At 35.8% G+C, this 69,065-nt stretch overlaps 3 protein-coding genes across 8 annotated transcripts; 2 read left to right on the top strand and 1 right to left on the bottom strand.

The window, feature by feature from the left end:
* Window positions 1-12,479: 12,479 nt before the first annotated feature.
* LOC128235874 (clumping factor A-like) lies at window positions 12,480-14,659 on the top strand. The gene is made up of 2 exons (XM_052950661.1): window positions 12,480-12,499; window positions 12,595-14,659. The coding sequence occupies exons 1-2, from the start codon at window positions 12,480-12,482 to the stop codon at window positions 14,657-14,659; spliced, it is 2,085 nt and encodes a 694-aa protein (XP_052806621.1).
* Window positions 14,660-22,622: 7,963 nt separating this feature from the next.
* Window positions 22,623-33,417, bottom strand: LOC128235186 (uncharacterized). Its single transcript, XM_052949935.1, has 4 exons — window positions 33,093-33,417; window positions 29,925-30,295; window positions 29,314-29,494; window positions 22,623-22,789 (listed from the first exon to the last, which is right to left on the bottom strand). Exons 1-4 carry the CDS (start codon window positions 33,118-33,120, stop codon window positions 22,752-22,754), a joined length of 618 nt encoding a protein of 205 aa, XP_052805895.1. The 5' UTR covers window positions 33,121-33,417; the 3' UTR covers window positions 22,623-22,751.
* Window positions 33,418-37,862: 4,445 nt separating this feature from the next.
* LOC128233882 (LIM and SH3 domain protein 1-like) lies at window positions 37,863-60,877 on the top strand. 6 transcript variants are annotated; one of them, XM_052947749.1, is made up of 10 exons: window positions 37,863-38,045; window positions 39,601-39,695; window positions 41,249-41,333; window positions 41,896-42,070; window positions 43,192-43,221; window positions 46,749-46,877; window positions 49,223-49,255; window positions 53,909-54,001; window positions 55,703-55,857; window positions 56,828-60,877. In XM_052947749.1, exons 1-10 carry the CDS (start codon window positions 37,974-37,976, stop codon window positions 57,002-57,004), a joined length of 1,044 nt encoding a protein of 347 aa, XP_052803709.1. In that variant the 5' UTR covers window positions 37,863-37,973; the 3' UTR covers window positions 57,005-60,877. The 6 variants fall into 6 exon arrangements, with proteins under 6 accessions (XP_052803709.1, XP_052803710.1, XP_052803711.1 ...); XM_052947750.1 differs by lacking the exon at window positions 43,192-43,221; XM_052947751.1 differs by lacking the exon at window positions 49,223-49,255.
* The last annotated feature ends 8,188 nt before the right edge of the window (window positions 60,878-69,065 follow it).

Below are 69,065 nucleotides of genomic sequence, written 5' to 3'. Positions count from 1 at the left end.
TAACGATGCAATCCTTGACCAAAATTTCAGTGTTGCTTCGTTCTACAAAATTCCTTAAAGTTGAAATTTTTTGAAGGATTGCATAATTAAAATACAGGTTCACGAAACATTCGAAAACCTCCTGTAAGACCATGTACAAACTAACACTTAGTTCCTTATACAATCACCAGTTTTGCTCCGCAGGTCGTTTAAACATTTCAAAATGATGAACATTGGAAACCAATTATCCGTCGTGAAATGTCTTCCATAATCAATTATATAAAGCTTATTAGTAATAAACTGTTTATAAACCCGTGTTTTCTCTCATTTGACAGTCGTTTCAGACGGAGCAAAATGTTATTCGCAAGTAGTGCAATCCAAGGTACGAAAGCGACAAGGTTTCAAAATATAGCAAACCTGTTTTTCTACGTCTCCTTCGTAAGCCGCGGCCAAAACCGGATCAGCAGGCGGGGGAGGTTGGACGGCCAATGCCATATTACTACCAACAAGAGTTTCTGATGAACAGATAAGAAGGATTGTCACTATTAAATACTGTCTATAACGATAAGCCGCGACCAGCACTGCGGTCAACAGGCCGGGATGTCCCTACCCTATCCATCATACCATATAACCGGCTACCAGGCTATGTTTTAGAACAACACCGAGAAGGTTAAGTTGAACGTGTACCGTGTTTGAGGGCGTTCCCTAAGCTGAACGTGTATTTGTACCGTGTTTGAGGGCGTTCCCTAAGCTGAACGCGTATGTGTACCGTGTTTCAGGGCGTTCCCTAAGCTGAACGTGTATGTGTACGGTGTTTGAGGGCGTTCCCTAAGCTGAACGCGTATGTGTACCGTGTTTGAGGGCGTTCCCTAAGCTGAACGCGTATGTGTACCGTGTTTGAGGGCGTTCCCTTAGGTGAACGTGTATGTGTACCGTGTTTGAGGGCGTTCCCTAAGCTGAACGTGTATGTGTACCGTGTTTGAGGGCGTTCTCTAAGCTGAACGTGTATGTGTACCGTGTTTGAGGGCGTTCCCTAAGCTGAACGTGTATGTGTACCGTGTTTGAGGGCGTTGTTTGAGGGCGTTACCTAAGCTGAACGTGTATGTGTACCGTGTTTGAGGGCGTTCTCTAAGCTGAACGTGTATGTGTACCGTGTTTGAGGGCGTTCTCTTAGCTTGCACCATGTTTTAGGGCGTTCTCTAAGCTGAACGTGTATGTGTACCGTGTTTGAGGGCGTTCTCTAAGCTGAACGTGTATGTGTACCGTGTTTGAGGGCGTTCCCTAAGCTGAACGTGTATGTGTACCGTGTTTGAGGGCGTTCTCTTAGCTTGCACCATGTTTTAGGGCGTTCTCTTAGCTGAACGTGTATATGCTCCATGTACCATGTTTTAGGGCGTTCTCTAAGCTGGACGTGTATTTGTACCATGTTTTAGGGGTGTATTTGTACCATGTTTGAGGATGATTTTTTCGGTTTCGTCCACACATTCACCCCCACAAGAATAATTGGCGTAACCGTTCTATACCAACCATCCGGATAAATTACAACGCTTTTCACTTATATCGCACGCTATTTGCTGATCCAACATTTTATCAAACTTCCATTAAATAACGTGGTTTTCGAAGAATAATTTATTCTTTTGAATAACGTCACGTGATTGTGTTCATCACCACATGACATGCGTGGTTGCAGTGATTAATGTAAGGCGACGGGAATTGGACTCTGTGTGGATTTTGTCACTTGCTACAACTACCTCTCTAGTACATGTAAAAAGATATATCAGGCACCTTTTGCTAAAAAAACCCCACTGCAAACGTGGACGATAGGAAATATCAAGCAAGTGTCCGCAAGAGACCGTATAATGATACCATTAAATTATCGGGGGGATACCGTTGTTAAACGAACCAGGGCTAAGGTAATACTACACTTTTATATTATTTTACGTTAATCGAAGTTCCTCGGCTATTTCCCTTCGAAACGACCTCGGATGAATATGGACGCTTTACATTGTCAGAATTCTTTACATTTAACTACGCTTCAAGTAGATCGCGCAGTTATTTCAGTCTATCAGTTTAGACTAGGGACTTTTCTCTAATATATTGTAACGATTTATGCTGTATAACACTTCACTGTTAATCGATATAAACTTAGTAATAGACATTTTCGTTAAAACACAATGTGTCAGTATTCGATATGTTTACATGTATTAATACTTTTATGAACTACTTCTACTGGTGTCCGAAATGTATTATACGTGTGTCATCAAAACATTACTCATGCTATTGTTCAAACTTAAGATTGCATTAACCGATCTTTAACAGTCCTGAATGAATTCCCAAACAAACAAAAAGAAATATCCTCACGTTGTTCTGAGCAGTCTGGTGGCGGATGACTCCAACCATCTTCTAAACACGTGACCAGGTTTTGGCCACTTAAAATGAAGCCGTTGTCACAGAAGTATTCCGCGACACAACCCTCGTATGTGCACGTGTAATCTACATATCCGTCACCAGGGTCGGCCAATGCTTTGCAATCTACGGAAAATGTATAATGTCAGTATTTGTCTGCGAATATTTTTTTTGGTTTTTATTTGACCAAAACAACTAAGACTGCTGTTTGTGTCAACGGAAATAGTAAAAAAAAACTAAACGCCGAAAAAACATCATGCATTAGTATAAATCTGAGCTCCGACGACGAAAAATAATGGTTTACCTATACGTATGTGCACGCGAAGTCGAACTAAGATAGTAAATTATAAATGTAATTTTCTAAGTTTGAAAGCAATGAATTAGTAGAAAATTGATTTCCTTTGTATCGATGAATATCTCCGTCAGAGGCGTCTCGCAAGTTAAATAGCTGCACAAGGTTTTCGTGCAAATCTCAGTTTAGGCTCATTTAGCTTTGGGCAGCCGATGAACACGAACGTAAATTTTAAGATTTTGTTGTTGCATTTTGAAATGGTTGAACATGATAAAACGAAGGTATAGAAAGTAAATGATATGTGTTTTCATGTTAAGGTATTATAAAATACATGCAGTGTTAATAAGAAATATATATGATAAATATTTTTGTTACATGCACATGTATCAGTCGGTTGCCCGAGTGCAATATACGTACAAATTACAAATTAGTAATTGAATTTGGTTGTTTGTCATTATTTCGGAGATAGTAAATGGAAAGGGAATATATAGTATCATTGTAATATTTAATTGATGTCTTCTTCTTACCGTTTAAGCATTCCGGAACTGAAGTCCACGTGCCATCTACTTGACACGTGGCTGTGTCGGGTCCCACGAGTAACAGCTTACCCTTACATTTGATGTTTATCGTGTTACCATACGTGAATGTATTTGGCACGGGGTAGATAGCATCCGGAATACCCGGGTCTCCACAATCTGTAAAAGTGGATGAACCGAGAAATTTAAAGCAGCACTCTCACAGATTGAACTTTTTGTCAAATTTGTTTATTTTTGTGTCTTAAAAAGAGACATTTTTTTGCGAAAATGCATCATGAAAACAAGTACTAAAATAATATAAGACTGCTTACAAAAATCAGATCACAAGTATTCATATTTATGTTTAAAAAATTATGTTTTTATGCATTTTTCTTGAAGCGTTAATAAAACTTATAGCCATAAAACATTAATTTTCGAAGGGAAATATGAAATACTGCGATCTGATCTCTTGTCAGCAGTCATATATTACTGATTTTCAGATATTTTCGGGAAACTTGGCTAATTCAAAGACAAAAAATAAAAAAAAGTTGTTGAAACTGTTTATCTGTGAGAGTGTAGCTTTAAAGGGCAGTGTAAAGAGTTTTCGTTCTTCGTTAGACTAATGAATCTAATTACAGTCGAACCTCGCTTTGTAGAACTCTGCTATCTCGAAGTTCTGTTTATGTCGAGCTTGGTTCCGAATGGGTTGGGTTTAGTGATTACTGTATTTGTATTTCGGTTATACCGAATGCTCGTTATCTCGAAGTATTTCCCTTGGCCCAATGACTTCGACATAGCGAGTATCGAGTGTATTATTATTGATATATAAACAGTCCTATGCACAATGATCAGACCGTTTAAACAGTGGGCCGATTGTTAAGAAGTTTGTTAAAGTTAACGTCATCGTTGTTTACGTTCAAGTATTCTTAAAATTGGATTTTCACGGATACACGTCTGTTCTACAGTGTCCCTGATACGGAGGATTTAAGACCAAGCTGTAAATGTTTTTTTCAGATCATAGAATATTTCACCTGTAAAACGATCTCGTAAATCACATTGTTAGCTTAAACAAAGTTCCGAGAAATCGGGTCATTGTCTGCCTTCTTACCGACTGGGTCACACACTGGTACAGGGTCACTCCATCCGGTATCAAGACACGTCAACACCGCCTCCCCGACCAGGTTATGACCAACGTCACAAGTAAACGACGCCACGCAGTCTTCATATGAACACGGTAGATTTGTGACACCATTGCTGATATTGCCTATGTTTCCACACTCTAGAGTATAAAATCAAATTCATGTTTATGGATTTGAAATACAGTCGAACCCCGTTGGTCCGAACTCGCTAGGCTCGAATTCCTCATTGGCTTGAACTTGGTGTAAAGAGCCGAGTTCTTTATACTGAGTATAAGAATTTCTGCTTGGCTCGAATTGTCCGAGGCTCGAAGTATTTTCGCCGGTCCCTAGGAGTGTGAGCCAAAGGGGTTCGAATAAACAGCAAACTAAATTGCGTTTGAAAAATATAAACAAACTTGGTAATATTTCAGAATTTCATTTGGAATTAACAGGTAAATTAAATTGCAAACTAGTACGAGGGACAATAAAATGTGTACATGAAACATTTAATATTGGCTGGGAAGGGTTCATTCCTAAGAGACTTATGATATAGATACTATTAAGTTTGAATATCACTTGTTAAGTTGGTATGCTATGTATTTAAAATGAGTGTGTATGCAAGCATGTTGAAACTGCATACATCATAACATATTCACAACATAACATATTACTTTACAATATATTGACTACACAATATGTCGCAACAAAGAAAGAATACCTCGCACACCGACATGTAAGTCACAATCCAGTGAAAAGACAACATGCTTTTAGCAATATATTGACTATATAATATCATTCACTTCACAATAAGATAGAATACCTCGCACACAGACAGGTAAAGCTGACCATAACCCAGTGTCCAGACAAGTGGCTGTTTGAGGCCCGGACAATGTGTAGTTTGTATCACAATATATAATCGCTACGCTTCCTTCGTATGTTGTCCCCGTGTAACCACCGCTATCAATGGTAAACGTGCCACAATCTGCAAAAATACAACCATAAATGAAATAAGTTAGATGATTGTTTTGGTGCCAAAGATAATTATGTGATTTGGATCACAACTGTGTCCGTCCCCCTTACTTATTTTGAATACTGATAAACATTGTATGTATTAGTTATCTTCTATGGACAATTGGCCAATTTGTAGGCGAGGGAACACTGTGCTTCATAACCCCCGACACCAAATATGCGGAGTTAGTTCCACATTTGTACTTACCATTAAATCAAAGTTACGTTTCTTATCAGAAAAAAACGAAGTTGGAAGAACATAACCACTGTGTGTGCAATAAAGTGACCAAAATCCGGTGTAGAAGTACATATAATGCAGTGTGAAAATGAAAACGAAAAAGTAGATCAAGTAGATCCAGCTTTTTATGCCTGTTTTTTTTTTAAACCACGAACCATTCTACTTCAAAACCCATAACTATGGAAAGAAGCCACTATGGTCTGAGATGCTAAAACCATGCATTGATTTACTGCTATGTGTCAATTAATAGCAATAAGTCATGCAACAATGAGAAGGCACTTCCGAATGGCTGTAATTTGCCCTTAATATACTAGTATAATTTGTTAATGCCCTTATATATGCTTATGTAAAACGTTCATAAGAATGTTTACGTATTTTTTACGTATGCCTGCATGGTACAAGGGCATATTACACATCTAAAAATATGACAACATGGCAGACAGCGACGTCCACTGATTCCTAGATAGGCCAGTCTGAATAGTTTTTTCTTCTAAATTTTGTCTCTCCTTCCTATCTTGATACTTTTGCACAGTAGTAGGGCTCTCAGTCCTTTGATTATTGTTTGTAGATCATTATTGTATTATTTCACATTTTTTAATAGTTTTTGTTAGGAATTTCGTGACGAATGATATTTTTTTTCAGACAGGACTTTTAAGCCCTAAACAATGTTTACTTTCCTACTTTGATTCTAGAAAAGTGAAACTAGTTAAGAGGCTACCGTGCACTATGCCGCATGCGGATAAGTTAAGGATTTCCATATAAAGCATGCTACTGATTGCAAGCTCAGCTTGTATTAAGCTCCGCCTACTCGACTGGTATTCACTACTGGTCGTAATTTGATCTTAGAACGATGTAGCTAATCAGATTATTTGTTATTAGTAACAGACAAATAGAGTAAATGAAGTCAATGATGGTGCATATTGAGTACCACCAACTGTTTTGATATGAGAATAACTGGTAAAATGACACAACTACCCAATTCTGTGTCTCCGCATTCCCTACAACTATTGCACCGTGTTCCAAACAGAAAAATTGCAACATTGCACTGTGATGAATGTTGAAACCAAAAATGGATATATGTAGAGCTATGATATAAAAATGAGATGACACTTTTCTGATATGTTCTAAAATATCTTACCCAATTCGCACGTGGGGAGAGTTGACCAGAGGAGGGTTGGGCGACATGTTGCGGTGGATGGGCCGACGAGGAGATACCCGGGGTCACAGGTGAAGGTCACCACGTCATTGACCTCTGTCTGGCCCACATACACGCCATTGGTGATTGTAGGGGCGCCACAGTCTGGAACTGGGAACGAAAAACATTCATGATATTATTAAACTCGGAAAACACTGCATGTCTACGAAAACTAGCTTTTTACTGCAAACATGCTTTTAAGCTACGATATAATGCTTTGAATAATATATTTTGCTTAACTTTATTGCTTTTAAAAAGTTGAAATCATTGATAATTTATATACATGTATGTATGTATTTATATGCACTCTCGCATTTACCAACTATTGCCATGCCATGTGTTATGTTATTGTAAAAACGATGAACTGTTTATGTTCAAGTTAACAATAAATGTTCTGTTCTATTCTGTTTTGATATTCACCGCTACACCGTCGCTGTTAAATAAGCATGTGCTTGCCAAATGGGTATGTTCCAAAAACGAGGGTAAATACGTGCAACACCCAACCCCGTACAATGAACGTTGAATTATATTAATTTGGGATGGCAGACTTGATATTCGAGTATTTGGTAATTCTTTCGATCGAATATTCGGATATTCGATTACCGAAATACATATTTTAGAAAATGTAGTAAACTACTTTTATTATTCGCTAAAGTAATAGCCGGGGTATTTTTATCCCGTAATTTGTTGTAGCCAGAACGCGCGACGGACCCTGATTTTCCCTAAATGAGTTTTTGAAATTCTCCATTTTCGGGAAGAAATAAGCAAAACATCATAAACAAACAAACAACAATATCGAATAATTTCAATTCCGCTGCCTTGTAGCATTGTTACAGTGCTAATACCACAGGTTCCTTATTAATATTACGTGGTATTAGCACTGTTACATTTCTACAGTTGTCTTTTACTAAACAAAGAAGTTATTTCAGTGAGAGGTTCCTTGATAGGAGCTTGTTTTATAAACAAAGCTATTAATTTAATTTGTGCCTTTTGTCAAGCAATGATAACACATGTACAGTCGAACCCCGTTAGCTCGAACTCGCTTTGCTCGAATTCCTCGTTGGCTCGAAATACATGTTAGATACCGATTTCGTTATACTAAATGTAAGCATTCCCACTTGGGTCGATTTTTCCGAGGCTCGAGGTATTTTCGCCCGTCCCTAGGAGTTCGAGCCAACGGGGTTCGACTGTAGTACAAATACGTATAAACTAAGTGCTTACTAGGTTCACATGTTGGCAAAGCTGCCCAAGAACCAGTAGCAAGACATATGGCGTTGGGTGGACCTGTAAGCTGGAACCCAGCATCGCAGGTAAAGCTGGCCTGGCTCCCTTCGTAGATGTTGCCAACAAAGTCGCCGTTAGCGATGACGGGGTCGCCACACGCTGCGGGCAAAAATGAAACAAACATTAACACACACCATTGATTTAATTGTTGAATATCTGGATTGGGTTTGGACATTCAACTATCTTTTAAATGAATTCGAGTAGAAAACTTACGTTCCGTTCAAATTTCTTGTTATCTTTTTCTTTTCGCGATGAATTATCACCGAACGCACTATAAAAATGTCAAATATAAAACGTTGGGGTAGGGGATTTCGCGGAGTGGCGGGCAAGGAATTCATTTATGCATAAGACTTTCACTTATTAGATTTAACATGAATAACATGAACAATATTTAGCCAATGTTGTATTTGTATTCACATACAAGTATCTCATTACTGCACATATTTGCCTTATAATAAATAAATAAATAAAAAAAAAACATTTACAAAGTCAATAACACTTTTAAGATTCGCTCTGCACATGCTTTATTATCATTCTGTTACTACTATGCACGTCACTAGAATATGTTTAAATTATATTTTATATATTTTATATTTATAGTTTTTCTAGAATATGTAGCTGTGTGAAGTTAGCTAAACATACGACATTAGACATTGGACATTCAAAATCGAATGTTGTGATGGCACGACACTGGACATTGGAAATTCAAAATCGAATGTTGTGCTGGCACGACATTGGACATTCAAATTCGAATGTTGTGCTGGCACGACATTGGACATTCAAAAATGATTGTCGTGCCAGCACGACATTGGACATTGGATATTGGATATTGGGATTTCAAAAATGAATGTCGTGCTAGCACGACATTGGACATTCAAAATCGAATGTTGTGCTGACACGACATTGGACATTGGACATTCAAAATCGAATGTTGTGCTGGCACGACATTGGACATTAGACATTCAAAATCGAATGTTGTGCTGGCACGACTTTGGACATTGGACATTCAAAATTGAAAGTCGTGTTGGCACGACATTGGACATTGGACATTCAAAATCGAATGTTGTGCTGGCACGACATTGGACATTGGACATTCAAAATCGAATGTTGTGCTGGCACGACATTGGACATTCACATTCGAATGTTGTGCTGGCACGACATTGGACATTCAAAAAACGAATGTCGTGCCAGCACGACATTTGACATTGAACATTGGGATTTCAAAAATGAATGTCGTGCCAGTACGACATTGGACATTCAAAATGGAATGTTGTGCTGTCACGACATTGGACATTGGACATTCAAAATTGAAAGTCGTGCTCGCACGAAATTGGACATTGGACATTTAAAAATGAAAGCCGTGCTAGCACGACATTGGACAGTGGACATTCAAAATCGAATGTTGTGCTGGCAGGACATTGGACATGATGATTATGAAAGTAATACTAGTAAAATGTGAAATGAAAGAGCTAGATAAAGCGTTATTGTCTTTGCGTATTATATTGAACAATAAAAATATAACACCTTTACTGAACATATTCCGGCTCTCAACAGGGTATCCACCTTTGATGGATTAAAACTATCCAAATTGAAATAAGACGTATGCTGTATATCAACAATAAATGCAATCAACACAATTCATGAGTAAAAGAAAAAAAAACACAATCGATTGCAAAATTGCGTCCCACCAAACAATAATTCATATTGAGGTTATACAATAACAATTGTAAAGGATCATTATGTAGTGATATATCTACTGCCTTTATGTATACAATGACTATAATTATGTACAATTTGGATTTCAATTTATTGGTGCTAACTTCTGCAACATTTCATAAAAATCGCGCTCAATAATTGTTCAAATATAAAACTAACAGTTAAATTCGCCAACAGTACTGGTCCCGTATTTTTCAGCTCATGGACGCGTGAACTGCTAAAATCTATCTTAAGGGATTATACGAAGTCTCTGTCTGACATGGGTCCAAAATTGATATATTTATTAACTAGACAACTAACCAGCACGACATATTTTGAATGCCCAATGTCGTGCCCTTTCGGTTTTGAATGTCCACTGTCGTGCCAACACGACTTTCGTTTTCGAATGTCCAATGTCGTGCCAGCACGACATTCATTTTTGAAATCCCAATGTCCAATATCAAATGTCCAATGTCGTGCTAGCACGACATTCATTTTTGATTGTCCAATGTTCAATGTCGCGCCAACACGACTTTCACTTTTGAATGTCCAATGTCGTGCCAGCACGACTCTCACGTTTGAATGTCCAATGCCGTGCCAGCACGACTCTCAAGTTTGAATGTCCAATGTCCAATGTCGTACCAGCACAACATTCGATTTTGAATGTCCATTGTCCAATGTCGTTTGTTTAGCTAACTGCACACAGCTAGAATATGTTGCATTTCACCCTCTTACCGTATTTAAGTGTATTTGAACGTTACTATAGAATCATGGGTCTTAGAAACAATCACTTAACCACTCACTCGCTCGCTCATTCGCTTACCCGCGATCAATCAATCAATCAATCAATCAATCAATCAATCAATCAATCAATCAATCAATCAATCAATCAATCAATCAATCAATCAATCAATCAATCAATCAATCAATCAATCAATCAATCAATCAAACAAACAATTAATCAATCAATTAATCAATCAATTAATCAATCAATCAATTAATCAATCAATCAATCAACTAATCAGTCAATAAATCTATCAACCAACCAACCAATCAATCAATCAATTAATCAATCAATCAATTAATCGATCGATCGATGAATCAATCAATTAATCAATCCATCAATTAATCGATCAATCAATCCATCAATCAATCAAATAATCGAGTGATGAATCAATCAATTAATCAATCGATCAATTAATCGATCAATCAATCAATAAATCTATCGATTAAAATATTTTTCTACATGAATTTAGTTCTTTATATACTAACTAAGCGTCTCTTCTTCAAGCTAGCTTGCCTGTTGTCAAAACAGAGATACATGTAGTTGAATTCCTTACAATTCAAGGGGCCATTCGAACAACGATACACATTGAAGAAGGATCTTACATCTATAGCATTGAGGCAGTTCCGACCAGTTGAATACTGGGAGGCAAATTGCGATGCCAGGGCCAACAAGAATGTAACCAGCGTCACAAAAGAACTGTGCCGAACTGCCGCTAGATGTCTGGCCGTTGAACCCGCCGTTCGTAATAACTGGAGGCCCACAGTCAATTACTGGAATAGCAATGGAATCAATAAATTTGTGATAAAACTCATGATTTTGTTGAGAAAGATTAGCATATTTGAAACAAACAGAGCTTCAATTGACTCAAACTAACATATATTTACATTGATATGACATTAGTCTAAAAAAAATCATAAAGAACAAATATAAATTTACCTGCACTTGACGATGACACAGTAACCGATTCCGACGGCGACACTGAGAGACTTTCAGTTGAAAGAGAAACAGAAAGAGAGGGAGACGAAGTAATCGTTGTACTAAATGATGTAAACGGAGTGCTTATGGATGTAGATGTTGATACAGAAAGAGAAACAGTTGTAGATAGGGAAATAGATGTTGAAAATGATGGACTTGAAGATACAGATATTGATTGTGAAAGTGATGCACTTGAAGACAGAGATAAAGATGATGAAAGCGATACGCTTGGAGACGGGGAAACAGATGGTGTGAGCGATGCACTTGGAGACAGGGAAACAGATGATGTATGCGATGCACTTGGAGACAGGGAAATAGATGATGTGAACGATTCACTTGAATACAGAGATAAAGATGATGTAAGCGATGCACTTGGAGACAGGGAAACAGATGATGTAAGCGATGCACTTGGAGATAGGGAAACAGATGATGAAAGTGATACACTTGAAGACAGGGAAACAGATGATGTAAGCGATTCACTTGGAGACAGGGAAACAGATGATGTGAGCGATGCACTTGATGACAGAGATAAAGATGATGAAAGCGATACACTTGGAGACAGGGGAACAGATGATGAAAGCGATACACTTGAAGACAGAGATATAGATGATGAAAGCGATACACTTGGAGACAGGGAAACAGATGATGTAAGCGATGCACTTGGAGACAGGGAAACAGATGATGCGAATGATTCACTTGAAGACAGAGATATAGATGATGAAAGCGATACACTTGGAGACAGGGAAACAGATGATGTAAGCGATGCACTTGGAGACAGGGAAACAGATGATGAAAACGATACACTTGGAGACAGGGAAACAGATGATGTGAGCGATGTACTTGATGACAGAGATATAGATGATGAAAGCGATACACTTGGAGACAGAGAAACAGATGATTTGAGCGATACACTTGAAGACAGAGATATAGATGATGAAAGCGATACACTTGGAGACAGGGAACCAGATGTTGTGAGCGGCACACTTGATGACAGAGATAGAGATGATGTAAGCGATAAACTTGGAGACAGGGAAACAGATGATGTTAGCGATGCACTTGGAGACAGGGAGACAGATGATGAAAGCGACACACTTGGAAACAGAGAAACAGATGATGTAAGCGATGCACTTGGAGACAGGGAAACAGATGATGTGAGCGATGCACTTGAAAACAGAGATATAGATGATGAAAGCGATAAACTTGGAGACAGGGAAACAGATGATGTGAGCGGCACACTTGGAGACAGAGATAGAGATGATGTAAGCGATACACTTGGAGACAGGGAAACAGATGATGTAAGCGATGCACTTGGAGACAAGGAAACATATGATGTGAACGATTCACTTGAAGACAGAGATATAGATGATGTAAGCGATACACTTGGAGACAGGCCTACAGATGATGAAAGCGATACACTTGGCGACAGGGAACCAGATGATGTGAGCGATACACTTGAAGACAGAGATATAGATGATGAAAGCGTTACACTTGGAGACAGGGAAACAGATGATGTAAGCGATACACTTGGAGACAGGGAACCAGATGAAAACGATACACTTGGAGACAGGGAAATAGATGATGAAAACGATACACTTGGAGACAGGGAAATAGATGATGAAAGCGATTCACTAGGAGACAGGGAAACAGATGATGTGAGCGATGCACTTGAATACAGAGATATAGATGATGAAAGCGATACACTTGGAGACAGAGAAACAGATGATTTGAGCGATACACTTGAAGACAGAGATATAGATGATGAAAGCGATACACTTGGAGACAGGGAAACAGATGGTGTGAGCGGCACACTTGATGACAGAGATAAAGATGATGTAAGCGATACACTTGGAGACAGGAAAACAGATGATGAAAGCGACACACTTGAAGACAGAAATATAGACGATGAAAGCGATACACTTGGAGACAGGGAAACAGATGGTGTGAGTGTCACACTTGATGACATAGAAAGAGATGATGTAAGCGATACACTTGGAGACAGGGAAACAGATGATGTTAGCGATGCACTTGGAGACAGGGAGACAGATGATGAAAGCGACACACTTGGAGACAGGGAAACGGATGATGTAAGCGATGCACTTGGAGACAGGGAAACAGATGATGTGAGCGATGCACTTGAAGACAGAGATATAGATGATGAAAGCGATAAACTTGGAGACAGGGAAACAGATGATGTGAGCGATACACTTGAAGACAGAGATATAGATGATGAAAGCGATACACTTGGAGGCAGGGAAATAGATGATGTTAGCGATGCACTTGGAGACAGAGAAACAAAAGCTGTAAGTGATGAACGAGTAGATAGGGAAATTGATGGCGAAATAAATGCACTTGACGATAGAGAAATAGATGATGTTAGCGATACACTTGGAGACAGGGAAACAGATGATGTGACCGATGCACTCGGAGACAGTGAAACAGATGATGTAAGCGATACACTTGGAGACTGGAAAACAGAAGCTGTAAGTGATGAACGAGTAGATAGGGAAAATGATGGCGAAATAGATACACTTGACGATAGAGAAATAGATGATGCAAGCGGTACACTTGGAGACAGGGAAACAGATGATGTAAGCGATGCACTTGTAGACTGGAAAACAGACGCTGTAAGTGATGAACGCGTAGATAGGGAAATTGATGGCGAAAAAGATGTACTTGACGATAGAGAAATAGATGATGATGGAACTGATACACTTGAGGAAAGGGAAACAGATGATGAAAGCGATAAACGTGTAGATAGAGAAATTGATGATGAAAGTGATGCACTTGGAGACAAGAAAACAGAAGCTGTAAGTGATGAACTTGTCGATAGAGAAATAGATGGTGAAAGTGGTGCACTTGAAAATAGGGAAACAGATGATGATGAAACTGATACGCTTGGTGAAATGGAAACAGATGATGTGAGCGATGAACGTGTAGATTGGAAATATGATGGAGACAGTGATGCACTTGAAGAAAGTGGAAGAGACGATGTAAACGATACACTTGGAGTCAGGGAAATAGATGATGTAAGCGATACACTTGGAGAAAGGAAAACAGATGATGTGAGAGATGAACGTGTAGATAGAGAAATAGATGATGAAAGCGATACACTTGGAGACAGTGAAACAGATAATATAAGCGATGAAATTGGAGACAGGAAATCATAAGCTGTAAGTGAAGAACGTGAAGATAGGGAAGTAGATGGTGAAAGTGATGCACTTGAAAATTGGAAAATTGATGATGATGGAACTGATACAATTGAGGACAGGGAAACAGAGGATGAAAATGATGAAATTCTGGGAACACTGCTTTGTGATGCACTAAACGATACGCTAGAACTCGAAATGGAAGACTGTGAAATGGAGAAACTAAAAGAACTACTGATTGATGAGACACTGCTAAGTGTATCGCGAGGAATTGATATTGAAGACGGAAATGTAGAGGTACGTAATAAACTACTTATTGATGGTATCGAAGAGACGCTAGGTACCGGCATTGAACTCATTAAAGACGGGGATATGGAGGAACTAAAAGAACTACTGATTGATGGTTCGGATGAGACACAAGATACCGATTTCAACAGTGTAACTGATGTCAGACTTGATATACTGTTTTGTGATGCGGAAGAGGATATGCTAGGAGCTGAAATTGAAGACAAGGGTGTCGTACGACTCACAGAGTCACTTACTGATGGTACAGATGTCAAGCTAGATACCGGAACAATAGGTGCTATTGATGGTTCGCTTGCACTGCTTTGTGATACACTAAGGGTCATGCTAAAAGTCGAACTTAATGGCGGATATAATGCAATTGAAGAATATGAGGTTAAGGACAAAGAGACAAGAGGTTCTGATTGAGATGGAGTAAGTAAAGAACAGTTAGAGACCCGAATCACATCTGAAAAATACACACAATTATTTATTTTTTAAAAATCGTATAATCAATGCCTTGGTTCAAGTCATAAAATGTGAAATCTAATAATAATAATTACTTATCATTTATTGTTAACGTTTTACACAATAAAAAACATGTTTTGCTTGTATGATTCCGTTCTATACCACAAAGGCGCAAATTAAACATATGATGCCATTTCTATTAACGTCCTGTAAGTAAAATACGTACCTTTGCTTAAAAGCACGAAACTTATACACAACAACAACTTCAGACCCATTTTGACAGCCTTTCAGAGAATAAATTCTAAAAACGAAAAAAAACACTTATATATGTGACAATGACAAAAGTTTAAGCATGTTATCATACGAGCAGTGTTTCATATACAATACTACACTCTGGTATTGAATTTCTCGTTAGGAATATCATCTGTTTAATAACGATCAATTACTTTTACATTTTAAATTATCATTGATATGTGAACGATGTTATCAAAAATACCTAGTAATTGATAGTAATGCAAAACTAGTTGAACGTGGAAAGTAGTGTATTTTTTAACTTTGGGCATTCTAAGACATATTGACAACCTTAGTGCTTCAAAGATGAAAAAGGAAATTGTTTAATTTATAAAGCTTAACTGAAAAAAAAAGATTCTCATAGTTATCTTATTGTGGAATACACCGCCAATGAAACGCTTAGGCCAGGGAGCGTATTCAGTGCAATAGCAGACAGTATCGACGTAACTGTTGACGTTTATGCGCAATCCACTGCATGGCTAGGCCAGGGAGCGTATTCAGTGCAATAGCAGACAGTATCGACGTAACTGTTGACGTTTATGCGCAATCCACTGCATGGCTAGGCCAGGGAGCGTATTCAGTGCAATAGCAGACAGTATCGACGTAACTGTTGACGTTTATGCGCAATCCACTGCATGGCTAGTGGCTTTATCACTAGCAGAGATGTGTGTTAGCTTATTTATACTCGCACTCGGGCCTTGCCCATTTGGCGAGTGCTCCGATAAGACTGTTAGTCATTTTAGGTTTTTGGAGCAGAGTGGACAGACAGAATGTTACCCTGGCTAGAGCAACCCTCGTTCTTTAACGTGTACCAGTGTATAGCAATATCGCACATACGGGATCCCCATTTAACGTCCCTCCCGGAAGGCGATTAGTACGTTTAGTGTTGCGGTGGGGAATCGAACATATGATCCCTAGATTGACAGTCAAGTGTGTTACCACTAGACCATGGATCTGTCACATTAGCAGAAAACATTAGCAAACAGTTTTGTTTCCAATGTTTGGTTGCTAGACAACCTACGTTAGCCAGTAGCGAGGCTTGCAGAATTAACGGCCTCGATGTGCGCATAAAGGTCGGATTTTCTTTTCAAATTTATTCAAAAAGCAAAATCAGTCGTAAAATATGAAATTGAATAAATCTACAAGAGTAAGAAGGTTTTTCTTATCTTTAATATTTTAGCAAAAGTCCAGCAATGAGGGGATGCAAGCATACGCCTGTTGTTTAGGGAACGCCAAGGCCAAATTCCTCAATCAATTTTAAGACCCTTATACGGGAATAAGCTTAACGCATTACTTTAGTTTTCGTTTATATATTCTGATTTCGGAAAAGTCTGAGAAATTTCAGGGAATTAATCTTTATGATATTCACGCTTTTACGCAGGTAAAATGACTCAAGGAAACAAGATACTTACAAAATAGTGTTACCGGAAAATGAGTGATTCTGAAGATTTTGCGAGTTCCACATAGCAGTTAAATTTTGTGATTGCATTAATAAATAAATTATTAAATAAATGGTGCTAAATCAAATCGGTGATTGTTTAGTAGTTGAATTGCTTTAATTTTGTTTTATTTTATGAACATGGTGTTTTAATTGGAGAGTTAGTTGCTGTGTACGGTTATAGAATTACCTTATAGCCAAAACAGTTAGTCCATAATAACATTCACAATTATCGAATTCCTGGCGACGGAAATTCTTGGGAATGGAACAGTTATACACTTCAGAACGTTTTTTTTTCAAAACGGTATCAAATCACAAACGTTTATTCCAGATAAACTGAATCCATCAATGGCCTGAAAATAGAATCATTTTGAAATACCGAAATTATTCTCTTTTACACAAATAAGACAAAGTTTTTAATTAACCAATTAGAAATTGTTTCTAAATTTCATATTCACTATATATTTTTAAATTGCGGACTAAAATTAAAAAAACCACACGCACACAAACTTTTGCCTTCTACAGGAATTCAAAATTAAAATTAAAACGTCATTTCTACATATGAATTCAAGACGAAACGCAGCTGTTAAGTCAATTATAAATCCAACACAAGTTGATGGCATGTGAAACAGATTCTTTTAAAGTAAAAACTAGTTGTTTTCTAGCTTACACTTCTTTTGCTCAAGATAATTGTAAAACAGCATAAAACTCATCACAGCTTGATGTACAAGTTCGAAAAACGGGGCCTCAATGCAAAACTGAACCACCGTTTAAAACATTTTCGTGGTGACTTGAACACTATTGCACCCCTTTCAGAAAAACACCAGTGTCATGTCCTACGTACATCAGTAAAGCCTTTGCTTTAAAAATGCGATAGCAATCTTTCTGGTGAAAAATTATTCAAAAATGCGTATTCAAATTATTACCTTGTTTGAAACTCTATGTAGCCCCACCCGTATAGATACACGACGGAAATTGGTTATGCAAATAAGATGGGATTGGCTGATTGAAATAACTTATCACATGCTTGATATTTATTAAGATCAACGCCTATGTCACTAATGTGTTTTATTTTTACTGTTTTCAATATATCGCCTAGCAGGCGTCGGAGGCTTATTAAACTTTGGTCCTCGAACCTTAAATTCATGCGTTTCGCTAACTGGTTCGCATTGTGGATAGGAGATTCATGTGGGAAACGTATTGTACCAATACATAATCCGAGTGTCTGTACAACCATATGTATATATACATACAGTTTTAAGCCCATTAGAAGGCATTTCGTTGGATGGGGATAGGGTGGAGACTACAAAGAAGATAAAACAAGAAACGTACCAACAAACTTTTAATAAAGAGATGTGATGATATTGTAGCACTGAAATTCTCATAGAAAACCAACTGAAATATTTACTCATTTTCCATGTGTTATTGTAAAGATGATAGCTTCGTTGCCATTTCCGATGACCCCGTATTATGTCCGATTTTCTATACGATGTTTTTAACATGTTACCGTTCTGATATCTGCCACGCTTTTTTTTATCGTTTGTTCTGTTTTTAGTCGTTCTTTTCCAACCGTTTGTTCTGTTTTGTGCCGTTCTTTTCTAACCGTTTGTTTTGTTTTTTACCGTTCTGTTCTATGCCGTTTGATCTGTTTTGTGCCGTTCTTTTCTCATTTTTTGTTCTGTTTTGTGCCGTTCTTTTCTAGCCGTTTGTTTTGTTTTTTACCGTTCTGTTCTATGTCGTTTGTTCTGTGCTGTGTCGTTCTTTTCTAACCGTTTGTTCTGTTTTGTGCCGTTCTTTTCTAACCGTTTGTTTTGTTTTGTACCGTTCTGTTCTATGCCGTTTGATCTGTTTGTGCCGTTCTTTTCTCATTTTTTGTTCTGTTTTGTGCCGTTTTTTTCTAACCGTTTGTTTTGTTTTTTACCGTTCTGTTCTATGTCGTTTGTTCTGTGCTTTGTCGTTCTTTTCTAACCGTTTGTTCTGTTTTGTGCCGCTCTTTTCTAATCGTCTGTTCTGTTCTGTGTCGTTCTTTTCTAGTCGTTCTTTTCTAACCGTGTGTTCTGTTTTGTGCCGTTCTTTTCTAACCGTGTGTTCTGTTTTGTGCCGTTCTTTATAACCGTTTGTTCTGTTTTGTGTCGTTCTGTTCTATGCCGCTTGTTCTGTACTGTTCGCTCTGTATTGAGCCATTCTGCTCTGTGCGATGATGTAATTGATATTACACTGTATGATGCCATCGGCGCCAACCACCGTTCTTTACCCGTTACAATTCGAAGCACAGCGCAGAAGAGTATCTAGGGTATTCGACGATGTAGGATGGTAGCATAAACATGTTACTCGTACACAGAGTAGTAAGCAAAGTCCACACCCCGGTATCACAAACATACTCGGTATTTCTTAATCTCAAGCTCAACTGATTTTATTACAAACATGTAGATGTAAAAATGATAAGTTTGAAGTTTTCTTTCATCGATTATGTATTGATAACATTCGCTGGTGAATATTATTTTTAAAAGAAAAGTAATTTCAGACCAACATGTTTTAGAGTAAAATATTGCTAAAAATAATGAGTTTTACTCAAAGCTTTTATGTTTATCAATTACCTCATTAAATGATATCATATGAAAACTTTTGAAATAAAAAATATGGATAAATGAAAATCAAATAAAACTTTGAAACGTTAAAACTGCACTCTCACAGATTGAACCTTTTGAAAACTTTTATTTATTTTTTGTAAAAGTTTTCAAAAGGTTCAAATTTATGCGAAAATTCATGGAAACCAGTGATATAAGACTGCTGACAAAAATCAGCTCGCAGATTTTCATATATAAGTTCAAAAATAGATGCTTTATGCATTTTTCTTAAACCGTTAGTAACGCTTTTAGCCATAAAACATTAAATTTCGAACGGAAATATAAAAAATCTGCGACCTGATCATTGTCATCAGTCTTATTTCACCGGTGTGCAGATATTTACGCAAAAATTGTCTCATTTCAAGACAATTTTTTTTTTAAAAGTTGTCAAAACGGTAAATCTGCGAGAGTGCAGCTTTAATAATGTATTTATTTTCTCATTACATCCAACATAATACGTTCAACATGGTAATCAGTTGAGTCAAGACTTACATAATTGTTTATGATATTGTGACACGGAAAAACAAAGTTAAAAATGATTCACATTAGCTTTAATAAAATAAATTGTACCATTGTTTCGCTTCAATTAAAAATATCCCAACAGCAGGTGCCAGAAGACAAATCGTGCTCAAGTTGATTGATAAGTTGGTTCTTGCTGTTCCATTCTGCATAAGCAGAAAAGATGCAAATCAATCCTTGTATTTACAATTTGCCATGTCTGTTTCAATATGCTAAAAGGGTTTTAGATGGCAAAGTTAATTTAAGGAATGAATTGCGGGGTTGGTGTCATTATCGGGGTATGAACGCAATTGGGCTGGTCAAAATACGCGTGGGGTCCTTCGGAGTTGAGGTGTAAATATACGGGGGTGGGATGAATTTCACAACTTTAACGTCTGCCGTTATTGCAATGGTCAAATGACGTCGAGCTTGTCCTGTCAAAGTGTTAAAATGGCATTAACAACAAATATTTACACCTCCACTTCCAACTGCCTTTCGGCAATTGCGTTTATCAATCGATGGACGCAACATCTTCGGATATGTTCGGATCGCAATTCATCGCGAAACAATATACGTGTAAACTATTGATCTTGTTATTGTTTGTTTTGTCTCAGAAGGTCCCGTAAATTATAATTCAACATTTTAGAAAGTGTAATTTTATTATATTGTAAATGTGTTGTTGCCATAAGTGTTCCAATTTCACTTTTAAAAGTGATTTCAAGTGGTTGATCTTTTCCCGCGTTATTGTGACGTCATTTGAAAAAAAATGTTTCCGGTTACAGTCGGGTCGTTCTATTTAAAGAATGGGTAAGGAAGGCAAGGAAGGTCCTTCGGACTCCACACACTTTGGTCAGCCCAATTGCGTTCATACCCCGATAATGACATCAACCCCGTAATTCATTCCTTAATTGGCCGATTGTTCTGAACGTCGTTTAAGTTGACACCGTTGTTAACGCTCTCATTGTTAACTTTGAAATCGTTACTGCTCTCGAAGTTAAATTGATACCCCTGTAATCTGAGGTATTTAACAAGATTTGAGGTAACTGTTTCAATTGTACTTTTTTCTATCTTAATATGTGTGCACATCATGAACTATTCCATGTTTAAAATTTAACAACGATGTCGTTAATCAAGTTGTTAGGTTTTAAAAAAATTCTTAACAATCGGCGCAATGGTTCTAGTATGTTATATTGTTGATATAAGTGTAGAATTGTACTGATAGTTTCAACAAGGATTGGACGTTAATTAAGTCTTGATTTCGTTCATTATTCAATTGTTACGATCCATATGCTCGAAAACTTGTGTAATCCGCATACACTTCTTCGTTAGGATTCATAGGTAGTGCCTCATTACCAATAGGAAATTTATTAAGTTCCCTGTTTGTGTTTGATATATGCATAATTAACAATATCATTGGATGTTGCATTTGATGTGGCATTACAAGCACAAAAGGAGGATGCAGTAATTTTTTAATTCCAATCAAAAAGCGAAGGAAAGAGCGGCTGTGTATCATACATTACATAGAAAGGAAATTAAGCGAAGTCATATTAAATATTCAAGTCATTTATTTGTGGTTAAAAATCTGTTTAACGTATTTGATCTTTACAAAGACCGACTGTTATCGCAACTTGAACATCAGTTGATACAAATTAGATGAAGCATACACCGTTCTACTTTTTAACGTTTGACCATTGATTTTCAGCAGCAAAATCCCCATCATTCATAAACACGAATTTAAAATTTATTCTATGTTTAAAATGATATATACGATTGGATAAATATTACTCCCCAAACATCTGTTCAACAAACATTCGGGTTTAATGAATTAATTGTTTAAATTTTGTTCTAGAGAATTGTAAATCACATTTTTTTATATATAAGCATCCTAGATTTACCTTTAATTGCAAAATATTTCACTACCACTATTCATCTTGTGTTCACATTTTATTATTATGTTTTTCGCTATTCTTTATCTGTTTGTATGCCATATATATAATTGCCCAACTGCATTAAAAGCTGTTGTTGTTGGTGGTGGTGGTGGCGGTGGTGGTGGCGGTGGTGGTGGTATTGTTTGTGTCGTTGTTGTTGTTTCTGTTGTATATATCATGTAAAATATCATCATTAAAGTCAACCATTAATTCTAAACTGATTTAACTAAATAAATGAATGAAATCATTTTGTAGTTCATCAGTAGCCAATTGTAGAAAACTCGTAAATTCTTCTTTTTGTGCAAGTTAGCCAACATGTTTATCGAATGGTTAGAACTTATAAAAAAACATCATATCATTTAAGTTAGCAAACAAGCCTAAAGATAACATGTTTTATGCAATAAGCTGCCGGATATCAATAAATCGAACACAATCATAAAACAACACTCATGTATACTATATGTTTATTGGTAATAAATAACAAAAAAAATACCATGCCACTAAAAATAATATAAAAAATGAAAACATGAAAGCAGTATGTCCTGAATAATTTAAATGCTATCACAAATGAGTATGTCCAGTCATCTTTTCTTCCGCAATGGCCCCTGAACCTCCTTCCCTGGAATGTCAACAAAATTATACATGTATAATTATGGTTATAAAAGGGATTAATCCCTTACTACAATAACTGATTTTATATAATCTCTGTAGTTTAACTACATTAATGTTAGTTATTTTAAGTTGGGTATCATGGTCGAAGTCTTTGGGACCTAGGGAAAATCTTTGAGATAACGAACATTCGATGTAACCAAAAAAACAACCGAAAGTACATTATTAAACCGGAAAAAAAAAACAATTGAAAATGTTCGACATAAGCAGAACATCGAGATAAGAGCGAATTTCGGTTGTATTTGCAAAGACTGTTAACTGGTGACTGCCCTGTGTTCAGTAACAGTCGCTCATGATGTAACAGTGTGTGTATACCACGTGATAAATTGCGTATGGTCGGCGAATGATGCTGGATATATCAGGAATCTCAGGTGATACAGGCGATAACACTGAGAATGTCGAACAGAAAATTATCAACCATGCTCAAAAGTTGAAATTAGACATCAGCCCATCGGACATAGACAAAGCGCATAGACGTGGCAAGTTTCCCGCAGGATCTACGAAATGTAGAAGAGTGATAATTAAATTTACCAACTCAAAGGCCCGTGACCGTGTCTTTAATGCAAGAAAGTCCTTTGGTGCTGGAATATTCATCCAGGAATCACTTACAAAACTCCGCGAGCATCTATCATACGAGGCCCGCAAACTTAAACGGGAGAATAAACTCATTAACACTTGGGTTATTGGTGGTAAAGTTTGGGGTCACATGTCCATCCGCAACGACCAGCTTAAAGTACATATTCGTGACATGGAGGCAATCCAGTCCGTGAGAGACGGAAAAGTCCCTTCAAACTAATCCCAACATCATGATCAAAATAACTGTCTGATGTTTATATAACTGTCTGATGTTTATATTTATTGCATTATTTTTTGCAACTATAAGTTTGGACTCACATTTTCTCGTTAACCTAATATAAAGCGTTCAATTAAGTTAAACTCTTACCTGAACATGAGATAATCCAGAGCCTATGTGCAATTTTATTAACCTTGCGGTATATAATCCGATCTAAATATCATTTGAATTTCTAAATGGATATGCAGATCTAAATAACTCACATCACTTTGTTCACACTCGTTTTAGTTTGTTTATTTACAAAATGAAATAAATAACATTTTTTCTGTCACAAAGTAATTCCTTTTAATATCCTCTGCAATATATCCAACTTCTTTAACAGTTAAACAGTTTTGTGCTTTTTAATACATGTTTTTTTCTGAAATGTGTGTATACCTTATAATCGAATCTGTCAAATTATTTTTAACTTTCACGCAAAGCTCGTGAGTCATATTATCTAGCTACAATACTGTCGGGGTGCGATTACAATAGGGATAAACGGGCACTGTTTTGCCAACGTTCTTATGTCGATATTTTTAAATTACTGAATTTGAGTTATTCTGGGCGTCACACGCTTTACTTTGTAGTGATTTGGTTTGATGCCTTTACATGCAAATACATTAGTAGAAAACAATTATTGTTAATCATAAATCTAACCGATATGTTAAGCCTCAACTCTACCCCGACAGTATTTTTCACTCGGCATACAGCACGCACGTTTTTGCCATAAGATCTCATTTCTCTGTCGTAAAACCAAATTTCTATAATATGTTGAAACATAACACTTTTTCATATTTGTTTATGCCACTGAATAATTGTATAACACAGTTTGAACCCACAACCTTTTATCTGTTTATCGGGTTTATCATGTTATTTCTTGCTTTGTGTTTCATTGTTGTGTTTTTGCTATTCTTGATAGCTCTTGTTGAAGTGTACAATTTATGTTTACACTCTTTTTTCATTGTCATATTTTTCTTCGTTCTCTCTATGTTTTTAATCTGTTTGTCGCTTGGTCCACTTTGCATTTATACCCCATTACCGTTCGTCACACTTTTGTTGATTATTGTGTTGCCTAATAGGTAATGAGCTAATGGCGTGGCGGGCAGCAGTGGGGTTATATAATAGCTGTAGGCAGCAAAAGTCTTTCAAATCTACTATTTCATTTAATCCAATTCGACAATTCATTGACCTTGCATTTTCTATGATACTGTTACTTAAAATGTCCTTACACTACATAGTCAAGTACGAATTGGCCCACGGAAGAAATGAACTTTTGAAACTCGCAACAATACTGATCATTGATCAGTATCACAGTTCATTGAATTCACACCCTCATAATAGATCAGTATTACTAACGGATTTATTCACGCCTCTCGATCTGATGTATTTATTAACGAGTCGTATATTACTTATTCGTTCGGGTGATATTGAAACTAATCCTGGTCCACAAAAAGATAAAGATGGGTGTCTTTCCATTTTTCACCAAAATATTAGAGGCATTAGAAATAAATTAGAATATATTAAGGACAATTTCTTAGATCACGATATTTTATGCTTTACAGAGACAAAGTTAGATAATAATATCACAGACGATTTTTTAAAAATAGAAGGTTATACCTATATGTTAAGAAAAGACTTTACCAACCATTCTAGTGGCTTCCTAGCTTATGTTGCACCGCACTTGCGCCCTAAGAGAGTACTTGATTTAGAGAGATTATTACCGGAATCTCTATGGATTGAGATTAATGACCTGAACACTTGCTACTTACTTTGCACTATTTATAGACCACCTCATTATGCAATAGATTTCTGGGACAAACTCAATGTCTGTTTAGAAAAGGCATTAGAATATAAAGATAAAATGATCATAGTTGGAGACATTAACGAAGATCAATTAAACATAAATAATCACAAATTTCGAGATGTTTTATCGTTAAATAACATGACAAACTGCATTTACGAACCGACCAGAGTCAACGAACGTACTCAAACATTAATCGATCCAATCGGCATTACAAACAATATATCAGTTCTTCATTCAGGCGTCTTTAAAACAAATCCAGACGTAAGTGACCATTATGGCACTTACATATTTAGTAAAATCACAGTTCCAAACTCATTGCCTTACAAGCGGAAAATATGGAGGTATAATAGAGCGGATTTCGATCAATTGAATGAATTAATCAGAACAACGGATTGGTCATTTATTAACAACGAGAATATTGACAACTCGTGTTTAATATTTTCACATAAACTTATTGAACTTTGTACAAAATGTATACCATTCGAATTTGTAACTATACGACCAAAAGATAAACCATGGTACAACACAGATATTCGACGTACAAGTCGCCAACGTGATAGACATAAACAAAAGGCAATACATTCGGGTAAACAATCTGATTGGCTAACGTATAAGCACTTTAGGAACAAAGTTAATAATATGAAAAAATATGCTAAACAAACGTTTTACTGTAGCCTTGAAACATCTTTAAATGACTTAAGCACAATAGATCCTAAGAAGTATTGGAAAACTGTAAAACTTTTAGTTAAAAATAACTCGCAACAAACTGATGTCATTCCTCCTTTGAAAACAGCGAATGGTAATGTTGCTACTACTGACGAGGAAAAGGCAAATTCGCTTAATGATTTCTTCGTGTCAATATCTAAAGTCGACGACTCAAATGTAACTCTCCCCTTGTTTACTTATAAATCACACTCGCGATTATCTAGCTTCGTAATCACAGAACGGGATGTAACTGATGTTTTAGAAAACCTTAATGTTAACAAAGCTATAGGCCCAGACGGAATAAGTCCCAAAATTATGAAAGCTACATCAAAAACGCTATGCCTTCCCTTGTGTTTATTATTTAACAAGTCTTTGGTAGAAAGAAAATATCCCGAGTATTGGAAAACTGCTAATGTAATGCCTCTTTTTAAAAAGGGTGCACCGGACGAACCTTCTAACTATAGACCGATCTCCTTAATAAGCTGTGTTGGTAAAGTCATGGAAAGAATTATGTTTAGAAATATTTATAACCATCTTAATGGTAATGACTTAATATTTAAAAAGCAATCTGGCTTTTTACCAGGTCATTCGACTCAATATCAGCTAGTTGACATTTATAACCAAATTTGTAAAGCGTTTGACGACAAAGAATCCACTTGTATTGTATTTTGTGACATATCTAAGGCCTTTGACAGAGTGTGGCACACAGGTCTCATTTTCAAACTAAAGCAATACGGTATAAATGGAAATTTATTGGATTGGCTAACTGATTACTTAAAAGAACGAAACCAAAAGGTCTTCGTAAAATCATCCTTTTCAGAATCAAGAGTATTAGGAGGTGGTGTCCCCCAAGGATCCGTGTTAGGGCCTCTACTTTTTCTTATCTATGTAAATGACATAGCAGATTCTCTACTAAGCATAACTCGTCTTTTCGCAGACGACAGTTCTTTAGCTGTTTCCTCCCGTGACGTAAATATGATAGAAGACACAATAAACCACGATCTAAATTCAATCTTAGCATGGTCTAAACAATGGTTGGTTAACTTTAATCCCGCTAAAACAGAAGCTATGTTTCTGACATACTGTCAAAGAAATAGTCCAAAACTTCTTTTCGATAACACCGTTGTTCAGTTTGTTGATCACCACAAGCATCTCGGCTTAACACTCAGTAACGATGGGTCTTGGCACCAACATATCACTAATATCATCGCAACAGCATCAAAAATTCTTGGAACAATGAAAATGATGAAATTCAAACTACACAGAAAAACACTTAACCACATATACCTATCATATCTCCGTCCGCATCTAGAATACGGATCACTTCTATGGGATAATTGTGCCCAATTCGAAAAAGATACACTAGACAAAATTCAATATGACGCTGCTCGCGTAGTTACCGGTCTTACACGATCCGTATCAATAATCAATCTACTAAAAGAAATTGGCTGGGCGTCCCTTACGGATAGAAGAACAATTCAAAAGCTGACATTAGTATATAAATACAAACACAACATGTTACCACCATATCTCGAACAATTATTTCCTCCAAGTGTGCAAGCTTTTAGTAACAACACGTACTATTTACGAAACTCTGATAACTTTCAAACATTACCTAGAAGAACTCAAATTTATGCACAGTCTATACTTCCATCCGCATTGAGGATGTGGAACGATCTTGACAACTCAATTAAAAATGCAGTATCTTTGCCCGCGTTTAAAGGTAAAATGAAATCTATGTATACTGTTCCCAAAGTCCCTACATTTTATATCGAAGGCGAAAGATCCGCTTCAGTCCATCATGCTCGAATGCGTAACAATTGCAGCAACTTAAATTCTGATCTTTACAATAATCATATCGCAACGTCTCCTAACTGTGTTTGTGGTACTGAAATCGAAGATGCTGAACACTTTCTTTTCAAATGTAGTCGTTTTACTACACAAAGGCGTCAGTTATTCCTTCAGACTAGGCAATATCACCCACTGAGTGCCTATAAATTACTACACGGCTACAGTAATTTAAGTGACGAACAGAATTCATATATTTTTCAAAGAGTGCATACATATATTGTTGCATCTAAAAGATTTAAGACAACTGAAGTTCAATAGGATGCCTGTCTACTAAACACTTGTAGGTTTAGCCAAAGTGGACTTGGCGACAACGGATTCGTTTCAGATACCATTTCTCTTCCTATCTTTCTCCCTCTTCCTCTCTCTCTCTCTCTCTCTCTCTTTTCCGCTTACCTATTTCTTAAACCAATCTCGTACTTATTCGAACTTTAAATATAGAACCATTATAAGTTACTTATGTATTCACATGCATATAGACATTGTCATAACTTTTCAATTCTAACAATAGTCTGACACATTTCGGGGAGGGCCAATTTCTAATGTTGTCATAACTTGTGGCCCAACCCAATTGTACAATAATATTGTTTGTCGAATATATGTATACCACGTGTGTTTATTATTTACAATAAAATACGATTAAACTATAAATTGCGTCATAAATGCTACGTCGGAAGGCAATATTTTGATTTGAAAAAAAGACTTTAAACAAAGATAACTTCACTATTTCTTCACCATTTTAAATGAAACATAGCGCAGTCTACGCTGCATACGGAGCCCCACCTTCGGTCTTTCACCAAAATTTGATTGAGAGTTTAGTTTCTTAAAACACTTCGACAAACCTTTTCACAATACGGCCGTCTGACGGAGCACTGTCGAAACATTATTTTGGAAACAGGTCTGTCGAAGTGTATGATGAATCTAATTACCTCATCAAATTTTGGTAATAAAACAAATGCGGGGCTCTTTCAGCGGCATATACTGTCCTTTGTTTCGTTTAAAATGGTGTTGTAAAAGAAAAGTTATCTTTGATTTAAGTCTTCAAACTAAACGATTTTTTTGCCTTCCGACGTAGCATATATGACGTAATTTATCACGTTGTTTACACACACTGTGTAAGCTAACGTTAGAAAAGTGCTGTGTTTCATATCCCTGTTGTATCGTAACAAATACCCCCCCCCCCACTCCTTCAGACCACAGGACTGATTTCATATAGATGAACGGCAAAGACGTGTACTTGTCAATATGAATTCCAACTGTTTTGGTCAATGAATGAAATAAAGACCTTCTCCTCGGTACACTATTCCAATAACTGCCCCGGTAACGCAGGCGGTTGCCATTGGAAACAATTGTCCATCCGTTACAGTGACGTTCTGAAAGGCTGTTCCATAGAAGGCAGAGTCCGAACCAAACTGTATAACTCCTTCGTCGAGATCCACGTACATAAAGAACCAGTCTGGTAATGGCTGCAATAGTTTAATATAACATGTAAAGTTGTAAATATAGTGTACATGCTTTACTTTCCATAGAATAATAATGAATACTAGCATCTCATGAAATGCGTTTAAAGAAAAAGTACTAGTAAAACGCTGTAATGTTATTTTTTGCTGACCTATCATCAATATGCTTATACAGTCGAACCCTGTTGGCTCGAACTTGCTTGGCTCGATTACCTCGTTTACCCGAACTAGATATAAAAGAAAGATTACTTTCTACTGAATGTAAGAAATCCCGCTTGGCTCTATTTTCCCGAGGTTCGATGTATTTAAGCTGGTCCCTGGGAGTTCGAGCCAACGGGAATCGACTGTATTTATCGCGTACGACGGGATGAATATCTGGATAATGATTAGAAATTGAAAGTGAAAGTGGTGTTTAAAACACAAAGTGTCCTTCTACCTTTATGCCTGGCAGTTTACTGACTGCTCGGTTGTTGTGGTATGCCTTGTTGGATACCAAATCAATTGCAAACGATCCCTGTCCACCAATCACATCCTTCGTTTTACCTCCAAGACTCGTCTCGCGCGTGCCAAGACCAACACGCGACCAGCGCGTGCGCACGTGCACGGGGTATATGAACTCAATCACATGTCTCCCCGTCGTGAACCCTCTGCTCCATCGGATCCCTTCAATGTTGTTTTTGGTGCAAGCTTTTAGTTCAACCGTGTTGTTGTTTATTTGTCGAAATCCATCTGTGGTCTCAAGTATTTTGTCTTTGTAGAATTTGTTGCGGAATTGAACAACGTAGATCCATTTTGGCTTCTCGGGAACTGAAAATATAAAGTATGTCAGAGTTACCTAACCTCATCGTCGGCAACCACGGTACTTTCTTCCGTTACACTTCATACATACCGTGGGACAATTGACTGACAAAATTTCGTTTTGATGAATATGCATGAGGCAGGAGAGACAACTCCTTTTCTAATGAATTCGCATGTTACACTCAAATATTGTTCAATAACTTTACAGCGTTAGTTGCCTCCGTGGCCTTGTGGTCTTGCCTACTGTCAAATGTTATTGTACTGAGAAGGTTCATGTCCAGCAATCGTTAGATTATTTTTCAACCGTAAAGCATCTGGTACTTTACGGAACCAATGAAACTGCCTCATTAATTATTCATGATTTCGAGATTTTTGTAGCCATATTGCCCACGGTACACAACGAAGCATAGCGTAGAATGTATCGGCGGTATCCGACGATGCCTCGCCTGAGTTGCGCGGATGTTAACAGTTATCGCTGCTTTGTTTTGTGGGTAAAGATGGCGGACGAGACGCTGTGAATAATTTGCAGCTTTCTCATTGGTCAATAATGATATGTTTGATTGACAGGTCAGATCGATGTATCACTTAAAGTGTTTTATTTTCTAGGCATTTTTTTTTCGATAAGGGTCATGTGAATGCATGTGCCATTTTGTATTCTAATTTTATATCTGTTCTGTTTACTAATTTCTATTGGCTTATCGCTTAACAGTTATAACATAAGAAACAATGAAATATATTTTCTGGGTATTTGTTTTTCAATAAAAGTCACTTGTTATTTCGTCATAAATGTTGTTGTTTTTTTCATTCCTATTAGTTTAATAAACTTTATAATGAGATAAGAAACTATTTACAGCGGTGAAAAACAAAGTGTGTACTAAATCTGTATTAAATGGCGTGAAACCTTTCGCTGATAACATTCTGTTTACCTATAAATGATTTGACACATCTATTAAACTGTGACAGCGGGGGTCTTACTCAAAACATGTGTCAATTTTCAGGATTAAGGCGGGTTAAGAACCTGCTATTCCTCGGTTTATTTAAGAACTTGTTTATTTGCGCATGCACAGTTTTTGTATTCCGCTAGTATATAAACTTTGATTATAAGCTGTAGCGTAGTGTGTTTCAAGTATTTTTTGTTATGTTTATTATAAAAGTTATTATCAAATAAGAAAAGTTATAACGAATGTTCTTCGTACGATAATATTTTCCCTTAAAGTTCGAGGACGTGAGCATATTCAGTCAACCAATTATTACTGTATACAAGATGATATAATAAAATTGAGATGAAGGTTGGTAGTAATTAAAAAAAAGATTGGAAGCTATTCCTTGTTCATTTTATGTCAAGGACACATAATTGCATGTATAGCATTTTCGCTCCGGCATGTTATCGTCGTGATTTAAAACTGTCAGCACTATGATTTGCATCGTATGTGCAATTAGTTTTAACGTCTGATATCTCTAAAACTATCTACGATTTTAACCGTCAATTTCCTTTACTTTTAAGAGTCTCTGTAAATACAAGAATGCACTTAAATTACGGATCATTTCAACTATAAAGTAGTACAAAATACAAGAATGCACTTTTATTACCAATCATTTCAACTATAAAGTAGTACAAAATACAAGAATGCACTTTTATCACGGATCATTTCAACAATAAAGTAGTACAAAATACAAGAATGCACTTTTATCACGGATCATTTCAACTATAAAGTAGTACAAAATACAAGAATGTACTTTTATCACGGATCATTTCAACTAAAAAGTAGTACAAAATACAAGAATGCACTTTTATTACGGATCATTTCAACTATAAACTAGTACAAAATACAAGAATGCACTTTTATCACGGATCATTTCAACTATAAACTAGTACAAAATACAAGAATGCACTTTTATCACGGATCATTTCAACTATAAAGTAGTACAAAATACAAGAATGCACTTTTATTACCGTTTATTTCAACTATAAACTAGTACATTAAACTAGAATGCACTTTTAGTAGCGTTGATTTCAACTTCAATTGTATAAACTAGTACATTAGACTAGAATGCACTTTTAGTAGCGGTGATTTCAACTATAAATTAGTATATTAAACTAGAATGTACTTCTAGTACCGATGATTTCAACGATAAACTTGTACAACATACAAGAATGTACTTTAATTATCGATGATTTCAACGATAAACTAGTACAAGAGAGTTCGGGCAGGCTTCATATAACTTAGATTGATTATATTCATATCTATCCAGCAGTTTATTATAAATGCATGAGTTACACCCTTCGGTCATTCACTATAACGACAGTAATACATAATTCATTCATATGTTAAATTAATATCACTAGCTTGGGTGGTTTCTTTGAATGAGTTTATAAATAATGCGATCAAACTGCGATTTTCTAAATATGTAAGTATCTATATTGGATGATCATGCTTGATGAATCAAATACATTTTCCACATGAATAAAACATAGTACATTGACCAGGGCGTTGACAGTTTCAAATAGAATAACAAACTTAAAGATGCACCCTTATTTCCAAATAAGATTTACCACAAATAATAATATTGTTTTAATATTCCAAAAAGGCTGAATAAATGTCGAAAACAATGGTTCTTATGAATAAGAAAGAGCATGAACACATATTCAACGGTGAAACAGTCATCTAAGAAAAATAACAATTAAAAAGCAAAATGTTACACCTTGCCCCCATTTAAAAAGAATTTCAAACTTTAAAAGCACATGCTTTTTAAGCATTATTGCGAGAGTATCTAAATAAAGCGATAAAAACTAAAAGTAACGTACCTGCAATTACTGATGCACAAGAACCCATAAATAACCATCACATAGTTAATTCGATTTTAGAGCGCATGCCACCTTTTCTGCTCAATTTATGTCCAAAATGTTTGACTTAAAGCTAAAAGATTGAAACACTTTTCACCTCCAGTTACTAAATTGTAAACATTTGAAAAAGTCAAATGAATTCTATTGTGTAATTTTCCTCTTATAATTACAAATAATGAGAAAATATCGCTTTCAAAGATTTTCAATATTGAAAATTTCTGTAATAGATCAAAAATGATATTTGACAAAATATAACAATGGTGTAATTCAATGTCGGTTTTCGTGTTTAAAGCAAATTATAGATTTCTGATAGCTTTGATAGTGGGGCGCTTAAGTAGGCCTATCGCAGTTCGATCTGACAATTCTTTACGAATGTTTATCATGGAAGTATTGACTATTTACCTAGCTTAGTATAGCTGAACACAGTTCAAATACCATACATCAACATTTCGAGTCGATACATTAGATGGAACATATTTGCATTAAATCAGCGGCGTAGCAGTCTTCAAAGTATAGGAGAGATAATTTTAACATTTTAACTTTATTATTTGGCTGGGAGTGGTTTGTTATTGGTCTAAGTGCCCGACCCGGTTAAACGACAAATGTTAATCAAAGTTTGAGAACCTTTTTCCGTCGAGAAGACTAAAATATTGCATCAAACATTTACAGAAGAAAACGAACTGTCAGTCCCGATCCCGGAAGTAGCCCACATTTTTACAAATCGCAGCACAAGGTTTGCAATTGTAACCAAATTTGGGGCTCCCGGTGCCGCCCAAACCCGTTTGACCTGAAACAAAAATGTGGTTCTCATGCCAGACGGCCACTTATGTCAACATAACCAGTAGCGGATCCCGGGGTGGGGGCACACCCGGCGCCCCCCCCCCCCAAAAAAAAATCATCTGTTTTTCCAATATAAATGAAAGAAGTAAAAACACGCCAAATGCATCGTTTCGGACTAGAAAATGTTGTCACTTTCTTGGGGAAGTCCCCTCCCCAAGCAACACATTGTACCAAATACATTTCGCACCGGGGGGAGGGCGCAAGTCAAGCCGGTCCCGGCTCCCGGAAGAAGCCCGTAGTTTTACAAATCGCAGCACGAGGATTGCCATTGCTACCACATTGGAGGAGTTGGGGCTCCGGTGCCACCCTAAACCGTTTAGGAAAGGCCGTTTGACCTGAAAGTGTGCTTCCCTAGACGGACGGCCACTAAAGTCAACGGACTCCTTCCCGGCTCCCGAGGGTAGCCCGCATTTTTACAAAGGGGTGATAACGGTCTTGAAGACATTGCTATTACGTATGCAGCCCTATCATTGTTATTATGGAAGGGCAAAATGGTCAATATTACAATCCGCGTATTGATTAGTAGTTTAGTTTAAACATTTATTTTACAACGATTGTGAAACAAGTTATTACAACATTATATTAATCACTCTCGTTGGCCCGATTTTATGCGAGAGTGTGGTCTTGTGTTGTGGGGGGAACCGGAGAACCCGGAGAAAACCCACTTGTCTGGCTTGGTGACCACCAACCAAACTCACATGCGTCCGAGCCGAGAATCGAACCCGGGTCGCCTAGGTGAGAAGCGAGTGCGCTAACCACTGCGCTAACCGGACAACCAAATTGATTAGTTGAATACTGTAGTTGTGCGAAAACTGTCTTTTCATTTTCTATTTATCAGAAAACCGCGCCTTCATGTTAACTCCATTTTCTGCTTTAGGAAACTTTATTTAATCTTCCTGTTAATTCTGTTTTCTAAAATAAATACGTTGCTGTTTTAATTGATATGAGTGAAATGCATTTGATAGTCAAAGTTACAAGTGCGATACAGTTCTTTACGGAGGGCCATCGCCTATGAATGTGTTGATCTGAAACGCGAAATCACGAAACTACGATGATGAAAACGCGACAGCACGATAACGAAAACGCGAAAATACGACAGTACGATGATGATAATGCGATAAACTATCGTGTTTTCACCATCGCACTTTCGCGTTTTCACCATCGTTATATCGTGATTTCGCGTTTTCATAATCGTTCTATCGTACTGTCGCGTTTTCATCATCGTACTGTCGTACTGTCGCGTTTTCATCATCGTACTAACGCGTTTTAATCATCGTACTGTCGTGTTTTCATCATCGTACTATCGCGTTTTCACCATCGTACTATCGCGTTTTCATCATCGTACTTTCGTGTTTTCACCATCGTACTATCGCGTTTTCATCATCGTACTGTCGTGTTTTCATCATCGTACTATCGCGTTTTCATCATCGTACTGTCGTGTTTTCATCATCGTACTATCGCGTTTTCATCATCGTACTATCGCGTTTTCATTATCGTTTATGGACATTATCAACACCACCATCTGACATATTAATGGACATTATCAACACCACCATCTGACATATTAATGGACATTATCAACACCACCATATGACATATTATCTAACAATCTCAGCACCACCACACGACATATTAATTAATATTATCAACACCACCACAAGAAATATTGATTATGATAAGCAACACCACCAAAAGAAATATTAATTAATATTAGCAACACCACTAACCGACATATTAATAGCTATCATCAACACCACCACCTGACATATTAATAAATATTAGCATCACCACCACCAGAAATATAAATAAGTATTCTTAACACCACCACCAGATGACAACACCAGAAATATTGATATACATTGGCAACACCAGCACCAGAAATTCAAATCACCATTAACAAAATGAGTGTAGATACATATAGCGACGCTATTTTTAAACTTAATGGAATTAACGTGGTAGACCACCCAAGTTAATTTCGAATTGGAAAAATGCGCAAGAACAGCGAAAAATGCATGAGTCGTAAGCGATGTGATACATCAGTAAGTAAGAATCATTGTGTTGTACACAACGATTTTATGTAAGCTTTTGACAATTTCCATTTTTTCTTGCCATTTTAGCATCTGATGTCTTGTCCCTTTAAATATGCTGACTGACGCAAGCTCATGAATGCATAACAATATTAATATTTTCCTGAAATATGATAACTTACACATTTTATAAAGAACTATTATTTCAGTACATGTACAAACACTTGATGATAAGGTATTATAATATTATCTTTCCTGTCATTTCATATATTTATGCAATTTATCAATTCAACAGGAAGTGATCTAGGCTTATGTCATTCCATCCCAGCTTTTATCCCAGAAGCAATATCCCAGGGTTTCACATCTTTGGCGAATGTGTGCGGGAACTGGCGCTGCTGGTGTTCGAGTCCGGGTCTGAGAGCCACCTCTCGTGCTCGTGCACGTTACGAGATTTATTTATTATTTCACCTTTCCCCTGGTTCTCAGAGCAACCGTTGCACATGCGTATGTGGTCGCGCATGATCGGAGAACTGTCCAGTCGGCTTCTTTCCCTTCATTGCGAATCTCTCTCCTCTCTCTCTCTCTCTCTCTCTCTCTCTCTCTCTCTCTCTCTCTCTCTCTCTCTCTCTCCACACCTCCCTCTTTTCTCTTTTATCACTCATCCCTTAACTTAAATCCTTATTCATCTTCCACTTCACCATTCTTCTCTTATTCCCCCACCCCCTTTTACTCGTCCATCTAGCCATTACTATCTATTTCCCCTCCATCTCTTTTCCTTTATCCATTGTTCGACCTCACTGACCTTGCTCCCTTTCCCATCCCATCTCTCACTCTCCCCACTCTTACGTTTCGGCCTATATATAGGTCTATCAGCATGACATAACCAATAATCCAAACAGTTACACACTGATATTTAAAAATATAACGTAGAAAAGTGGCAAACAAGTAATATAAATATTTACCAAATGATGCGGGCTTGAGTAACTAAACATTATTTTTATTTTGGCTTATATATGAAATATTTTGTTTCGGCCTTTATTGTTTTTTTATCTAACACTGATCAACAAAAGTGTTATTGTTTACAAACATAAGAATGAAATGACACACTCAAGGCCAACTTAAGGGAAGTAAATCAACATATTATTTTACTTCCTACATAATTGTAACGAAAGTTCTTGCTCTTTTTATAAAATAATGATTTTGCTGTGATTCTTTAAAGGCGCACAATATAGGTCGATGTTTTTTCATGTTTAACTCATTTGACTTTAAAGATAAAAATGATAAGATAACAAAAAATCATAAACTGTGTGTACAGATAAAAATATTAGCTTATTTAAAATTTAAAAAATTGTCCTTCAAATGAAGCGTTACATAAAAATAATAGTCAAGTAGAAAATGAAGGACTTTTCATGTTGAGGTTGTCACCAAAACACCCTGTAAAACATTAGTCAATTGTGGTTTTTGTTGCATTCTTTTATTATTTTTTCACAATATGGGGAGCTTGTTTTCTTAGATGCCTTTTTGCATGAAGGTAGCTACGCGCTTGGAAGAATCAGAAATAGAAACTCATGCACGTTGTAGCGCATGGCGATATGTATATTAAGAACTGTGAATACAACTCGATCCTGAAAAAAGTGTGCGTGTTTTTAATAACGTATACACCGTACTATCTTCATTATCTGCTTATTCCTTATATCATCATACTGTTTAGTTATCATACGGTTCAATCTTAACACACAACATGTCAGTTAGGGGAGTGGTAAGCTCTTGAGCAGGCATCCGTGAGTCAGCTCGCCGCTAGTCACGAGCACAAGTAATAGTGGTGTGTAGCCGATGAAAAGGAATTTTTCGATGCGCGCGCGTAAACACCTGCGCATATTTGAATATCCGGTCGATTGACCTAGTTTCAAAGAAGGTGTGTGTTAAAAACGAAAACATTGTAATTTCTTCCTCTTTTACGACACGCTCATTCAAAATGCCTCCTAAACAGTGCGGAAGGTGCAGTAAAACTGTGTATCCAACGGAAGAGCTCAAGTGTTTGGACAAGGTCTGTAAAATTTGGGAAAACGATGCTGAAATTCAAAACGTGTGATATCCGAAATTCATTACAGTTTCGAAAAAAGTCTGATTTCCTTATATGGATTTTTCGCATTTTATGCACAAGACGAACATTGTTTCAATGAATTGTGTTTTATACTTTAAAAGCTCAAATTTTGTAGACATCATTCACACATTTATGAAAAAATATCGCAGATCAAATATCGGGTGTATGCAAATGGGCGGGGCGTTTTGGTAGATGTTTACAAAAGATGAGGACCTTTTTAATGGGAATCAAACACTTTCAAAGTAAAACATTTTATTTAGATTCCTATGTATAAAGCTAAGTCTTTAAATAGTCTATTTATAATTTATCAACATAACTTCTTATATCATTTCTCTGTTTGGACCAAAAGCCTTGGTTTCAATATTGCTTTTGCTTTGAAAACAGTTTCTTATACCAAGCAGTCACCATTAAGCCTATCCAGCAGGATGTATTTAGGGTACTCTTGTTGTCTCCCATTACAATAATCTTACTGATGGTTAAAGCTAACACTGTGCCAAAATGGTTACCACTTACTTTAGTATATATTGTCACATCAGCACACATTGTCAGATGATTGTACAAAAAATATCACTTAAAACATAACTTGATATTAACTGGTGTGTTTAATATAAGTATTGTATGTTTTTGTTGAAATATTAGATCATTTTGCAAGGTATTGAACATAATCATCATATGGAAGACATAAGTGGTGCTTATCATACCATTTTTTGAAAAAGGTTGAAGTATTTTGTTATTTTTGTCTATGCCAACTCTAGGAAACTAGTATAAAATCATTAGTGTCTACATCAGCCTCATTGAAAAAACTGTAACCTCAGTCCTTACCCATTCAAGATCGCACTCAAATGAAGCTTAGTACTTAATGTTTACATTGAAAATATGGACAATACTTTTGACAAAATTGTGGATCTGTAAGGCTTGTGGACACTGTTTTTATGTTGTTTCTTTTGGTTTATTTAACTACCTGTAAGAGTGTTTTCACAAGTTAAAAAATACAAAATCCCCATACCCATATGCATCGTATTTGCAAAACACATATGACAGACTTGATTTCAATTAAATAACGTATACTGTCTGAAAAGTAAACATGCTGTAGACTGTATATTTTGTGCATCATTTTAAAGTTTGAGAAATAAATATTCATGTAAATTTTACTAATGTTTTAAATAATCTTTGTTTTTCTGAATTGCCAAACTTAGCATATTTTCCCCCATCATTTTAAAAATGTCCTTTAAACAAGTTATACCCATATCGTCTAACCATTAAACTTTGGTGTAATGTCATGCGCTATCCTTAATAACGTAAATATTTAACAATATCAAGTCACAACTGTGATACTTGAACAGAACTGGAATATGTAATATTAAATGAAAACAAAAGTTGCATACATACAGTATTTTTTTAATACTTAATCAGTATCCTTTGAAAACAGTACATGTTATGGTCAGCATGGATATAAGATTGGTGTTTTTCTTGGTCTCATTCTCATTCTGTCTTCCAGGTATGGCACAAAGGCTGCTTCAAATGTCAAGTCTGCAATATGACCCTGAACATGAAAAACTACAAAGGCTATGACAAACTGCCATACTGCAATGCGTAAGTTTACTTTGATAAATTGCCATATTGCATTGCATCAGTTTACTTTGTTAATTTGCGATACTGCAAAATTTACAATGACAAACTGCCATACTGCAATGCGTAAGTTTACTTTGATAAATTGCCATATTGCATTGCATCATTTTACTTTGATAATTTGCAATACTGCAAAATTTACTATGACAAATTGCCATACTGCAGTGCATGAGTTTCATATGATGTAATGCCATGCTGCTAGTGGTTAGACTTTAACAAATTATCATACTGTAAAGTTTACTATGACAAATTGTCATATTGCATTGCGGAAGTTTACTATAAAAAAAACTGCCATACTACGTAGCGTAAGTTTGCTATTAATAATTGCAGTGCATAAATTTATTATTACAAAATGCCATGCTTCAATGGGTAATTTTACTGTAACAAATTACCAAATATACATGTAGCAATGTGTTAGTTTTCTTTGACAATACAACGACCAAATGCCATACTGCAATGCGATAGTTTACTGTGACAAAATGCCGTTCTGCAATGTGTACGTTTGATAAAAGAAATGACAAATTGCTATACTGCAGTGCAATAGCTTAACAATAATTTAAGAAACATCCATAATATGTTATTACAGTTACACATTTTATGAAGAGTGCACGATATGAGAAAACATAGTAACTCATAACCCTGTCTCAATTTCATTGTTTTAGAAATAGTACATGTATGAAATTATACATACTTCAATGATATAGATACTGAATCAGTGTTTGTCCATTGAGTAACTCATACATGTACGTAAAAAGTTAAAACATTAGGTTTGATGTTTCATCCTAACTTGTAATTCATGTCAAGTTTGGTATATGGTTTGATCTATGTACATGTCCAATAAATACATGCATCTTGTCAAACCATCTTGATATATGGTCTATGATACCATACTCCAGTAAGTGGCTTATATGGTCTGATAAGACATTTGAATTTGTGTTATCAGGTAAGAAATAAACATCCTATTTCCCTATGTATAACTCCTCATCAAGGCTGATAAAGAAAGTAACTAGGATAGAAGTTTGGAGATTATATCTAGATTGTTGCAAAACTATGCATGTTATTTTTTATTCTTGTTTATAATATTATTATAATGCTTGTTGGATTAACCATAAAGATATTAAATAATATCAATATATATATAAATATATGTATAAAAAGAGCAATTATTTGTTCACTACTGAGTTTAAATTTATTTGAATTTTTACCATTTCCATTAGTAGGAAAAATAATACTTACCCCTTTTACTGAGAACATATACACTTACCTGTGAAACTTTTAATATTGTAAGCAATGACCACTTCTTAAGGTGAAGTAAAATCGAACATTGTAATTCTAAGTAAGTAAATACTTGTTGTTTTATTGAGTGTTTCTAATATATTAATATATATTAATCTAATATATTCATTATTAAGAATTTTGATAACTCAATGACTTTAATTGATTGTCAATCTCCATGACAATTGTAATTGTTAACTCAAATGGAAATTATTGACTAACATGTATTTTTGATGTTTCAGACATTACCCACAGTTAGGCCACACAGCGGTTGCTGATACCCCAGAATCTAGAAGAATTGCACAGAACACCAAAATACAGAGTAATGTAAGTGCATGCTTACACTTGACAGCTTAGGCCAAAATAAAAATGTGTTTCCGGTAACCCAACCAATCCAATTTCTTCCTTGCCGACCCTAATCTTTTTTAGGCAATAAAGTTAAGAATTCAAAATTTAGAAACATTGCCGTAATTTTCGTTGTTTAGGTATCTCTCGCCCTGGGTCCTTTGCGACCCGTAGAATAAACACTCATTCCTGATCTGTATTACTGAGAGGCTTTGTCAACAGGAAGAACAAAATGGTGGCGCCTATACTGTCAGTGGACATCAGAAAATGTCCGCATTTAGTGGGCATAAAATGCCTGAAATCTTTTCGGATTTGAGATGGAAGTACAAGACTGTTTTACCTATCTGTATAAATTAGCAGAGCAGGTGGCAAAAATGCAATCGTCTAAAGGCTTTGCCTCGGACAAAATTGTAGTCCCTCCTAGCAAAACGGCTTCTTACATCTGTGAAAGGGCACTTTTGAAGAAAAACTTGTACTGTATCGATTACTAGTACACTAGATAGGAGCGTCCTGTAAAAATGAAATACTCAATGCCTGTCTTCAGATCCAGTACCATGCTGATTTCGAGCAACAGAAGGGAAAGAAGATTCAGATCGCCGAGGATCCGGAGATGTTGCGAGTCCGGAAGAATATGGATGTGATCAGCAATGTTACTTACCATGGTGATAGAGAAAAGCGAGTCCAGATGGAGGCTAACAGACCTGCGGAACAGGTGGAAGGTGAGTGTTGAGGGGGGGGGGATGGAAGGGATAGTGGGGAGTTCTTCTCAACAAGTTATTGGTTTCCTAGGAAAGGATTTTACTGTGGTAGACATCGCCTATACCTCCGGGCTCATTGGTGTATGCCTGTTTTGCCCAAATGCATAAATCGTTGAATAATATTAGAAAAAAAGTGGTTTGCCGCCTGCTTCAGCAAACTAAGTTCTGCCCCAGGTAGTGCACAAGGTATACTGGTATTGTTACAACATTATGGGACTGTTTCTAAGTTCATTAAACAAGTCAACATTAGACATCTCTGACAGTTTTTGTATGAAAGGTGGCGTAACTTGCCAATGAAACAGTTAATGTAAAATGTGCATGTTAAGTTTATTTCTTCAAGGCAAATTTTTGTTTTGTATTGTTTAAAAAAGATGGTTGGGTTAAATTGTAACGGGGTATGTTTGGCTCATGAATTTACAGCTCCACAAGAGTAAAGAATAAAATTTGTTTGAATTCTTTGTTAAGATAAATTGTGACCCTTATAGAGGTCAAAAATATACAATATTCATTAAATTTTGATTAGTTTTTTCAAATGCATGAAAGATTTTAGGTTCAGAAAGTGAAAGATGTGATTTTTGCCCTTTTTTTAAAAGTAACCAAATGACATGAAAAATGACCAGGGAACACTTTTAACTATCTATACCTTATTTTCTTAAACTGAAAGTATTTTAAACTCATGTTTGGTGAAAACGAAAAAAACATGGCTTTAATTTTTTGAAAAATTGCTGGACCAGAAAGAAACCTTTGTGAACTTACCCTTTCCTTGTATTAACTATCGATCATAATGTTTATGTCTGACTATGAATTTGTATATATTGTGGCCATGGCAGGATGTCACTTGACAGTGGTTTTCATCTGTTGCTTCTAGTAGTGTACTATGACTGGTAAATTTGAACTAAATTGTCATTATGATTTATTTCATCACTAGTTTCAGTTGTCAAATTTTAGGGGTGAAAACGAAAAAGGATTTTACTGTTTTTTAAATGTCATTTAGAATCATTTTCACTCTCTATCTGTGAAATTCAAAAAATAGGGAAATCTCTGACCATGTTGTTCATACAAATAACTGTTTATTCCTGCAGCCCAGGGCATTGTCCGCAACATACAAGGCGGTAGGTATTGCTTTATTAGTCGCCTGAGGTGTCAGTGACATTGCTGGCTTTCTGTCTTTGGATGATACTGGCTGCTGTTTCTCATAGACTAGGGATTAAAACAGCACCTAACAATAATACTTGATTTTCAGAATTCGACCTTTGCTGTGTTTTCAAGGATTTATGCATACGCCATGCTGTGACAGAAATAGATTTTTTTTTTTTTACATTGAAAACGGCAATTTGGAACCCCTTTTAAATACCACCTGACAAAAACTATCATAATTTTTGGGTATCTATTGGAAATAAATACAAAAAATGTGTACATTGTAGTAACATTGACATTAAATTTCAATATATCATTTATCAAATTATTATTCTAGTGATAAAGTTATATACTAGAACACATTATTTGTACAATATGGCACATTCTGAATATAAAAAACAATGTTCAGTATATGAACTCCAAGCATACTTTAAAAACACATTGTTTTTACCAGCCATTCTAATTAGCTGAATGCCCATGTTGTTTGAGGGATGACAGGTTCAATGGTTCATTTCCTGATTATAAAATGTTAAGCTCCCGTTGAGCAGATGTGTTGTTTCTGTTTTAGGATTGTTCTTCTAAAGTGCATTTTGCTTAGTGACTCACAGTTAACAGACTAGCAAGTATTCACATTGTTTACATGTAAATTTGGCATGTATGTTCTGTAGCTTAGAGGTAGATAAACTATTTGCCAAAAAGACTACAAATGTCACTTTGTCAGATCTTCATAATTGAAATGTTATGGTACTGAATTTAGCCACAGGTGGTTCATTAGTAACAAACTAGTAAGATGAACATTAAAAATGAGTACAAGTCAAGTAATTATTACAGCAAACTGAATAGAAACAGTTTTTACCTAGGTGTCCTGGGACCTTCATGGTTGGGTGATTTGGGGTCTCTGGACATTATATAACTTTTTATTCTTAATAAAATACTTATTGAGGGGTCTCATGGGTGTAATATAGGTTATAAATTGGGGTCCCTAGCCAGAAAATTACATCAGGGACTCAGATTTTCTAAGTTAAGAAAATCCTTAAGCATGGTCTTGCGAGGTTTTGCTCGTTGATATTATATGTGTTTATACTAATTTATTTTAGCTCAATTGTGACAAAAGCTGATAGCTTATAAAAATGCTATAGAGTCTTTTTCTTGGTCAAAAATCAGTACTGTGTTGTTTTTTAGTGGTCATGTGAAAGTACCCCTGGGAAACTTTGGGAAAAATACAAAATCAGGCCAAAACAGCTAATATAATGGCTAATATACATTATTTTTTTTTTATGCATACATTATGCTGTGAAAGAGTAAGTCTTGTCAAGATTTTGTTTATATTTCAAGAAATTCATTGACGTAGTCTGCTTTTATCAAATTGAGAATTTTTTTTATCAAATTTGGAAAAAATTGTAAACTTTTTGGAAAAATGGACAGTTTTTCGCAAGGGAAACAGCCTTAAGAAGGCAGTAAATTACACCAAAAAAATATAACAGGTACAAACTAGTTTTTGTTAAAATCCAAAGTCCAAATCATATCATGTGCTTAGAATAACAGCTTCATTGTACATGAGCTATCTGCAGTTGGTGTGTACACTTTTTCAGAGGGGTCAGAAATAGGTTATTAAATTGTAAATTCATATTTAGTGTTGAAATATAGATTGATGTATGTATTTATGACAATACATGTAAAATGAATGGCCGTTTTGTCATAAAGTTTGAAGTTAATTGCATGTCTTGTGTATATAGACATGTGCTGGTATGCAGTATATATATTTGTACATGTACGTATAGTCAAGTTTTCTGTATAACATTAACCATATTTACGGCGGTACTGAGAATTGTACATGATATTTTTATCTATATTTGCATATATAAAATGTCAATTTAAGGAGTAATATTAAGTCAAGGGCATACAAACATTGTATCATCTTTATATGCTTATGTTATATCCTGGCACATGTAGTATAGATCTCTGGTTTATATTTTAACATGTTACTCTTATAACTGTCCATAAGAACAAATATTCTGCAGAATCAGTGGTATAGGTTCCTTAGAGAGGTATTAACTGTGATGCTACTTGCAGGTGTCGACACTAACTATATTTTCCTAGGGATCCTGAAGGGACTCCACCATCTGAAATCATATGTTCTTTCCTACTCAGGTGTCCTTTGCAGAATTTATTTTCTTCTATGTATATCTTTAATATGCCTTTTTTTACAAAGAAATTCACATTTTGATAGTGTAGAGCAGTTTTATTCTTCAATTTTGTATTTTAATAGTATTTTATAAAGCTGCTTGTATAATCACAATCCAGTAAGAATCCTAATTATATGGATGATATGCTATATTAAAAGTAAAATTTTACTAGATTTTAATAGATAAGAATTGTGGGTATGAAACATGAGTATGCTACTGGGTTTCATTGTTCGATGCATTGACAATTTCATCATTATTTTGTGTGCTTGAGAGGCATAAAATATGCAGATCATTTTTCATCTGAAATATAAAGATTTAATTGTATATGAAGAATATGCATATCAATTTATTTTACGAAAAATTTGAAACCAAAAGTTTACTAGCAAAACTAGCAGTATGTACTTTATTGTCTCGTGGGCTAAATAATACCCAAATAAAATCATGACTTTTTGATAGTTAATTAATTCTGCTTGAACTAAACATGTGTTTTGCTTCCTATCTAATTTCTCCCCCCAAAAAATTATGGTGCCCTGTTAGCACCCTGACTTGGGGGCTCCGGCTGATGGCATTTGGTGGCCTCAGGATCCTGGGACCTAGCTTGTTATTGTTGAACACTGCAACTTGATTTATAAAGATGACTTTCTATTTTATACAAAGATGTATTGAAATATATACAGGTATTATCTGTTTTTCATAGAAACAGGTGCATACAACTAAAAAATATGACGTTTCAATTAAATCATTGTTGTATGCTTCAAATTTTGAATAATCAATCAATCAATACACCAGTCAATGAAATTTACAGCATCTTTGACTAGAAACTATCATTAATATTTTTCATTTTCACTTTATATATAATAGTTACTCGTGTACACATACAAGGCCCCCAGTCTTCTTTTTTTGGGCCAAATGTGGGCCCAGTCCCCCATCAAAAAGATTTTTTTTATTTCCCTATGATTGTCAATATTGCCCCCTTTTGATAACCAATTCCAAAACATCTCAAAATATAATTATCCTAACCTTTTACGACTTCAAATTATTATTGTTAAATTTAATTTTATGTGAATGATGAATAAATAGATAGTATGTTAGAGAATTTTAAGTGTGGACAATTTTGTTTAAAGGTAAACAAGAACTTTAGGGATTATTTTAGCTTTTTGAGCCAATTTCATCATCTTGTATGTTTTGTGACTGCACGTATGAAGAAATGCACCGTCATGCCAGAAGGTCTTATAAATGAAATCACTCTGTGTATATTGGTATAAGGATCCTGGTAATGAGAAAAAGTTAATTCACACATTCTGCATGTTTTTCAGCCCCTAGAAATGTCCGTCGGGACCCTGGCCGTATTGCGGACATGGAGCCACCACAAGAAACCAACTCTCCGTACTCTAACAGAAACTCCGCTGGCGCCCGACAGGTGTATGATTCCAACGTTGGCAGAGGTAGGTACTGATTGAGTGGACCCATCGTCCCTGCATAATGTATGTGTCTACCGAGCGTGTTATTAGTTTTTACCAGTGTTCGAGTGTTGAGATCCTGAAACATATGTTTGTCCTAAGCTATTACTTTTAGTTTAAGAAACTGTGATAGGTTGCAGCTAAAATTAATGGTCCAGTGAAATACTTTAGTTATAAGGCAATGGCTGATATTTTTCGAAATGACTCTCTGTAAGCTTTAATGTACATGTAGCTATAAAACTTACAATTGAAAAGTTAAGCGTTGTCTTTAGTTTTTTGATAAACATAATCATGCAATGGAAAACTGAACAGTTTAATGTTTTCAACGTGTCTGTTGTTGGTAGAAAAAAGTTGATTTATAAATCTTGGAGACGTCGGCCTCATCATTGTGCAATTTTTTTAACTTTGGCCATAAAACATAGGCTGATCAAGATGTACACATAAAACTTGGTACATTTGTTGCTAGAGACAATACACATGAGTCTTGGTACATGTGTTGATATCTACACATTCATATGAGTCTTGGTACATGTGTTGATATCTACACATACACATGATTCTTGGTACATGTGTTGCTATCTACACCTACACATGAGTCTTGGTACATGTGTTGCTATCTACACATACACATAAGTCTTGGTACATGTGTTGCTATCTACACATACACATGAGTATTGGTACATGTGTTGCTAGAGACAATACACATGAGTCTTGGTACATGTGTTGCTATCTACACATACACATGAGTATTGGTACACATGTTGCTATCTACACATACACATGAGTCTTGGTACATGTGTTGCTATTTACACATACACATGCGTCTTGGTACACATGTTGCTATCTACACATACACATGAGTCTTAGTACAGGTGTTAATATATACACATACACATGGGTCTTGGTACATGTGTTGCTATCTACACATACACATGCGTCTTGGTACAGGTGTTGCTATCTACACATACACATGAGTCTTGGTACAGGTGTTGCTATCTACACATACACATTAGTCTTAGTACATGTGTTGATGGAGACAATACACATGAGTCTTGGTACTTGTGTTTATGGAGACAATACACATGAGTCTTGGTACATGTGTTGATGGAGAAATACACATGAGTCTTGGTACATGTGTTGATGGAGACAATACACATGAGTCTTGGTACATGTGTTGATGGAGACAATACACATGAGTCTTGGTACATGTGTTGATGGAGACAATACACATGAGTCTTAGTACATTTGTTGATGGAGACAATACACATGAGTCTTGGTACATGTGTTGCTATCTACACATACACATGAGTCTTAGTACATGTGTTGATGGAGACAATACACATGAGTCTTGGTACATGTGTTGATGGAGACAATACACATGCATAGAAGTGCCCATAACTCGTAATAATAAATTAGAGAAATGCTCTTTTTTTGACTGAAGAAAGCAACAGATGAGCTCTGGCATTCACTCTGTGACGTTTTTATCTAACGTTTCTAGGAACTTCAATAAACATTATTATGCGATTAAAACATAATTTTTTGAGGTTCCTAACACATCTCTTTTTTTTTTAAGAAAAAAACATAACTTTAAAGTCAATATATTCACATGTGACTTAGAATATATGTTGCATGAGACAATACTCACTTAAACAGCAAGGCTTATAACAATTGTTAAGTTAGGAATCTTTTTGATTGAAGAAAACAACACTAAAACTGTTTATTTAACAGTATAGGGATTTTCATTTAATAAGCAACATGATATAATACGAAGTAGTTTGAGTGCTTGAAATTCTTTTGTTTTCAGTTTCATTTACACATGCTAACATAATTATGATTTTCTAGAACATTAGAATGAGTTGGCAATGCTAATTTTATTTATTGTGCATATGCACTTAGCTAGAGTGTTTAAAGATGTTTAGTAGTTTTCCCCAGAAAATGAACAGATTGAAACAATATTCAATATTTTCAATAAAAATTAATATTCAAACATTTCTAAAATTTCTAAATTAAAGTATTTTAGTTTTTATCAAAAGGTTTTAGGACTGGGACATTTGTTTTGACTCAATATAGTGCTCTCATTTGGTGTATCAGTGGCCTGCAAAATTGTTGAAGTTAATTTTCGCCATGCCTAGAATTTGCCCTGCTTAGATGTAAAATTAAGATTTTGAACAAGTCAATCAAATATTTTATCAACAAAGGGCTTAGAAAAGTCAGAAGAGTTGTGCCGGCCCCGTGCATGGAATAAATCTAAAGTTTTCTGGGGAGAAAATGCAAGACATGTTTGTGTGCTGTATGTACATGTAGCATGATGTCCGTCCGTATGTTTGTAGACCAGCAACGCGCCTCGTACGGACAAGATCGCTGTAAGTATCGGGTGAAGCCTGCCCACTAACGCAGATACAGCTGCACGCTCTTGTAGTTTGCTCTATTTTTTGTTGTTTTTTTTCTGGTTATAATGGTATTGTTTTTGTCATCTCTATAGCCAGAATGTTGTGTGCATTTTGCTTGGGAATACTAACTCGATCATTTCGAGGAATGCATGCAGGGCTGTAGTCAGTCCTTCTGTCAATTAAGGTAGATACTACAGTCTTGCGAGTGTCCCTTTGAATTATACTCCCTAACCAGATCATTTGTACTCTCTATGACGGGAGCAGGCATGAACATACCTTTTTATACCATTGTGAAACTTAAAAGAGTTTACACCATTGACCGGAAAGCTGCAGGTGGGCGTGATGTCAACTTTATAAAGTCTACAAATGTATTATTAAGGCTGAGACTAGACTAAGTGTGAAATAATAATTTTTGGTGTTCTTTTTGCTGACGAACAAGAGTTTGGATCATTGCTTTAATCAAATTAAATCCAATTCATGTTCCAACAGGTATTTTCAAGCCTGCATTTTTACATTAAAGTTTATGGGATTTGATTGCATTGAAGTTGATTAAAAACAATTAAACTTGTTGGCAGGAATTTATTTCGGAAGGGTATTTTGATTGGTATAAGATAGCTAATAGGTTATGGTCAATTTATTCTGGTTGAAGGTATTTTAACAGATTTTGTATTGTTTTGCTGAATTTCACAACAAATTGCAGCAAAGTATTGGACTGTAACTGTTCAGACTGGACTTAAGCTGTTTAAACATGCAAATGTCACTGAAATGTTTGAGTTATTTAACACAAAAATATTTGATATTGTTTTAACAGAATTGTGAATGTTTCAAATGCATGTAGAGCCGTTAAAAATAAATTATATGCCTTTTGTGTTGAGATATTCACTAGATATAGTTAAAAATAATTGTTTTTCATTCATTTCAATCATTTTTATATAGAGTGCCCAAATCTTTGGCTTGTGGTACCACACTATAATCAGTTATAAAATGATAAATTAGTACATGTAGCTGTTGTCCTACTAATATGATATATATGAGAGTATCCAGTCACTATTTATCAGTTATTTAATTGTATTGTATTTTGATGTAACAACAAAATTATAAGTTAGTATATATGTAAACGTGCACACATGTATTCTTGTGATGCTTGATTTTTGTGTGCAACTCATATTTTATTGTTTGGAAGGGAAGTAACTAGTGTTGAATTTTTTGATAACTGCAGATGTTCTAAATTCTTAATCATTCCGAAGGATGAGCTCAGTCATTTGACAGATGTTAATAGTTTTAAATTCCTTATCTTTAAATACTTCAAAGTTGAAAATTTTAAGACTGAGGGAAATTAAAGCAGTACACTTTGTTCTGGCCAGTATCATTGTTTATATTAATTAATAAAGAAGCAAAAAGCTGGCCTGCTAGCAAAAACTTTCCACAAAATTGATTGCTTTGTGCATTACATATTTATCATTATCAAGAAAGTTAATATTCAAATGTTGACAACCCTTGTTTTAGATTTTACAAATCTGCCACAATTGTTACTTTTTTATAATATCATGCTACATCTTAAATGCTCTTAGACTATCTAGCTACCCTGGTATAATGGATTTGGTGGCCACAGTTGTTGACCTAGAGGTCCGGGTTTGATCCCTGCTGCTAGTTTTTGTTGTTGTATTTTTTGTAGAAATGTTTAATATGTAATTAATCAGCCAGTCGCTTATTTGATTACACCAATAAGTTGCTTATTTGATTACATCAATCAGTAGATTATTTTATTACATCAAACAGTAGATTATTTTATTATATCAAACAGTTGCTTAAGTGATTACATCAAATTGTAGTTTAATTGATTACACCAAACAGTCGCTAATTTGATTACAGCAAACAGTAGCATTTTAGCTTTTTTGATTACATCAGTCATTCCCTTATTTGATTATGGCAAACATGCGCTTTTTTGATAACAGCAAACAGTCACTAATTTGATTTCAGCAAACAGTAGCTCATTCGATTACATCTTACAGTTGCTTGTTTAGAGCAAACAGTGGCTTATTTGATTTCAGCAAACGGTGGCTTATTTGATTTCAGCAAACGGTGGCTTATTTGATTTCAGCAAACAGTGGCTTATTTGATTTCAGCAAACGGTGGCTTATTTGATTTCAGCAAATAGTGGCTTATTTGAATACATCTAACAATCACTTATTTGATTACAGCAAACAGTCACTTATTTGATTACAGCAAACAGATACTTATCTGATTACATCAAACATTCGCTAAATTTATTACATCAAGAGTTACTTATCTGACTACATCAAACAGTCGATTATCTGATTACATCAAACAGTTGCTTATCTGACTACACCAAACAGTCGATTATCTGATTACATCAAACAGTCGCTTATCTGATCACATCAAACATTCACTTATCTGATTACATCAAACAGTTCCTTATCTGATAACAGCAGACAGTTGCTTATCTGTTTACAGCAGACAGTTGCTTATCTGATTACATAAAACAGGTGCTTATCTGATTACATCAAACAGTGGCTTAATTAATTACATGTAACAGTTGCTTAATTGATTACATATACCAGTTGCTTATTTTATAAGATCAAACAGGTGCTTAATTGATTATATCAAAGCAGTAGCTAATCTGATTACATCAAACAGCTGCTTATCTGATAACATCAAACAGTCGCCTATCTGATAACATCAAACAGTCGCTTAATTGCTTACATTTAAACAGTAGCTAAACTTATTAATTCAAACAGGTGCTTAATTGATTACATCAAAATGGTTGCTTATTTGACAACAACAAACAGTTGCTTATTTTATTACATCAAACAGTTGCTAAATTGATTACATCAAGAGTTACTTATCTGATTACATCAACTCAGAAGTTTATTTGATTACATCTAAACAGATTTTCATCTGACTCAGCCTCTTTTTTCAAATGAAAATATCAATTGAATGAAGAAAAAAAACTATTTAATAATGATAAAGCAAAGAAACTTACATTTGTAAAGTGCTTCCTAAATGTGACCTGACATCTGCTGTTATTGTTACCTAATGTGACATTTTATTTTCTATGAGTTTTTGTATTTTGATAAATTGGGATCAGCGTTCTAAAATATATGTTTGCCGTGGTTTAACCCATAATTTCTGAGTGGGTTGGGAAGTATTTTGACTGAGGAATGATCTAACATTAAACTGACCTACTGGAGATTATTTTGGAATAGATACTTTTTTGTGGCCCGTTATGCATGTCAGATTCATAGGGATTTCTTTGTATGCTAACAGCGTTGTCGGTGTACTCTTTTTCCCGATCAAGAACATTTGATCAACTTGTAGTAGAGTCTTCAAACTTGGTATGCACCTTGGTCATGGTCATTAGATGACCTCTATTGACTAACTGTTAAAAGGTCAAGGTCATGGTGCACGGGCACTCTAGACAGATGACACTAATGGTTTTGGGGAATTCTCATTTGGTATATTGGTCACTTCACTGCAAACAAACAAATGTTTAAGGACAGCCGTGGAACCTATTTATCTTTTAATCACAACATAAACTTGTGTCTTTGAATAACATTATAGGTCTAAAAGTATATCAATACTATTTTTACTTTAATTTCAAACTGCCTATTACACCCTAGAGGTTGCTAGAATGTTTTCTGTCTTTTGTTCTATAAAATTTAGTGCTAGTAATTCAAATTGGTTCTCTCTTTTTTTATTGCTTTTTCTGAAAAATGATTAATCTTTCTCAGAATATTTCTTATTTCTTTGACCTCTACTTTAATGTAGACTAATATTATTGTTTATAATTTCCATCAGATGATCAGGTTTCATTGATCTTATGTTTGAACAATAATGAAATGATAATACTGAATAAGTAAAGAAATTAATGAGACTTTGACGTTAAGATAAGTAAAACATAAGTCTTAATAAAACTGTGTTCAGGGTTAACAATTGAGATATCAACACTGAATTCGCTTAATTTAACATGTAAGTACACTTGACAAAAGTGTGTTGCAAGTATGTCTAGTTTTGTTAAAATATGTCTTGAGTTATGTCCCTTTATCACATCCAGCAGACATACTTATTTGATAACAATCAAGGTCACATAAACTCTTTCAAAATAAATGGAGCTATCTTTCCAACATGGTTTCACAGATATACTTTGCTCATCAAGGGAGATCACTGTGTAGGAGATTGCTTGTAGAGCTACCGGTATCGTCTCCTAGTGCATTGTTGAACATTATTTGATTCTATTAGGGTTTTTTCGCCAAAGTCATAGTGAGAAACCTCTACAGTCTGACTGATACAGCAAGAAATGCAAGACATTAAAGTTCCAGCTGTAATTGTCATTGAAACAAATCCATTTGTAACATATTTTCAACTATAATGGCAATTCATCTCAGCTGTCATTATGCAATTTCCAAAATAAGGTCTTTCAGTCAAAAGAGATCTTGCAGCATAGAGAAAGTTGTTACCGTATATCTATTTGAGTAAACGGTAAATAATAATCTTGGAATTCGTGCTCCTAGAATTCAATTATTATGGCCTATTGGGTTCATCAGAAAATACAAAAATCATGATGACATTAGGAGTGAGCGAGGTTTTTACGTCTTTGTTTTTCAGTTGAGCAGCCAGCGCGGAAAAACATTGGATCAATCAGCGACTATGATCCAATGAATGACGGTTCTATAACAGGACAGCAAAGTCAGCCTAAAAGTAAGCTTCTGGACTCAAACTTAGTTTAAAGGAACTTCTGTTAAGTAGCATTGTTCATTGTATAGAAAGATGGGTAAAATTGTTCATTGTATACAAAGATGGGTAAACTAATTTGTATACCCTTTGGTAAAGGATATATATTTTATCAAAAGTGTTATGAGTTGGCATTTGCTTGAATTGTTGTCACTTAACGGGATTTCTTAGACCAAAGAAACAGAAGAATTAACTGTTTCTTTAAGGATAAATTCAACTCAAATTCTTTGGCACTAACTCTTAATTACTTAAATTACTTTCAGACAAAACTACTGTGTACTTTCACAAATTCAAAGTATACATTCAATTTTTCAGAAAAAATCAGTAAATTGATAAGTACAGTCTAGTTGTGCATGAGTTGTTAATGTGCTTTAATCAGACGCTATTTTGGAGAACTTGTTAACATTAGATATACACTAAAAATTCAGCTGTCTGTTGGAAGACATGTCGGTTTTATTGAATATATGCAATGTTACATTAACGGGTAGATAGTATTTTATTTTTATTTCATGATTTTTTTTATCGTAGGCTTTATATCCCCAGATTGATTATTGGTGTATCATTTCACGAGAATGAGATATTTTAAGACATTATAGCAGCATTTTCATTACAATCAACACTTCAATTCAATATTCTATTATTGCTAAAACTCATTTTTTATTAAAGATATGTGATTATCAAGTGCTTATAAATATTATTACTTTCAAACAGCAGAAATTTTCCAAGAAAATAATTATGTGATATTCCATTGAAAGATTTGAAAAAAAAAAACAATTTGATTTACGTTCTTGATAACAGGTAGAAAGAGGAAAATTGAACACAGTTACACCATAGACATTCTTCCTCTGTTTGCAATTTTCGAGATAAAGAGATGTATTTTTTATTGCATTTGTCAGGTGATCAATCAAATCGATAATAATACACTTGTTGGATTGTAGAGGAATTTCTAAAAGTTCTGTTTTACTTCATTGTAAATTCTATGTCTTTTTCCTTCTGTTTGAGGTTATTATCAGAAAAACATGAGGCAATGTCCCTATATAAATTATTTAATACTTAAATTTCCATTTTAATAGGAACGAACAGGATGCCTTTTGTTGTTTTGTAGAGGAATTTGCATGTTGAATATGAATTAGTGTCTGTGTTATTTATCACACTGTTTAATGTTACAAATGTTGTGTAATGGAAATGTTATAATATCCACAAAGCCCTATTTGTGTATGCTTTGGTTGTGTATGCTCTGTTTTAGATGCTCTTGTTCTGGTGTGCTGTTTGACACTCATGAATTGCATTGTAGTGAAGTGTTTATTCCATTCCCTTATTTAGTAATTTTAAAAAGAAGTGTTATTCTTTGACTTCAAAATGTTATTTTGTACATGTCGAGGCATATTGCATACATTTACCTTTGACCAAAATGTACTTGTTATTCAAAAAAGCTTCCGTCTTTGGTAAAAATACTTAAAGCTATGTTCAAGTAAAACGAAAAAAAATCACAGCCAAAAAATAAATCTTACAAAACATTGCTGAAGGTGGTGTTTCTGAACTAAAATAAAAAACACATGTAACATTTGCATTTAATGTAGTTCTGAATTATGTTATTAACCGCATTCAAGTGTAGCTACCATTGTCTCTTAAGAACTGTCAGATTTATCAACGCCTGTATCCAACTAGGTCCGGCAGCCCAGCAGCCATACCAGCCTCCCCAGCAGCCCTATGAGCCCCCAAGACAGTCATATGAGCCCCCCAGACAGGCCCAGCAACCGTACCAACCACCTCAGCCCGCCTATCAGCCACCTCCACCGGCAGAACAGTCAGGAGGGAAAGGGGTATGTAATAGAAAAATGATGAGAGTGGTCTAGTGTCGGCCGCTAACCCAAGAGGTTGTGGGCTTGATTCTCACTAGGGGTACTTTCTTACAGCCTCTTAAAATGGACACCAGTACTGATTTCTACCCAGGAAGTGGACTCCAGATTCTTTAAGCTATCAACTTTGGTCACAATCCAGCTTTAAGAAATTAGTAACAACTAATAGTTGACTTTTCACCTATTTACAAATGTTTGAAGTCAGAGTCAAAATCAAGGAAACCAGCATTCTCAGACAGAATTCAATGTCAAAGATTAAAAAAGGATCATAAAAGCTATATTGTTTCAAATCAAAACTAGTAATAAAGTTGAGTTTGAAAGAAGATTCCAGCAACCAAAAGGAATACTTATATATAAAAATAACTGTTTTACTTGGCTTGAAGAAGAAGTCTAGGTTTAAGTAACCAACCTAATAAAGGAGTCCAGTCTGCATGAATTAAGGAGTCACAGACTCCAGGCCTCTAGTGTTGAACCCTGTACATCAATACACTGGTTTAGGCCAGCAATCCTACCTTCCATCCCAATCCCACCTATCGGCCAAATCTGCATTCATGGCCATGTAGTAGTAGGGACTCCTCAGCAAGGCTAAGGGAATGTCGCATTTGTAAATCAAATTCACTAAGTGTATAATAGTAATAACATTACACAATAGGAGATCATGAACAATTCATGTGTCAGTTCCATTTGTCAAACTGGCAAGGAATTTGTCAGCAAGCATATATACATCGGCATAGATACTGTTCACCTTTCACAGTAAGGGAGTCTTGTCCAGCAAATATGCCAACCAGCTCCCAATTGAGCTTATCAGCTGCAGCCCCCAGCAAGCCACTCAAATGACCTAGTCACATTGGATTCAAACATGGCGTCATATTATTATTCTTTATCAGTGGCCTAAAAAAGAAATCAAATTTGCATTTACTCTCTTAACTTGTAGATGGTGTGCATTGCTATGTACGACTATGATGCAGCGGATGCGGACGAAGTCAGTTTCCGTGAAGGAGATGTCCTAATTTTCTGCCAACCAATTGATGCCGGATGGATGGAAGGCACAGTGGAAAAGACAGGAAAACGTGGAATGCTGCCGTCAAATTACGTAGAAAAGAGCAACTAGGTCCCAGTGCGCACTTATTAAAGAACTGATATTTAAATTTTATGTAGCTCTGTACAAAGTTGTTATTATAAACATTTTATCAATAGGATTTTATATGCTATGTTAAGCATGGTTCTGCTATTGTTATGTACGATACTATTATGTATATGGTTTGGCTTAGTATTAGATTAAAGAGTTATGCTAATGTATCTTTCATGAAAGCATTGTGTTATCCACTTTGATAGAGTGTTAAGGCATATCACTTAGCGACATTCTATACATGATATACCATGGGATAAAATTGTGTTCTGCTTTTTCAATTGGTAAATGTTCATATCTTCAGAAGCAGCATATGAATGGTGTTTGCAAGAAGTTACTGCACTGAGAAAACTTTGTTAATTTCGATATCCATTCTGTGTTGTTAAAGGGGCTGGACAAGAGATGAAACAATTGAAAGATAAAAAGAAAATTGTCAAAAACATACATGAAATTGATATCGTTGTGTACAACGCATTGAATCCTACTCGCTGATGTATCACATCATTACTACATAATGTTTATTTCGCAGTTTTTGCATGTCTTTTCCAATTTGGAATTTATTGGGTTGTCTATCATGTAAATCCCAGTTATTTAAAAATAGCGTCTGTATATGTATCTGTACTAATCATGTGACTTTCACACGCTAAATATACACAACATTAACTGGGAAACCATTATGCGCTATTTGTAAATGGGTTAACTCAGCTGAGACAGCGACTAAATATTCTTTAAATCATGTAAAATGATGTATTATCGGCCTCATACTTGCTCGTTTTGACGATTCTAGGCTTGTCTTGTGGAAACAATTTATTTGCAGATTTTGGACCATCTGGTGTCTAGTCCCTTTAAGGACCTTTATTTTTGTCAGGCTTTATTCACAGAGTTTAGAAAATTAAAAAACTTCTTTAGATTTAGATTGTTTTAGTGTCATTATGGAGTGATCGATGTCAACTTTTCATTCAGTTGGCATTAGGTGAGGTTTTAGCTTGCTATGTTGGCTGTGTTATTATGTACAGTTTTTAACTGTAAGGAGAGTTGTTATTTTAGATCATGTCATACATTCAATGGCAGCCATATGTTACAGTTCATAACATTGAGTGCGTGAATGGTTCATCGTACAAGTTATGACAAGGCCATTTTCAAAACAAGCAGCTCTTTTCAAAATTTCTTTTTTTTAGTTGGCTATATATTTTTACCTCAATTTTGGGACTAAATAAACTTGATTATCTTTGGTTTTACAGTTCAGATATTAGAAATTTCAAAAAGGACTTTTAAAAACTTTTATGAATAAACTGAAATAATGTTGCCTAGCTCAAACTGACAAAATGATCAGTGATTTTCTCTTAAAGCTAAATGGTAAAGTAAATAGAGTTATAATAAATCTAGTAAAATCCGTATGAAATAGAATAGAAGTTTTGTTTTGTTTTTTGTGTTAGGATCTTTTATGAATCATATTTATTTGAATATTCAGGGATTGTTTAGTTTTATTTTGGTTTAAATTAATTACTTGGTTTACTAACTTAGGAATTTTATTTGCCATAATGTTTTTAGTGTTTTGTAAAGAGATAGATACTGTGTTTTGTAAAACTGTAGCTTTGAAATTTACTGTATTTAGACATGATGTTGATTTAATTTAATAAAGAAATGTTTTATGGGAAAACAGTTAAAATGTCTTATAAAGCCAACAAACTTTAGACTTTTAAGGTGGGTACTTATTTTTTCATTTCAACTTTTTAACTTCATCGGATTACTAACTGTACTGTACAGAATAACAAGCAGGCATTTGAAAGGGTTGTTAAACAATCATTTGGAATGATCTTGGTTCAAAAATAGACTGTTCCATGTTTGTTATATGTAAAAAGATCAATGAGCTCTTAGATCAAATGTGGTCAACGAAAGTTTTCAGTTTAATTTAAGAACTGTTTCTTCTTCATGTAGTGAATTTTATTCATTTAAAATATCCTTCCATCTTGTGTGTTGTTTCTTCTAATCATTTCAGTACTGATTGAAGAAAAGAGCATTTTTTTGCGTCCTAAAACACCAATTGTCAGAATTTAAATACTATCTTGCAAATATAAGTACATATTCACATAATATTCGGGATTTAATATTGGGAGTACATAATTGATCTGTTTATAAGGATTTTATCCTTTACCAATTCTATACTTCAAATAACACAGTTTAAAGTCCCAGTGTTTTGTGAAAACGATTGTTTTTATATTATTAAAAACCCTTATTTAAATATGAGTTTCTTGGCAATAATTTTAATATAGGTGGCATGGATTAATAGAACCCTTTTCTGTGGCTGGTCAATTATATGGGTATTTATTAACTGGTATTTTGGAGTTTGGCTAAGTATCATATACAATATAGAAACAATTCAAAGGTAATGAGTTCTCAATACACAAGTGTAATTTATTAATTAAAAAATAATTGGAACACACCATTTCACTTAAGTGTTCATAATTGACACAAATACTAATTGGACAACCCTACCTTAAAGAAGTGCAATTTTCATCCCATTATATATAAAGCATTTACATATAGTACCTCTTTTAGTGGTGATCCCCCATTTTCCCTCTTAGACCCGAATGCATGCTCCCATTATTATGTATTTCCCTTAACTACAAAATGTTGTGTAAATATTTCAATATTCAATATTCAGATTTTATAATTTGTGATATAATTGTTCTAAGAACATTATTATCTTTCTTTTTTTATGAAGTTAAGATAGAAACAGGTTTTGCTTCAGATAATCGCTCTATGCACTTAGATACTAATATCCATAGTTTAATATCATGTTCATGTGGTGAGCACTGGTGTGTCAATGTTAATGTTTGTGTATGACCGTGTCAATGATTGCGAGAGTCAATGTTAATGTTAATGTGTGACTGTGTCAATGATTGCGAGGGTCAATGTTAATGTTATTGTGTGACCGTGTCAATGATTGCTTGTGTCAATGTTAATGCTTGTGTATGACCGTGTCAATGATTGCGAGGGTCAATGTTAATGTTTGTGTGTGACCGGGTCAATGATTGCGTGTGTCAATGTTAAGGTTTGAGTGTGACCCTGTCAATAATTGCGAGGGTCAATGTTAATGTTTGTGTGTTCTGGGTCAATGATTGCCTGTGTCAATGTTAATGTTTAAGTTTGTCAAAGTCAATGATTGGTATGGCTGTTTTGTTGGATGTTAATGGTTGTGTATGACTGGCCAGTATGCTATGTATTTTCCAGATGTAATTAAAGTTGGACAGAGTCTATGTTGGTGTATATTTTATAGACAGTCCTTATCTTTTCTAACATTTGGTTGGTATTAATTTATGATTTTGGCCATTGTTTTTGTGTTCAGTCTTTCAGTGTTAAATATCGCTCACCACAATGAAAACAAACAGATCAAATATTGCAATAGATGATTTATTTATTTATAATCTTATAGAACAGAAAATGGTATGAAAATAATGGAACATGTAAAGTGTATATGACTATTATATATTTAGACGGCTTATTTTATGGATAACAGATTTATCCATTTAAGATAGGCTTAGGTTGGTTTGTATCTAAATGGTTTCTTTGACAGGTAGAATATGTAACAGATAAAAGCATTGGTTGTCAGATTTTGGTAAAGATGTTAAACAGATAGTTTCCTCATTTGGTATTTTTACTTCAACTTGTTATGAAGTCTTTACTTGTCACAGAGGCTAAGATAAAACATAGTCTATGAGAATCTTGAACTTGCGACTATTTCAACTTGTTTAGCTTCACTTAATTCTTTCTTTCTTTCTTACATTTCAATGGTGCAGAAATGTTCCATAATGCTTGTACTCTCACATAGTATTTAATAAATTTTGAAAGCTGTCTTGTTGTTTGTATTGTGTTTTTTTGTACAATAAAAATTCATTTGATTGAAATCTTGAATAGCAGGGATATGTATCTCATCACAGGATATTCTGCCCAACATTGTAGAAAAAAAGTAGGAAATATGGTACAAAACTAATGTTCGTCTTTCAGTCTTTGGAATTGTTCTTTGATGTAACACACTGCAATAATTATTATGCACATGTAGTATATAAGCATATTTAGGATATTTAAGAACATTACCGTATTTGAAACCTTAGTTTAAAAATTTCGTCGGGCGAAAAGAACATTAAAAAAGCAAACAACAGGACCTCTGTCAGTTACAGCCACCGATGTGACAAACTTACAGTAATTATGCCCCCCTTCGAAGAAGAGGGGTATATTGCTTTGCACAGGCATGTCGGTATGTCGGTCGGTCCGTCGGTAGACCAAAGCTTGTCCGAGTGATAACTCAACAATTCCTGGACGTATGGTCATCAAACTTCACATGAAGGTTGGGCCTGACCAGTAGATGACCATAATTATGCCCCCCTTCGAAGAAGAGGGGTATATTGCTTTGCACAGGCATGTCGGTCGGTCCGTCCGTCCGTCCGTCCGTCGGTAGACCAAAGCTTGTCCGAGTGATAACTCAACAATTCCTAGACGTATGGTCATCAAACTTCACATGAAGGTTGGGCCTGACCAGTAGATGACCCCTATTGATTTTGGGGGTCATCGGGTCAAAGGTCAAGGTCACAGTGACCTTTAATGGTAAAATAATTTTAAAGCTTGTCCAAGTGATAACTCAACAATGCCTGCACCCATGGCCCTCAAACTTGACATGGAGGTTGGGCCTGACCAGTAGATGACCCCTATTGTTTTTGGGGGTCATCAGACCAAAGGTCAAGGTCACAGTGACCTTGAATGGTAAAAGGTTGTCCGAGTGATAACGTGACAATGCCTGCACCCATGGCCCTCAAACTTGACTTGGAGGTTGGGCCTGACCAGTAGATGACCCCTATTGTTTTTGGGGGTCATTGGGCCAAAGGTCAAGGTCACAGTGACCTTGAATGGTAAAAGGTTGTCCGATTGATAACTCAACAATGCCTGCACCCATGGCCCTCAAACTTGACTTGGAGAATTGGCCTGACCAGGAGATGACCCCTATGGTTTTTGGGGGTCATCTGGCCAAAGGTCAAGGTCACAGTGACCTGGAATGGTAAAAGGTTGTCCGAGTGATAACTCGATAATGCCTGCACCCATGGCCCTCAAACTTGACTTGGAGGTTGGGCCTGGCCAGAAGATGGTCCCTATTGATTTAAGGGGTCATTGGGCCAAAGGTCAAGGTCACGGTGACCTGGAATGGTAAAAGGTTATCCGAGTGATAACTTGACAATGGCTGCACCCATGGCCCTCAAACTTGATTTGTAGGTTGAACCCGGCCAGCAGATTGTCCCTATTAATTTTAGGGGTCATTGGGCCAAAGGTCACTCACAGTGACCTTGAATGATAAAAGGTTGTCCAAGTGATAACTCAACAATGCCTGCACCCATGGCCCTCGAACTTGACATTTAGGTTTCTGGTGACCAGCTGATGACTCTGGATTTTGAGTTCATAGGTCATGGTCATAACACACTCTATCCTCACACTTTAATGGTCATAATCTTAAAACTGCCTTAACGGCAACAAATCAGCTGTCATTTTGGTCCATGCATATTTCATTCAATTGTCCATATAATCCTGACAACATGGCGCTCAGGGGGGCATAATGTTTGACAAACATCTCTTGTTTTGTTGATCATAGCCAACAACGTACTGTGGACTTGTTTCTCATAGCCAACAACGTACCGTGGTCTTGTTTCTCATAGCCAACAACGTACCGTGGTCTTGTTTCTCAAAGCCAACAACGTACCGTGGTCTTGTTTCTCATATCCACCAGCGTCCCGTGGTCTTGTTTCTCATAGCCCACAACGTACCGTGGTCTTGTTTCTCAGCCAATAACGTACTGTGGTCTTGTTTATCATAGCCAACAACGTACCGTGGTCTTGTTTCTCATAGCCAACAACGTACCATGGTCTTGTTTCTCAAAACCAACAACGTACCGTGGTCTTGTTTCTTATAGCTACCAGCGTACCGTGGTCTTGTTTCTCATATCCACCAGCGTCCCGTGGTCTTGTTTCTCATAGCCGGCAACGTACCGTGGTCTTGTTTCTCATAGCCGACAACATACCGTGGTCTTGTTTCTAATAGCCAACAACGTACCATGGTCTTGTTTCTCATAGCCACCAGCGTACTAAAGTCTAATTTATCATAGACACCAACATACTGGGGTCTAATTTATCGTAGCCACCCGCGTACTGTGGGCTAATTTATCGTAGCCACCAACCTACTGTGGTCTAATTTATCATAGCCACCAACGTAATGAGGTCTAGTTTATCTTAGCCACCAACGTAATGTGGTCTAGTTTATCGTAGCCACCAACGTACGGGGGTCTAGTTTATCGTAGCCACCAACGTACTGCGGTCTAGTTTATCATAGCCAGCAACGTAACGTGGGCTTGTTTATCGTAGCCACCAACTTACTGTTATCTTGATTATTGTAGCCACCAACTTCCTATTATCTTGATTATCGTAGCCACCAACTTACTGTTATCTTGATCATCGTAGCCACCAACGTACTGTGGTCTACTTATCGTAGCCACCAACTTACTGTTATCTTGATTATCGTAGCCACCAATGTACTTTTGTCTTGATAATCGTAGCCACCAACGTACTTTGGTCTTGTTTATCGTAGCCACCAACGTACTTTGATCTTGTTTATCGTAGCCACCAACGTACTTTGGTCTTGTTATACCCCCACAAACGAAGTTTGAGGGGGTATATAGGAGTGAGCTTGTCGGTCGGTCGGTCGGTCTGTCTGTCGGTCGGTCGGTCTGTCGGTTTTCATGGTTTCCGGACGATAACTCATGAAAGGCTAGACAGATTTGAACAATTTTTGGTACACAGGTGTAACATCAGAAGATACAGGTCAAGTTCGATATTGGGGCTGGTGGGGCCAAGGTCAAGGTCACTGTTACTAAAAATAGAAAAACGTTTTCCGGACGATAACTCATGAAAGGCTAGACAGATTTGAAAAATTTTTGGTACACAGATGTAACATCAGAAGATACAGGTCAAGTTCGATATTGGGGCTGGTGGGGCGAAGGTCAAGGTCATTGTTACTAAAAATAGAAAAAACGCTTTCCGGACGATAACTCATGAAAGGCTTGACAGATTTGAACAATTTTTGGTACACAGGTGGGACATCAGATGATACAGATCAAGTTCGATATTGGGGCTGGTGGGGCCAAGGTCAAGGTCACTGTTACTAAAAATAGAAAAACGGTTTCCGGACGATAACTCATGAAAGGCTAGACAGATTTGAACAACTTTTGGTACACAGGTGTAACATCAGAAGATACAGTTTGGTACACTGGTGTAACATCAGAAGATATAGGTCAAGTTCGATATTGGGGCTGGTGGGGCCAAGGTCAAGGTCACTGTTACTAAAAATAGAAAAACGGTTTCCGGACGATAACTCATGAAAGGCTTGACAGATTTGAACAATTTTTGGTACACAGGTGTAACATCAGAAGATACAGGTCAAGTTCGATATTGGGGCTGGTGGGGCCAAGGTCAAGGTCACTGTTACTAAAAAAATAAAAACGGTTTCCGGACGATAAATCATGAAAGGCTTGACAGACTTGAACAATTTTTGGTACACAGTTGTAACATCAGAAGATACAGGTCAAGTTCGATATTGGGGCTGGTGGGGCCAATGTCAAGGTCACTGTTACTAAAAATAGAAAAACGGTTTCCAGACGATAACTCATGAAAGGCTAGACAGATTTGAACAATTTTTGGTACACAGGTGTAACATCAGAAGATACAGGTCAAGTTCGATATTGGGGCTGGTGGGGCCAAGGTCAAGGTCACTGTTACTAAAAATAGAAAAACGGTTTCCGGACGATAACTCATGAAAGGCTAGTTTTTCTTGTCAGCAGTGTAACTTCTAAATTATTCAACAGATTTAAATAAAACAATACATGCATGATAAAAGAAGATGCAGTGTGCAGTAACCTTGGAGTTATGGCCTCTTTTCAAAGGAATGGTTTGCCATTCCTGTGTCCAGGCGGCATTTGGGGGTATTCGTCACTCCTGTGACAGCTCTAGTTTATCGTAGCCACCAACGTACTTTGGTCTTGCTTATCGTAGCCACCAACGTACTTTGGTCTTGTTTATCGTAGCCACCAACGTACTTTGGTCTTGTTTATCGTAGCCATCAACGTACTTTTGTCTTGTTTATCGTAGGCACCAACATACTCTGTTCTTGTTTATTGTAGCCACCAACGTACTTTGGCCTTGTTTAAGGAAGCCACCGAAATCCTGTGGTCTTGTTAATCATAGCCACCAACTTACTTTGGTCTTGTTTATCGTAGGCACCAAAGTACTCTGTTCTTGTTTATTGTAGCCACCAACGTACTTTGGCCTTGTTTAAGGAAGCCACCGACATACTGTGGTCTTGTTAATCATAGCCACCAAAGTACTCTGGTCTTGTTTATCGTAGCCACAAACGTACTGTTATCTTAATTATCGTTCCCATAACGCACTGTGGTCTTGTTTATCGTATTCACCAACGTACTGTGGTCTTGTTTATCTTAGCCACCAACTCATCGTGCTCTTTTAAATATCAGATACACTATGTTGATACAGACATGCTAATCTAGGTAAGCTCATCTAATACTGGTACCTTATACGTGTAAACATTATTAGTAAAAGTAGGCGGTTTAACATTGTCTGGTGTAAAGCTTGGATTGAACAGAAACACTCAAAAACATTTGATAACAGTCGCTGCCTGTCAAAAAGTCTTGTGTGATTATGTGATACTTCAGGTTTGATGTCAGCCTAAGTCAGATATTCCTACTATCAAATTTAGAGTATGATATTTTTTCTTTCACGGTAATAACGATTGAATATATATTTCTTTCATTCTTTTCGATGAAATACGAAGTTTTATCAGTGAAATAACAACACTGAAAATGTGATAATTTCACTGCAAAATAAGGACTGAAAAATATCATGGTTCAGAACTACCTTTAAAATCCAATGTAGCAACTTCCCCTTGATCAAAATAGAACACTTCACTTTGAACCAGAAAATGTTGGCAAATAAAATATTTAAAATTTAAAGAAATGTTACATAAAGATATATTTGGAAATTAACAACTTACCGTTTATTAAAAAAATTGTTTTCCCGTTTTATAAACGTTTTCATGGTCTAAGTGCTGATTGTTCGACCATTTGCTTTCATATCAAACAAATTACAGACGAAAATAACTGTTCGAACATAAATAGAATGTAATATCATCCTTCAAATGTATTTTGAACTGTTTGTCGTTGTAAAACATAAAACGAACTTCCCTGAAAACTCACACAACAATTTACAGATTGACTGATATTTTTACCCCACACACGCCTCAAAATTGGACACGGATCACCCCGAGGCGATCCGTGTAGGGTCCGGGACAGTCCGTAGCTAATACGGGAAGGTCCGGGATGTCATCCGTGTTGACACCGTGTTGATCCGGGATGGTCCGGATCATTGCTGACGGTCCGTGACGCTGCCATGGTTGTACCGGGGTAATCCGTCTTGGCTCCGTGTTCATCCGTTGTGGTGCCGTGTTGGGTCCGGCTTGGGTGTGACTAAGAATAACTATACTGAAAGCGAGGCATATATTTCTGTGTTGCTAATATGTTGGTATGCAACTCATATCTTAGAAGGGAAATAACTGTGGTATATTTAGTTGATAACAGATGTTCTTTATCCTTGATCATTCTTAGAAAATGGTGTCGTCAGTCATTTTAGATATATGTATAGTAGTTATTATGTCTGGACGTTGGATGTTAACTAGTTTGAGGGAAATCAAAAGTGGTTGTTGGAAAATAAAAGTATAGTATCATATATATTTCTACAACTACAACTACAACTGCTGCTGCTGCTACTGCTGCTTCTACTGCTACTGCTGCTACTACTTCTACTACTACTACTACTACTACTACTACTTCTCTACAAATACTTAAGCTTTCAAGCGTAAAAATGAACCACCTTAATACACCGGATTAAAGAGGAAGTGATTATGAATGAAAATGTGAAACATAGAACACCATGCCTGGCCTTATGATCTAGTCAAAGCTTTGTGTCTTATGACAGGAAACCTTTTTGCCTGTCTTAGCACTTTCTTTAAATATAGTATTCACAGACTAAAAGAGACATCCTGTTGTAAAGGAAACAACAGTAAAAGGAAACTTAAGTAGAACTTGTATCGAATTGCCTTAACATGTATTGTCATTTGTTGTTTGATGTTATTGTCTCCCATTAGCATGTCATATTTTATGGGTTAAAATATTTGGATAAATTGGGATCCACCTTAAAATCGACTGTTTGCCGTGGTCGGACCCAAACATTCACAAAGTACCTCTCTTCTGCCATAAGGCCCTTTATGTTACACGTATGTGTGAGCTTCTATAAAGGAGATTTGGGTTTTGGATTAACTCACCATAACTTTAGTTTTGTGATTATTCTTTTCTTTGGATACAATTCATAACATGTACTTATTGAATATATGCATGTGTATTTACAAAATATTACTTTTAAATAACCATTTTCTATTTATTTTAGCAAAAATAGTGATATGAATACGTGGAACTAGCTAAAAAAAACTTCAACGAACACGTTATATATTATGTTTTGGGACGTCTTGAAGAGAAAGCCGTATCCAAACCCAACCAAAGTTGTTATATTTTATGTCACACTGTTATTTCATTTGTAAAAATTGTACAGACAATTTATCTATGTTCAGTTCAGAAACACATTTTCAAAACAAAAAAGGCTAAATAGATAGATGTTTATCTTTGTAATCAATCCGATTCGAAGTAGTAGGTCATAGTACTTAGTGTTCAAATTCAAATACGGGATTTTCGGAAAATATCAACCAACGTGACCCTCATTTGACCTCACAATTACAAAATTTATTTGGCTGTTATTTTTCTTTTTTAAATGACTAGAAATCTTACAGATAACGTATTGGGATTATATAACTTGTTTTTAATTATTCAACCTATAGTGACCTTTACAAGGGAAATGATGGCCATTCACGACAGGCGACACTTACAATCCACTGAATTTTGGTCCGGTATATTTCTCGCATCAATGCAAACAAGGACAGTCTTGGAACCAAATATTTTTAAAGTACAACATATGATTATTTCTTTGAATTACATTTAAAATCTAAAAATATATCAACGCTGGATTTCCATTATTTTTAAACTGCCTATTTCACTCTAGGGGCTTTCCGTCATTAGTTATATTAAATCTAATGCTAGTAATGCATTTAGTGTGAATGTGTTCCTTCTTTTTTATCGTTTTGTCTGAAAATTGAAGTATGTTTATGTTTCTCTTAGAAAATTACTTATTTCTTTGACCTTTACTTTAATGTGAGTCATTGGTACCAAACAGTGTTTAAAGTACAACAGATAATTATTTCTTTGAATAACATTAAAAGTCTGAACATATATCAACGCTATATTTTCATTAATTCAAAATTGCCTATCACACCCTAGGGGCTGATGAAAAAACCAGTTCTCTCTTTTCTATTTTCTTTGTCTGTAAAATGAAGTACTTTTATGTTTCTCTGAAAATAATACTTAATTTTTTACCTTTGCTTCAATGTAGACTTTAACGGTCGTTGGTTTTTTTTTCAAAAGAATATCAGTTTTCATAGATTTATTAAAGAATCATTAAACTTTCTAAATAAAAACACACACCTAAAAAAAAACATGTCTCACTCATGTCTGACTGAAAATGTAAATTTATTTGGGCATGTTTAAAAAATATATTTTGGCAATTATATATCTTTGAGATTAAACATCTCGATTAAAGATAACAGTTATGACTCCCTGGTAGCACATACCACAACTCTCACATAACAATTCGTAACGCCCTGTTCTTGGAAGATTGCAAGCCTCAAATACTTGCAATAAATGTACTCTAATCTACGACCAAAAACACACACAGACTCGTCATTCAGCTAGACATAGAAAAGGTCTGGTAGTGGTACAGCTGTTACCTCTCTTTGTTGTAGACTTCCAGCAGGCAGACAATGCGATCACGAT

Source organism: Mya arenaria, chromosome 5, assembly GCF_026914265.1.
Source record: "Mya arenaria isolate MELC-2E11 chromosome 5, ASM2691426v1".
Taxonomy (NCBI): Eukaryota; Metazoa; Mollusca; class Bivalvia; order Myida; family Myidae; genus Mya; species Mya arenaria.
Note: the sequence above shows the minus strand (reverse complement) of the source record. Positions and strands in the feature narration are given on the sequence as shown.

Coding starts and splice junctions, on each gene's coding strand:
- LOC128235874 (XM_052950661.1), top strand. CDS start 12,480: ATGACAGAGATAGAGATGAT. Junction 12,500..12,594: donor ATGACAGAGATAGAGATGAT/GTAAGCGATAAA, acceptor ACTTGGAAACAG/AGAAACAGATGATGTAAGCG.
- LOC128235186 (XM_052949935.1), bottom strand. CDS start 33,120: ATGGGTTCTTGTGCATCAGTAATTGCAG. Junction 29,495..29,924: donor GTAAACTGCCAGGCATAAAG/GTAGAAGGACAC, acceptor AAACTATTGCAG/CCATTACCAGACTGGTTCTT. Junction 22,790..29,313: donor AATAGTGTACCGAGGAGAAG/GTCTTTATTTCA, acceptor TTGACATTCCAG/GGAAGGAGGTTCAGGGGCCA.
- LOC128233882 (XM_052947749.1), top strand. CDS start 37,974: ATGCCTCCTAAACAGTGCGGAAGGTGCAGTAAAACTGTGTATCCAACG. Junction 38,046..39,600: donor AGCTCAAGTGTTTGGACAAG/GTCTGTAAAATT, acceptor TCTGTCTTCCAG/GTATGGCACAAAGGCTGCTT. Junction 39,696..41,248: donor AAACTGCCATACTGCAATGC/GTAAGTTTACTT, acceptor TTGATGTTTCAG/ACATTACCCACAGTTAGGCC.